This window comes from Hippocampus bargibanti, linkage group LG10 (assembly GCF_051943395.1).
Source record: "Hippocampus bargibanti isolate YZ-2025 linkage group LG10, ASM5194339v1, whole genome shotgun sequence".
In the NCBI taxonomy this organism is placed as follows: Eukaryota; Metazoa; Chordata; class Actinopteri; order Syngnathiformes; family Syngnathidae; genus Hippocampus; species Hippocampus bargibanti.
In genome coordinates, this window is record NC_142743.1 from 7,561,374 (window position 1) to 7,633,462 (window position 72,089).

Below are 72,089 nucleotides of genomic sequence, written 5' to 3' on the forward strand. Positions count from 1 at the left end.
TTATTCTCAACTCTTACAGTTTAACATTTTAATTTTTGGGGTTTTCAATTTGGCCAGTGAAGGAAACAAAAGTGGGGCAATTTTAAAAGTCTGGACAAAAAATTCTGACAGAAAAGTTAACTTTCACCGATGATTACAAAAACAATACTTTTTGACCAACATGATTAAATCAGGTTTATATTTTTTTTAATTGCAAAAAAAAGTAACTTGCAGGATTAACACATGGTACAACTCTTCAAAAATGAAGACCTATTGCATCCGCATTCACAAAGCACAGTTGTGAGACAATGTGACTTTACATGAAATATGTAAAATATTTTTAAGGGAATGAATTTTGTTTCCCACAAGTCAATAAAGACAAGGAGTCATGGTCTGAATTGATATTTAATTTCAATTATCCTCTTGTGCCATTTCTTTGATTCAAATGTCTGCAAGCGACTTTTAACATCCAGCATGAGGACAAAAAAGTAAAACAAACAAAAAAAGTACAGGATACCACATGAGTAGTTGTAATGACTCGGACAGTGGTTCTTAATCTTGTTGGAGGCACCGAACCCCACCAGTTTCATATGCTCATTCACCGAACCCTTCTTCCTGAGACCAACTCACCGAACCGCTAGGATTCAAACAAACCCAGGTTAAGAACCATTGAACTAGGATGTCACACAAAATTCTAGTTGTTTGGACTCTCTTTAGCCCATAAAAGGAGTTAGATAATGCACATGTCGAGAAGTAACGAAAGGCTGAGCTGTTTTATAAGGTCACTTGTCAAATGTAGGACAGGTTCTTTAACATTAAGCCCGACACATTCGGCTGGCTTGCAATGCAACGCAAGAACACACTGTTACTGCTTTACACGCGACCAGACAATCCAACTTTGACTGAGTTATGAAAGGTAAAAAAATTCCATGCAGTCACAATACAACATGCTTCTATCGCAGAATAGATTTAAAACAAATAAATAAACAGACTTCAGTTTTTTTTTTACTCAACTGCGATTCTGATTCAGAACCAAACATATACGCGGGATGGTTCGAATTAGAAAATAAACTCTCAAGTGAAAGCTTTCTGTTGATGTTTGTATTGTCGCCTGCATTTTGTGCCGTGTCATTCAAAAGAAACATGATGTGAGTTACCGTACGGTGACGAAGCTCATTGAGACCTCTGCGGGCGAGGATAAGGACCAAAACGGCTGACTTTGAAAGACATAAAGTGCTTCTGTCAAAATAAATACCAACAGTACAAAAATGGTTCCCGACAAGGAGGTATCAAAACAATGCACTTGAAATATGGAGGAGGACTGGCACTAGAGAGACATCGGAGAGAAGGTCCGAGGTACCGTTACAAGATGGATGAAGGGGTTGGGGGGGTCGTCTCGGTCCCACATTGAGATGTGAGAAGACAAAGCAGGGGGGGGGGGTAGTGGTCTCGCTTGACACCAATTTAACCCAGGATGAGGCTGGACTTTCCTCCGGGGGGATTCCTCCGTCCGGAGGGTGGTCCGGTTGCTGGATCCTCAGCTGGAGGGGCATCATCTTGACGCTCAGAAGCAGCTGCAGAGTCAGCGGGGTCATTGCCTGAACACACACCATTGCATTAGAAACACAATTATCACGTGATGTGTATGTGAAATTACGTTTATTTTTCAAAGCCTTCGTCAGTTTTATTGTTACCGGGCAGAAATATGTCAATGTGTATGCAACAAGGAAAGGCTATACAATATAATACAATACATCCTAATTTATATAGCGCTTTCACAACAGCTGCAGCTGTAACAAAGCGCTTCACATAATAGTCAACACAAATCAAAATAATAAACACAACAGGAACATAATTTTTATGATGAAGCAAAAAAAAAAAACTCACCTTGCTCACATACAGGTGCGTCTCCATCCTAGAAGGAAGAAAGAAATTCTGTCATCCAAGAGCAGAATGGAAAATCTTCCTTGACGTATAAATTTTCACAAGGTGAATACTATCGTCTGACTCATCAATTACTCCACGATTTGGTCATAGTCTCTTCTTTTGGCTAAAAAGCGAGCTTAGTCTTCAACATTGGGATGGAATCAGGATGCAGACGGAAACATTTTTTTGCATGTCTCTACAAAGAGAGGAGTCAGATGAGGTGGCTCGGGCATCTGATCAGGATGCCTTTTGGTGAGGTATTCCGGGCATGCCTCACTGGCAGAAGATTCCGGGGACGACCCAGGACACGCTGGAGAGACTGTCACCCAGCTAGCCCAGGAAGGCCTCAGGATCCGCCAGGAAGAGCTGGGAGAAGTGGCTGGGGAAAGGGAAGTCTGGGCTTCCCGACTGAATCTGCTGCCCCTGTGACCCGACCCCGGATAAGCGGCAGAAGATGGATATGATGGATGGATATGAATGAGCTGACTCAATCGCAAACGTTAACATCATTTTCTTGCTTGTACTCTTGGCAAGCGCACAAATGTAAACAAACGGAAGTGTAGTTAAGCAGAAGCTTGTCGATTTCACTTCCTGTTTAAATATCTTTCGTCCTTGAAAATTTACTGCAATGGGAGACCAAAGCATGCTAAAAGAGAAAATATACAGATGTGTACATTCCAGCAGTGATCTCTTCTTACCGCCATTTAAAGGACAACCGACGTCTCCGGACAAGTTGTGTCCATAATTTGTAAAATCGCTTCAAATGACTTCTAATGATAGTATTTTACAAAGATTCCAAGGCATATAGCTATATTTTACGCTTTAAGACTCGCGCTGAATACTCCGGAAGTCTTGTTTTTGAGTTGATGACAAGTCCACACACTACGTCACTGAAGGAACGCCCCTGACTGAGGAAAAAATACCTTGCATCACCTCAATGCATTTTGCGGGACTTTGTTTGGTCTGAAAACTTCGTGTTGATGGCGAAATTAGAAGGAAAACACATAAATAAATGTGTTGCATCAAGACTTCTACAGTGTATTTGACATTCGCTGACAAAACCTCCCAGGAGACAATTTCCACGGAGCTTTGTCGCCCTCTTCTGCCTTTTTTTGGGAACTGTGAGTACTAAAGAGTTTGTCACTACATTTCTCTCCAGATGCATCAAAATGACCGGAATACATTCTTTAATCGATTGCAAACATGTATGCTTTCCGCTTCAGAACTATTTGAATCATATTCATAACTGGATGCGTAACAAAAAAGCATCTTTTCCGAATCTGAAGCCATTGTTTTGATTCTCGAGCAAGGCAAGACGTCTTGGCATGACACCACGAACATGGGGGCGGGACCTTCTGAAACTGGCCATTTCCGGTTTCAAATTGAAGTACTTTTTAGACACTAAGTCATTTTTATTGGTGTTTTGCATTTCACTAAAAGTATCATGCTGCGTGTTTTGGGCATTTTAGATGCTATAAAACGTTTTTCTGATGTCAGTTAGGAAACAAAAAAGTGATGTCGGTTGTCCTTTAAATCATCACCGCAAGACTAAAAGCTAGCATTCGAAGATTATGTAAACAGGAAGTACTTGTGTACGTCTGCTTTTGCACTGGGTCACTCTGCATGTCACGCTAACTTTTACCAAGGAGGGGATGTCTGCCGAGTTCACAGCGTTGGTTGCGCCTCTCCGAAGGGGCGCTGACGACTCACCGCACAGGACGCCCGTCGGCTTCCCACCTGGAAACAAACAGGGGACACGAATCAGTGTGACACATTCAGCAAAACAAACTTGCGATGTGAGTCATGTGTAGGTCTGTGTAGGCTCTCAGTCGCACAGGAATGGTCCATTGATGAAAAGGTTTCTTCAGCTGTCATCTATACTTATTTGAAGGTGTTGGACGTTTCACTCCTCATACGATGAGCTTCATCAGTAAAGCAAACGAAAGTTATGCTGGTAACTTAGATCGTGCTTACAACAAACTTCTTAGGTCATTACTACATCGGCTTAGTTATGCTGTTCAGGTGATACCAAAGTTAATTCTTCAGCCGTCATCTGTACTTCGGTCTACGACTGGCCTGATTGCCCCATTTGCTCTGGTATCACCTCATCACCATAACTAACCCGATGTGGTCAAAGAAGTATGTTGTAATAACGATACAAATTAAACCTTACCCCACCATGGCGATTTAGTGAAGGGTTTTGCTGTTTTATGAAAATAGCTTCTTTTACTCCCCTTTCAAACCAACTACAGTAAAGTCTCGTTATATCGATATTCAAGGGAGTCCGAAAAAATATCGATATAACCGGGACTATCGATATATCCGACCCTGTTTGCATGTAATTTTCTCCGTACGTGCATAGAAATAGTATCGATATAACCGGGACTATCGATATATCCGATATCGATATAACGAGACTTTACTGTATTTTCTTTCGCAAAGATTTTAACCTCACTGTCGTCAAATGAGTGGTTGCTAGCTTTTAGGTGCATACAGTAAAGTCTCGTTATATCGATATCGGATATATCGATAGTCCCGGTTATATCGATACTATTTCTATGCACGCACGGAGAAAATTACATGCAAACAGGGTCGGATATATCGATAGTCCCGGTTATATCGATATTTTTTCGGACTCCCTTGAATATCGATATAACGAGACTTTACTGTATATACTGCAGATTGAGGCCCACTAGTATATCCCTGCGATGTTGATAATGTCTTTTTTTGAGAATTTGTCATGTGTAGCCCCTGCGTTTAGTGCAGGGGTGTAAAATTTTCATCTCAGGGGCCATTATGAATTTGGGGGAGCCATTACAATGTTTAATTCACTCTACATATCACATCTAGAGGGCACCACAAATTATTGAATAACTAGTTATTAAATTTTAAAGTAAAAAATTAGGAATGTTTTATTGTGGTTTACATATAAAAATTCAAAATGTTGCTTCAAACTTTAGCAAGCGTTATGGAATTTCACAAATTTGATTTGCTTTCGCGGGTCGAAGAAAATGATGTGGCGGGCGAGATTTGGACCCCGGGCTTTGACTTTGACATCTGTGACTGAGCGAGATGAAGCAAAGTTGAGCACCTGGCGGGTTATTCCTTCGATTAGCATAGGGGTCTTCCGGCTCGGCAAATACGCTGGAGGCCATCTTGTCTTTGCGGGCGGGAGGTTTGTCCTCGTCTGCGCCGAATGAGATGTTGGAGGCGCCGCCTGGAGGACGCAAAACCCTGGAAAGAAAGATGTTTTTGTATCACGTCTGTTGGAGGGCAGTGAATATTTTCCTGTCTTGAACTCACGCCGCTAGAGTTTGGCCATGGAGGTAGTGTATTTATACGACAATAGGCCGCACCACATTAAGACCCACTGCGTCAGTCACATGTGATATTCCTGTATTGTATATGCACGCTCATTGAATTTGACTTGGCATGATTCAGACTTCATCTTAGTTTTACTCCGTGATGCTTTCTACTATCTTTGTATCTTATAAAACAAAATTGCAGTCGAGGAGAAGAAGGAGATCATTGAGAAACACGAACAAGGTATGCGTTTGTGTGATTTAGCAGCCCAGTACAAGTATGCTAAGTTAACCATTGCTGCCATCCTTCGGAACAAAGAAGCTTTTAAAGGTGCTTGTGTTGCTAAAGGTATTTCCGTGTTGTCTAAGCAACGGTCTCGGGCAATAGAAGAGGTTGAAAAATGTCTGGTAATTTGGATTAATGAAAACCAGCTAGCCGGCGACAGCGTGAGTGAAGCAATTATATTCGAGAAAGCATGGCTAATTCACTCTGATTTGGATTTTCCTTTATCAGTCTCGCAATGGAGAAATTTACATTTCACAGCAGCAAAGCATGAAAGAAAAACAAAATACATGAGCTGCTGGAAAGGCAGCCACTCTTGGATTGGATTGGATATGCCTTTATTAGTCTCACAGTGGAGAAATTTACATTTCACAGCAGCAAAGTGATGCTCTTGCCTTTGCGGCGCCATCTTGAGTCAAAACAACAACAAAAAACAAATAAATAATATGACAGCACAAAGACACAGAGTCATTCATTCTTAAGCATTTTCTGTACCCTCTATTACATGAAGCAGTTTTAGATGAAAGAGGAGAGGATCAAAGCATCTTTCCACCAGTGGATTGGATTGGATTTGCCTTTATTAGTCTCACAGTGGAGAAATCAGGGACATCATGGTGGAATGTGCACGTCGACTACAAGCTAAATGTTGAAAGCAAACACGCAGCTGTAGCATCCATTGGCGAAAAGAGATTGACTCACATCTCCTGTCCCACATAAATCCGCTTCAATTCCAAGCCGTAACAGTTCCACATACGCATCGGTACTCTGAGCTGATACTCTTCTTGTCGCGGGCTCCTCAAGCCATGCATCCATCCAGCCGCAGACTGCCCAACAGCACCGACCTTTCCGCTGAACAAAGCGGGGCTGTGAAGATGCTGCCCATGACAGGAGCAAAAAAGCACAGTGGCCCCAGAGCTGTCCAGCGATGACAGTCGAATGACACCGACATTCCTCCCGTTCAAAAACAGTACTGGCATATTCATGCTGCCGAAAAGGCGCAACCGCTCAGCACAGTCTCCTCCTTGATGAATGTCGTGGTCAAAAATGCTGAAAAACAATCCGTATCCATTCCACACGACGCACAACAACACAAAGTGACAAAAGAAAACACAAAACAAGAAAAAAACAACAAAAAAGCAAGGTTCATAAGAGCACTTGCTGACGGCTGCCTACTCGGGCGCCATCTTGGACTCCTTTATATCGTCATGCGGCAACCTGGAAGTTCGCCGTTTACTGATACAAGGGATCATTCCTCGAAATGGTGAAAGAAGGCGGCTACGTTCCTCAGCAAGTATTTAATGCAGACGAGACCGGCCTTTTTTGGAAAAAGATGCCTCACTGGACTTTCATAACACAGGAAGAGAAGTCTGAACCCCATTCCATCAAGCCATCAACGAATAAATAAATAAAACGACTTTATTAGACAGTACAGTTTTTTAACAGTCCTTATGGAATATGACTCCTTTCAAACGGCAATTCTCTCCGAGCTGCCACCCCATTCCATCAAGCCATCAACGGCCATCACAAAGGTAGATAAAACGACTTTATTATACAGTGCAGTGTATTTCTTTCATTACAATACAATAGCACATTTATTATACATAGAATAAGGTACATTGTTTGTAGTTTTAAGGCTTATTTAGTGGAAAATTATATTTTATAGAGACCTGGGAACGGATTATGATCATTTTAATTGTTTCCTATGGGAAATACATTTTTGGGATACACACTTTTTGCCTTACACACTCTGTCTGGGAACCAATTAAGTGCGTAAGCCAAGGTCCCACACTTTAAGACAGGGGTGTCAAGGTCATTTTTTGCCGCGGGCTACATTGTAGTTATGGTTTCCTCGAGGGCCGTTATGAATTTGGGGAACCCATTAGAATGTTTAAATCCCTTCAAATATTACATATAGAGCACACAGCAAATTAATCAAATTAATTAACTCGTTCTCAAATCTGAAGGGAATAATGACTTTTATTGTGGTTGACATCCAAAAATATAAAATTTTGTCTCAGATTTTAGCAATCATCATGGAATTTAACAAGTTTGATTTGCTTTCGCGGGCCGAGAAAAAAATGATGTGGGGGGCCGGATTTGGCCCGTGGGCCTTGACTTTGACATCTGTGCTCTAAGAAGTTCATGCAGGCATTCCAAATTTGTATCAGGCAAACAGTACCACCTTGTGGAAACTAAACATTAGTACAACTAACTAGTCACACCATATGTCATTCGGGGTGTCTATTTGGGTGATGGTGGGGGGTTATGGTTTCCAAGTATAAGTTACACATTCGGAAATGTTTGCGTGTTTTTTTCGTCAAACCATTGACGGCAATGATTTTTTTTTGTTTTTGTGCCTGTAATGGGCAGCATCTTCACAGCCCCGCTTTGTTCAGCAGAAAGGTCAGTGCTGTTGGAAGGTCTGCGGTTGGATGGATGCATGGCTTGAGGAGCCCGCGATAAGAAGGAGCGTCAGCGCAGAGCGCCGATGCGTATGTGGAACTGTCGCGGCTTGGAATTGAAGCGGATTCACGTGGGACAGGAGATGTGAGACAATCTCTTTTCGGCTATGGATGCTACAGCTGCGTGTTTGCTTTCAACATTTAGCTTGTAGTCGACGTGCACATTCCACCATGATGTCCCTGCTCCACTGGTGAAGAGACGCTTTGATCCTCTCCTCTTTCATCTGGAACTGCTTCGTTTCACAAAGAGGGTACAGAAAGTGCTTAAGAATGAATGACTCTGTGTCTTTGTGTTGTCATGTAATTTGTTATTTCATTTTTTTTGTTCTCTTGACTTCAAGATGGCACCGCGAGAGTGCCTGCCTTTACAGCAGCTCCTATATTTTGTTTTTCTACTTTCATAACTTTTCTGCTGTGAATCACAGATTTCATCTGTGCTGTATGTCATGCATATTAGCATATTTGACAATAAAGCTCACTTTGACTTTGAATTGTAAATTTCTCCACTGTGTGACTACTAAAGGCAAATCCAATCCAATGAAAAAAAACCTTTAAGGAGCCACAACAGCGAGAAATAGAAATCCGTCAGTTTTAAGGATTCCTAACGTTAATATTCGTCACATAGCAATGACACTCACAACATTGACATCGTCATTAAAATCGTATGCGTATGACGTCGTATCATGAATTATTACGCTTTGATTTTTGGGGGGACAAGCGAACCTAACATGATGGCATGTTTTTTTTTTCATGTCGAATGTATAATATATATTCAAAAACGAAAAAGGAATGAAAGAACTGGTGGTTTAATTTGTCATATAGTTCGTTTCAGCTTCCAAATTGGACACTATGCTCTTTGTTACCTCTCGTGTGATGGGGAAGCCCACACGGGTGGCCCCACCCTACTGGAACAGATCGCACGCACTGAATCTATTGATTTCGCTATTTTTTTTTTGTTGGTGTTTCGGTTTTCATGAGACAACGGTAAATCGGTAGGGCGGATGAATAATGTAGTCGAAATACGCTGATCTACTTCATCAATGGCTAGCTGACTGCAAAGTGTACAAAGGGACACGTGCGTGCTATTTTTATAGAAAATCGGCTCGTATAACGGGCCTTTATATCAACAGCAGAACTAACTACGTTCATAATTTCCATATGATTACAAAATACTGGAAACGGGTTTAAAATAAGAGGCCGATCAACGGCATAATGGTGGCTAACCTAGGGATGGAAAGATGCCTTTTTTTTACCTGGAGCTGTTTTTAGCACCGGGCTCCATCCCTTGATATGTCGTCGTGGTCGTCATTTTCACAGTAGTCTGAATAAAAACAAGAAGGAAAGAATATACGCAAGTCCGAATTTGAAATGCGTTGTATTTCACCGCTTCATCTTCGTTTGTCCAAAGTGCTGTTTCTCCAACAACCTGCCTTCGATCTTCGTGTCTGTTGCGATGACAAGTTAGTGGACGATGTCACATCCGGTGTTTCCTCGAAAATAAATGCACACGCATTGATAGTGAAACGGACCACTTCCGGTTATTACTCTTCATCGCTCGTACAAAACCTTTTGTCAAATTATGGCAGGTCATTTTTGCGCCATATTTATTCGCTATGCATCGATGTAAGTGATATACTAGCTAAGTATTTAAATAACGTTTCGTCTCTAAGCTATTTATTTCAAGAATTATAATAAATATATAGTTTTTAAGTGGTTGATGATGTGCCACATATCAGCATGCCTGTTATGTTGTCTCTGCAATTACAATAAAGTCTCGTTATATCGATATTGAAGGGAGTCCGAAAAAATATTGATATAACCGGGACTATAGATATATCGATATAACGAGACTTTACTGTATCTGGCAACCAGTTTGCTCTCAGCTGGAAAAGGCAGACTCACCTATGGCCTTGAACAGTTGATTCAGCACATAAAATAGGATGGCTGAGTGCTTTGAATTTTGAATCATCGTATCCTCTATTTCAGTGTTTTTCAATCTTTTTTCGAGGCAATCAGTGACGTGTTGCCACACGGACAAATATTAAATTACCCTCCCAGTCTTTACAGCACGGACACCGGACAATTACATAATATTGGGAGGAATGATTCAGAAATGTTTGTAAACTTTTTAATTTTAAAAAGGGGCATTGGATAGTTTCTCACGGCACACTAGTGTGCCGCGGCACACTAGGCCGCGGCACAGTGGTTGAAAGTCACTGCTCTATTTAATATCTACTGGATCATTTTTATTTAAAAAAGTGACGTCGGTTGTCCTTTAAAATAAGAGTATGGCGCTTATTAGAGCTACAAACAAGAATGACCCATGCCAAGACGAGTCTTTTTTCCCCATTCTTAGCCCATTACTGTATTTTCACGACCATAAGGCGTATATAAACGTCTCAGATTTTTTTGAAAATGTGCGGTGCGCCCTGTAGTGCGGACATTAGAGGCCACCATGAGGCGGACGTGGTAGAGAGCATGAGGAGGGATGTGTGGGCGTGGTTTGTGTATACAAGAACAGGTATGTGCTTTATGCAGAACATTGCTGTTTTATCAACTCAGAAAATGGCAAAGAGACATGGTTATGAAGCTCAGTTTAAACTGAAGGCTTTCCAAGGAGGTTCGTCTTGGTACTGGCGTTTCATGAAACTGTGCCATTTTTCCATCCGGGCCAGAGATGTACTGGTTTGCCTCAGGCTTCCTCCCCTCTCACATTCAGAACGGGCTTTAAACAAAACACGTTTTAAACAAAAGGCTCCATTTATTCCAATACATTTTCATAAACAATTTAAAATGCAGGATTGCTTGATGAATAACAAAATCTTTCCACATGAAACCATCAATGACAGCAGTATGAAAACTAAGGAAATGTAAATCTGCCCGCTCTACAACTGCTGTGAGAACAAGCATTTTCAGAAAGTCCTGCCCCTAGTTTGTGACGTCACGCCAATACGTCTTGGATTGCTGCAGAATCTAAACAATGGCTTCAGATTCGGAGAATATGCTTTCTTGTTAGGGGAGATGTCTCAACGAAAAAGAGGCACAAAATGGGGACCTCCTGTGGCCACCTCCGTTTCCACAGGCTGATAAATTCCTTATATGGAGCTTGGACGCCCTGCTCTGGCGACTTTTGGATGCAACACGAGGTCCCCAGACCAAACAAGTACAGCAAAATACATTGACGTGATGGAAGGACCGCTACAATGCGTCTTTTTTTTCGGTCAGGGGCATTCCTTTAATGACGTCACGTACGGACCCGTCACCAACTCAAAAACAAGACTTCCTGAAAACGTAAAATATAGCTATATGCGGTGGACTCTTATTTAAATAGGCTCAGTAGAAATCATTTGAAGCCATTTTACAAATTATGGACACAACTTGTCCGGAGACGTCGGTTGTCCTTTAAGGGTTAATGCATTTTTCCACTGTGAGACATCAATATTACTCCAAAAAGTGTCCTTGAGAGTTTTGAAAGCCACTTATAAATGAAATGTATTATGGATTATAAAAATTAACTCATTCACGAATTTGTTTGGAAATTGAAAATATGACGTGGAGCGCCATTCCCAAATTTGTCTGTTTTTTTATGCTTGGGTGACAATACATGGCCTTTGGCAATGTTTTTTCCTTTTCCACAAGGGCGCAGCATTTATCTGTTTTCCATGTTAGCACGGTTCCAGCTAAATTCTCTCTCTCCCTCTCACATATGTAGTATTTGTTGGGTAATTCGTCATGCAAACATCTCTAAACATCGCGTTAGAATCTTTGTTTACATTTTGGACTTCCTGATACGTCATATCCTGCCTTCCCTTACATGATGTCGCATACACATTACGTCACATCCTATCGCGTCACACACTGTGCGCCGCATAAATACTCACGCAGTCCGTTCGCACTCTCTCGCTCTCGCCATGCTTCCTCCTTAACCGACACCGCGATGTCTCCGCTCTCTTCAAGATTAAACCAACTTTCTGTTCTACACCTTGTCATGATCTGGTTGGCGACCAACGGGTGGCGCTGTCGGCCCCGCCTGCACCTGCACAGGTGCTGGTCGTCCCGATCAGTGGCGGACTGCCACGTTCGGATTGGCAACCAACGGGTAGCGACGTCAGCCCTGCCTGCAGCCTCGCAGGTGCTGGTCGTTTTAATCAGTGACACTTAAAAGGACTCCCGGCACGACCATCCGGTGTCGGTTCATTATTTGTTGCATGCTTTGTCTGCAATCGCATACATTGTGTATGCTGTGCATGTGTTTGTTTAACCTTGGCGGACTTTTACTTTTGGTCTTCTTTTGATACTTTGTATTTTTTCTGTTCAGATGATTTTGATGTTTTACATTTTGTTACTGCTGACCTTTATTTTAATACAATTTGTCAAACAACCTCCTGCTCCCTCCTGCCTGCTTCTTGGGATCCGCACCCGCCATCACCACCTCGCAAACCGTGACACACCTGGCTTCCTGATGATTTAATCATCCTCTGCAATTAACACCCGTAGAAGCAATGAACCAGGGACGAACGATCAAAATAAACCCATCAGTATTCTATCCAGTTGTACATGTATTTATCTTTATAGATATTCATATATTTTATTGAATGTTTATTTTTCAGTACAAACGAATACAGGTTACTTATACAAGCCTTTAACATACAAACCTTAAACATACCTTATATATAAGACTTTAACATACATTCCATACAAATTATAGCACTGAAGCAACTTACGAACGAATTCACCTTACGAACGACTGTTCTGAACGTATCTCGTTCATAAATTGGGGATCGTCTGTATTGTCAGCATATGGCTAATAATATCAAGACAATGTTCATTCATGTGGAGACTATGGGCAAAGTGTAACGGGCACCAAGGCTGACAATCAACGCCCAGATATGCTGAAGTGTTGCCAACCAGTTCAGGCCCCCCAATCCGCAGAGCTTGCTTCAGATTGGCTGCGTAGAGTATGTGGGCGCGGAGGAAATCCTTCTTCCCAGTTGACGCTCCAGGAGAATGTGATGCATAACAAAAACTAATGGCTGCTGGCACGGTATTCAGTAATGACGTGCCAGCAGCTTTAGTCATGGCTTCCTGAAGACCCAACAATATATGTCGTCGTACGACAGTAGGTGTGAATTTATTTTACGACTGTTAGAGTGTCTGTGTTTTATACTTCGCTGCTCAGTGTTTGCCTTAAGCATACATTTCATACAAAATATAGCACTGAAGCAACTTCACAAATTCACCTTACGAACGACAACTCGCAACGCATCTCGTTCGTAAGGTGGGGAGTGTCTGTACTGTTATCCGTCGCTACAGTGACAGCTCTTGAACTGAAAGTCACTAGTTTTTTTCTCCTTCTTTGGGACTAAATAAATCATTATTTAGGTTGTTAGCAAAACATACTGCTCTGTGGTGTACAAAAAATAGTTCAATGACAGCTTGTAGATGCAAAACGCAGTTCGTTCAACCCCATCGGACCCGTGGGGAGTTCTTTTTCTCATTATAGAAAGCGTTGGGTGCATTTAAAAGGAAGAAGAAGTAACAAACATCTTTTTGTCTTTGTCACATACACACAAAAAAAGTTTGCATTGCAAATATTTTCTCCCTTTTGGCATAAGCTGAAAACTATTCTTAGAGTTATTCACATTCCAGACAAACAACTTAGTGAAGTGTTGTAAATATCCCAGATGGAAGCATGTCAAAAACAAAAAACAAACAAAAAAAACACAATTTGGGTCACATTTGGGTGTCTGAAAATATTGTAACTCTAAATATCCTTTTTCACATAGGAAAGCAAACACAGACAAGATAAACATAGACCATTAAAACAGTCAAAGAAGCGACTCGATTTCTTTGTGCCTTCAGACAAAAAAACAAAACATTATTGAGGAATAAGATGACCTTCTTCATGATGCAGCAAGTAGCGTTTCTTTTTGTGCATGGCAACCTTCGCTCACATTCTTTGTAAGTCGCAGTACAGTATATACACAAGTAAAAAAATGTTGCAACCCTTACAACCGCCACAAATAAGAATAAATAGTGTGTATATTAATAAATAATCAAATGCAACACATTTTTTTTGAAAAGTCAGGCTCCTGCGTACTTAGGCCGAATAGACTGATTAATCGCATACTGATAAAAACAACAAAAAAGTGTTCAGCTTCATAAATAAATAAGGAGCATTTTTTGTACCTTGACAAAATGTGCAAACATTTTGACTTGATGGAATGTCAAACACTAGATGAGAGCAATTAGATACAATGAAAGACAAATGATTTGTGATCACAATATGGGCTCTGTGCACAGTCATGAATGTTAAACTTGAGCCAAGGCAAACACTACATCAAGATATTGATTTCGGCACACTTTCAACGTCGATTTGTATGCATTAAATGAGACAATGATACACGATTTTTTTTTCTCCAGATGATGCCAAATCCTATGTAGTCTGCATTTAGTTCCCTATTCTGGTTTCATGCATATTAATGAAAATTTATTTACTTATGTAACCAAATCTGCATAGATTTCAATTGACACAAATGCAAATTTGCGTCAATTGAAATCAAATTCAGTACTCTTTCGGTGCGCATTTTGTTATGTCTGAACTTGGACCGGTTGTTGCTACGGTGTTAATTTTCAGCTACATGCAAGACTCTTAACTCATTCACTGCCAGACCATGTGCAAAAATGTGTCTCCGGTGGCAGGGTTTTTGTCATTGTCACTTGAATTCCAGCACCCACAGAATATTGAGTTTTAGGACTACATAAACATTCAATACAGCGTTAGAAACCTTAGACTCTCTTCTTTCATCAGAAAAAAGAGTTGATTCCTAAATTATATGGGTCTGGAGTTATATGAGCTTGAAATGAGGATGGCTGTCCAAAATGCAATGCAATACATACATATTGGTTTATATAACACTTTAACAACAGCTGTAACAAAGCGCTAACATAGAAAAAACGAAATGCTGCCCCCTTGTGGAATAGTAAGAACATTGCCACAGGTCATGGCCAGCGCTTTATTGGCACCCAAGCATGAAAAAACAAAACGCGAACAAATTCGGGAATGGCGCTCTACATCATATTTTCAATTCCCGAATAAATTTGTGAATGGCAGTGAATGAGTTAAAAGTACTTGTATGTTGTACAGAAACTAGGTCAGTTGTGATTCGTCATCACCAATCAACAGCAAGTGGCAAAATGGCCGCCCCTGAGCAGAAATGAGAAATGCAGTATTTGTGTATGCAATATCCCCGACAACCGTTTCTTTCTCATGGTCTTCACTGGTAAGTCCATTTATAAAAAGAAAAAAAAAATCCAAAAGGGTGTGTGATGTCGATTTACAGCCCCACTCCCAATCTGTCAGGAAGTGGAAATTCATTCACTTCCCCGACATCTGTGAAAGGCTGCTCACCCAGCGTGAATGTCACCTTGTACCTCATCCGAACCTTTTCCTGCCAATCATGTCCACACAGAAAAATGGGTGGGTACAAGCGCAAAATAGATATCTTATATTAATGAGCAACAACAAACGGATGACGTGGGGTGGCTGGGTGGGGGTGCGGAAGGGGGGATAACAGCCTTGGGATAAACACTACCTTATGAGGATTGGCAAGCAGCACAACTTGAGTGACGACAGCGGGAGGCATGATGGGGTTGAAAGGAGCGAGATGTGTTCCAGAAGGTGGCTGCAATTTCACTTTCATAGTCTAGATGGAAGCCCGCACACACACACACACACACACACACACACACACACACACACACACACACACACACACACACACACACACACACACACACACACACGCACACGCACACACACACACACACACGCCCGCACGCAAACGCTCGCGCACACACACAGAGTCAATAAGGCAGCTGCACTCATATTTAACCAAGTTGATCAATGCACGGTTCTGCTATTAGGCGATGTATTTTTCCGTTTACAGCATTCATTCATCTTTCCCAAACTGTAGCCACATGTTTGTGGGTTTTGCTCTGTCAATCGCTTCAACTTCAGAATAAAAACATTAATACCCAAAAAATAAAACTGTAGATTTGTCCTGCTACTATTTTATAAGTCACACTTCCCCACAGCATGCATTTTGACTCCCAGACAAAAAAAAAATTCAGTGCCACAAAGCCATAAAAATAGAATCCGTTTTTACTGGGGTACCAATGCTATTTTCTGATTGAGGTGCACAATATATATATATATATATATATATATATATATATATATATATATATATATATATATATATATATATATATATATATATATATATATATATACACACACACACAGGTAACATCCGAGTTACTACCGGGTTCCATTCCGCCTAAACCGTTGGAAGTAAAATGGCCGTAAATCGAAATTCATAATGACTGACGTGAGGATAACGTGATCATAATAAATGATGACATGCTGGCATCTCCTATACGACAGGATAGTATACGATGTCAATCTGTTGTTTTTAAGCAATGTTTTTGATTGAATACTATTATATACCAAAATGTTGACAGTTCAATTATAAACCTTATAACTTTTAGTGCAGTGATGTCAAACATACGGCCCGCGGGGCGGAACCGGCCCCCAAGGAGGTTCGATCAGGCCCGCAGGATAATTTGAAAGTGGAAAAATGCATAAAAGACATGGAATTAATATTTTTAATTCGCTGCAATTCATGGATTAGCCGCTAAGGGGCACACTCTTTCCATCCAGAGTAGAAGACACGCCGCATCACTGAGAAAGACTGAAAACAGCAGACGGTGTCAATGCGGCATCTGCTGCTTTTTACGACGTTGTTAATACCTTGGTCTATACCTCTCCGCTACACCCTCATTAACCAAAATGTTGTTATCCAAACGGAGAAAAGTAGATAAGGAGTGTAGAATTTTCAAAGAAAAATGGACCACGTCCTATTTATTTACAGAGATGCACGGAAAACCTTTGTGCTTGGTGTGTTTGCAACAAGTTTCGGTATTGAAGGAATATAATATTCGACACCACTACGAGACTCATCACAGCGAAAAAATATGAAGGGTTGCAAGGACAACTGAGAAGAGAAAAGATTAACGAATTGCTGGTGGGTCTGAGGAAACAGCAGTCAACTTTCATCCAGAGCCGAGAAGTCAGTGAAGCAGCGGTAAAAGCCAGCTACCTAATTGCTAGCGAAATAGCATGAGCATCGAAGCCGTATTTCGACGGTGACTTTGTTAAATGATGCATGATGAAGGCGGCTGAACTTGTATGTTCCGAGAAGCAACAAGCTTTTGCCAATATTAGCCTGACGAGGAATACTATAGCAGGGAGGATTTATTGCCTTTTCCGTGGCAATTGGCGAGAGCAATGACATCACAGACGTGGCCCAACTGGCCATATTTATTCAAGGAGTTCATGAGACATTGACTGTTACTGAAGAGTTTCTTGATTTGGTGCCAATCAGAATCAGAATCAGAATCAGAATCAGAATCAGAATCAGAATCATGCAGTCCACAGCAGCAATTGAAGAGGGATGGGGTTGGGGTGGGAGTGAAAGTCCAACCATTGGTGGGAGTCCAATGATGGACACCACAACAGCCGAGGACATTTTCGGCTCTGTCGTTGCTGTATTGAACAGAGTTGGAGTGGACTGGTGCGGGACCAGTCAGGCATTGTGTGGCAAGTCGCTGAAAATGGACCACGTCATGGAGGTGGTTGTTCAAACTGTAAATTTCATCCGGTCCAGAGGTCTGAACCATCGTCAGTTTGACAAACTTCTCAGCGACAGCAACATTACCCACAGCCTGCTATACCACACTTTAATGTTAGTCAGCAGCTTCAAAACAAAAGTTCTGTGATGGAATTCTACTGTTCATACAACTCCATAAATGTTCAGTATGTATTGTATGTGTATGTATGTTTCATGTATGAAGTTTACAGATTTACAGGACAGGTGAACACTTCCTTCATTACACATTTAAAATCACTCTCCTTAGTTTGTAAGGTGTATGCAGGGATTACATTTAGATTTTATATGCGTATGTGTAAGTGGTTTAAAAATTCCCTTTCTTTAAAAGTCTCATTAAATCTTAAAGTGCATTACTATATTTTTCAGTACCAATTAAAGTTTTGTGCCTTTGTACAATCAGTGGGATCAGTTGCAATGCATATTAGTGAATGATAAAAGTAAACGTTTGCACATTTGTGTTTCATGAAATGTTTTGTAAAAGGATAGTTCATTAAATGTCAATATTTTCCTAATGTTCTTGTGCTTCTTTACACCAAAACAAAGGAAATACATGATATTTTTGCTATTTTTAGCAGAGTATGGTATAATTTTAATGGTCCGGCCCACTTGACATCTCCCTTGGCCGTATGTGGCCCGCGATGCGAAATGAGTTTGATACCCCTGTTTTAGTGTCATTTTAATCATGTTTTATTTCGTATTATCGATCTTTATTACTGTCAGCACACACACTTTCTGCACGGTTTCCCATGCATGCGAGCTGTAAAAAAAAAAATAGCTGTCCAAAAATCGCTCCCCCTGTGAACAGAGAAGCCAGAAGAGGTCACCTGTCTCAAGGAGGCGGCGACACCGACCGTGAGCCCGACGCGGCGTTTGCATCGCAGCAATCCCTCCTGTTCTGCCTTGGCGTCGGTGAACACCCCTCCCTCCAAAGTGCCACTGACATTCAAATGTTTCATCAAGGGTATTGTTTCATTGAACATTAGAATCAGAACTTTTTCTCTCCACAAAGGCGAATCTTTCGGTCCATTCCAACCTGAAGTGTACGATACTCTGCATTTTTTTTACTCGTCAGGCTTATTTAAAAGGGGGCGTTTACCTGTTTTGACGTCAACGGCCATAGGTCAGTATCATCCAATCAAAATTGCACTTTCCACCTACCGCCGCCCAAATAGGAAATGAACAGCGAAAAAGCGAGAATATGCATTTAATTTTATCGGCGAGCCTGGTGCAATCATCAAAAGCGCCAGGTATGGCTTAGCCATAGTTTCCCGACACGTGCTCTAAATAAATCAATATGTATGCATTATATGGTATTTTGTACAGCTGCCCCAATTTCAAGCTCAGATAGCTCCAGAACCATATAACCTAGGAATTACCTCTATTTTCTCGTCTAAGGTTTCTAACGCTGCATTGAATGTTAATGTAGTCCTAAAACTCTAAACTGCGAGTCCTGGAATTTTTGTGAAAATGACAAAAACCCTTGCCCTGGAGTGGACCCATTTTTGCACGTCTGGCAGTGAATGAGTTAATATTGATGATTAGAGACAAAAATGAACACTTTTTTTCAGTAACGATATGAGCTCAGACAGTTTGAGCTATACTTTGACATTCTCAAAAAAAGCATAGAAATATAAGCGAGAGCTCTTGGGATGGTGACGTTTTAAAACACTTCACAGATTAAGAGTAGAGCACATATTGGCTTTCCAGAGAGAATAACAGAGAATTGGAACACAGTGTGCAGTTGTCCAATGTCAAATCAATGAAATAGGTTTTACCTTGGGAACAGCAGCTTGCAACATTATGTCCTTCACAGGAAGCGGGGATGTATTCAGCATAGAGGCCACAATCACTAACACGTCAGACCTGCCAGGTGGACAGTTGCTGGCGAAATGCAGAAGTAGACGAACGCCAACTCTGTCGTATGCTGTGATTGGACACATCTTACCTAAAAGAAACCACATTATGTTTATTTGAAAGTGAGTTAATTCATTTACTTTTATTAATTTTGGACATGGTATATTCCACATGCAGCAGATGACCACATGCAGCAGATGACATCTTAGTACAGTAATCCTCCGTTTATCGCGGTTAATGGGGACCAGAACACCCCGTGATAGGTGAAAATTCACAAAGTGGGGACACCCACAACTGGCAATTTTTTTCCTGAACGTTTTTTTTTCTTCTTCTTTTCCTTTCGGCTTTTCCCTTGAAGGGGTCGCCACAGCAAATAAGTGTCCTCCATCTTTAGAGGTTTGATCTGCATGTTTGTTTTGGCCAGTAAAAGTCTCCCAAACACAAAATGGTCATCGGCACAGCAACATTAAAAGAAGAAAAAAAAAGAAAAAATATCATCACCAACTCGAAAACAAGACCTCCCGAATACTCAGCGCGAGTCACAAAACGCAAAACATAGCTATATGCCGTCGAAGCCTTGTAAAACGCGCTCAGTAGAAGCCATTTTACAAATTATGGACAAGATCCGTCCGGAGGAGTCGGTTGTCCTTTAAAACCCTATATAAATCAATATGTATGTAATGCATTATATTTTGGACAGCCACCCTCATGTCAAGCTCATATAACTCCAGACCCATATAATTTAGGAAATAACTCTTTTTTTCGAATGAAAGAAGAGGGTCTAAGGCTTCTAACACTGGATGGAATGTTTATGTAGTCCAAAAACTCAATATTCTGTGGATCCTGGAATTCGAGTGATAATGACTAAAACCCTGGCACTGGAGTAGAGACATTTTTGCACGTCTGGCAGTGAATTAGTTAAATTAAGAAAAAAAGGATCCTATCACAACGTGAATGATCTAAGTGACTAGCAACGTTCTGTTTGGGCCTTATGGAGAAAAGTTAACAACTACGCTTGGCGAGACTGGCGGTCAGCGAGTCTCGCCAAGCTGTCACTTTTTTTTCAGGTTCCTAAAAAAGTTCCGCGTACCCAAGCGAACCGGGAAAATTGCTTTGTTTTGAAGAAACTTTAGCACATTATGAACTCCGAATACGCTGCTCGTGACTTTTTTTTAAATATCACGTGAGCAAACGGACAACGGCGAGAGAGGAGCCCACACTGTGCCAGCCCGGCAATTGCGAAGGTACGGCGGCATACTTGCAGGTGGGCACCTTTAGGTGTTTGGGTTGAATTTTTTAAATAAAAAAAAACATGAGGCACTGAACCCGCGATGACTGAATCGTGAAATAGCGGGGATCACTGTAATACAAGTCATTGACCAAAAGGAAGACCGTGACCTTTGATTTATAATAAGAGACTGGGCATGGCAAACATAATCACAAGATCGATGAGAAGGTTTCTTCAGCCGTCATCTGTACAAAAGTGAAGGTTTCGGACGTTTCGCCTCCTATCCAAGAGGCTTCGTCAGCGAACTAAAGTCTGACTGGTCGTATCGGCCCCATTTATATATCCCTAATGTCCAGACCACACAATAGCCTGCTCAGGCAAAACAGGTTAGGCAACTTTCGCAATGCTGATGAGGGTCGTTATGCTGATGAGGTGATACCGGGGGGAGTGGGTGTAATAGGCCAATCGTTGGGGCCACAGGGGGGGGGGGGTCCCGCGCCTCCCCCAACCTGAGAGTAGGGACCTATCATAGCTGTGTCAGGCGCCACCAGGTCTGGACATTAGGGATATATAAATGGGGCCGATACGACCAGTCAGACTTTAGTTCGCTGACGAAGCCTCTTGGATAGGAGGCGAAACGTCCGAAACCTTCACTTTTGTACAGATGACGGCTGAAGAAACCTTCTCATCGATGGACCACTCCTGTACGACTGAGAGCTTACACAGACATAATCACAAGATATACTACAGTATTTAAAAATAATAGACTAGAACAAAAGGGGAAATACTAAAAAAAAAACATTAAAATTAAATAATACAGACACTCCCCAACATACGAACAAGACACGTTCCGAACGGTCGTTCGTGTGGTGAATTTGTTCATAATTTGCCTCAGTGCTATATATTTTTTTAATGGAATGTATGTTTAAGGCTTATATAAGTATGTTTAAAGGACAACCGACGTCACTTTTTTGTTTCCTAACTGACATCAGAAAAACGTTTTATAGCATCTAAAATACCCAAAACACGCGGTATATTTTTTGTCATATGCACAACACCAATAAAAATGACTTAAACTGTCTAAAAAGTACTTCAATTTGAAACCGGAAGTGGCCTGTTTCAGAAGGTCCCGCCCCCATGTTCGTGGTGTCACGGCATCTTGCCTTGCTCGAGAATCAAAACAATGGCTTCAGATTCGGAGAATATGCTTTCTTGTTACTCATCCAGTTATGAATATGACTGGCTGATAAATTCCTTATATGGAGCTTGGTCGCCCTCTTCTCTTTTTGGTGCAACATGACGTTTTCAGACCAAACACGTGATGGAAGGACTGCTACAATGTGTCCTTTTTTTTTCAGTCAGGGGCATTCCTTCAGTGACGTCACGTACGGACTCGTCACCAACACAAAAACAAGACTTCCGGAATATTCAGTGCGAGTCTTAAAATGTAAAATATAGCTATAGTATATAGCTATAGTGGAATCTTTGTAAAATACGCTCAGTAGAAGTCATTTGAAGCCATTTTACAAATTATGGACACAACTTGTCCGGAGATTTCGGTTGTCCTTTAAACATATACTTATATAAACCTTAAGGAATATATAAATATATAAACCATATAAGGAATTTATCAGCCTGTGGAAACAGGCTGATTAATTCCTCACAGGGAGCTTGGTCGCCATTTTCTGCCTCTTTTCTGGGACGCTACATTGCAGTCCAGATGCCTCAAAATGACTCGGAAGGACTTCTTTAATCAATTGCAAATATGTATGATTTCTTCTTCAAAACTATTTGAATCATATTCATAACTGGATGTGTAACAAGAAAGCATAGTATCCGAATCTGAAGCCATTGTTTTGATTCCCCAGCAATGCAAGACGTCTTGGCGTGACGTCACGAACTGGGGGCGGGACTTTCTGAAAATGCCCAATTCGCAGCTCAATTTTTTTGAGATTTTGGACACTTTAAGTCATTTTTATTGGTGTTTTGCATTTGAATAAAATCATATCATACTACGTGTTTTGGGTATTTTAGAAGCTATTAAACGTTTTTCTGATGTCAGTTAAGTGACGTCGGTTGTCCTTTAAGGCTTGTATAAGTAACCAGTATTCGTTTGTCCTGAAAAATACACATTTAATACAATACATGCTCTATAAAGATATGTACATGTCCAACTGGATAGAATGATACATATGTTACTACAAAAATTGTTCGCATGTACCTTTTTTCGTAACTCGAATGTTCGTAAGTAGGGGAGCGTATGTAGTGCATACGTCACATTTGAAATCCTGCTCTACATGCTAACTGCAAAGCTAATAGCTGATTATCATAAAACAAATTTGTTAGCTCAAATTATTTTTGGAGAATAGAGTTTTCTCTACCCGCCACCGAGGAACGAATTCAAATGCGTTCTTTTCTTTTCTTTAGCCTTTTCTGAGCATTAAAAACAACGCACATGTGTTGTAGTGTGGAAATTTTATCCAATTCAAGACAGAGAATGATATTTATCTGGAAGTATGACAGCGCGACCGTCGTGAACCACAAAAAAACAAAGTTGGACCACAAAAAACGAACACAAACAAAAATACTCACTTGGTTTGACAGCATCCAGAGGAACAAAAAGATCAGCGAGAGACGTCTCATCGAGTGCTTTTAAAGAGGTCTGATTCCCAGACAGCTTTCCTGCCGAGTGGCAGGAAAGTGTGACTGGAATGCCTTCTTGGTCCAAGAAATTGACAGGAAAGCACAAACTGCCACACTTGGCTTCCGCATTGTCAAAGTGCACATGGGGATTGCTGTGGGCAGAATCGCATAGACCATCAAGATGAATACTTGATTCGAAGAAGCGATAAAAGTGTTGGCATAATTACTCATGTATGCTCCTCTTAACTCATCAAATGACGAGAACAACTCAGGACAGTTTTGAAAACATACCGGGATAAAAATGAGCTTTCTAATTTTTCTAATTTCCCCATTGTGGGACTATTAACTCGTTCACCGCCAGACGTGCAAAAATGTACCCACTCCAGTGCCAGGGTTTTTGTCATTGTCACTCAAATTTCAGGACTCACAGAATATTGAGTTTTAGGACTATGTAAACATTCAATCCAGCGTAAGAAACCTTAGACTCTCTGTTTTCATCAGAAAAAAAGAATTAATTCCTAAATTATATGGGTCTGGAGTTATGTGAGCTTAAAATGAGAGCGGCTGTCCAAAATACTATGCAATACATACCTATTGGTTTATATCGTGCTTTCACAACAGCTGAAGCTGAAACAAAGCGCTAACATGGAAAAAAGGGAAATGCTGCCACTTGTCGAAGGAAAAACCATTGACAGAGGCCATGGCCAGCACTTTATCGACACAAGCATGAAAATAAACAAAGCCCGAACAAATTCGGGAATGGCGCTTTACATCATATTTTCAATTCTCAAATAAATTTGTGACTGGCAGTGAATGAGTTAAAGTGTTTCTTGTTCTCATTCTTATTCTTATGCTTATTATTATTATTATTATTATTATATTATGATTATATTATATTGACCAGGTTGGATAGGATCAGGAATGAGTACATTAGAGGGACAACTCATATTAGAGGCTTTGGAGACAAAGTCAGAGAGGCCAGACTGAGATGGTTTGGACATGTCCAGAGGAGAGAGAGCGACAATATCGGGAGAAAGATGCTGAGTCTTGAACTGCCAGGCAGGAGACCGAGAGGAAGATCGAAGAGGAGTTTTATGGATGTGGTCAAAGAGGACATGAAGGTAGCTGGTGTGAGTGAAGAGGATGCTCAAAACCGGGATAGATGGAGGACATTGATTCGCTGTGGCGACCCCTGAGGGGAAAAGCCGAAAGGAAAAGAAGAAGATTATATTATATTATTCCTTCCCCCATGTTCCCCCCTAAAATTCACAATTGATGGTAAGAGCGAACCATTTAAAACCAACTATTTCCCAAATGTTTACAGGGGGGAAGAAGGACATAAATTTCATGGTGGCGCACGGTGGCACTCGACAACGACTTGCAGTGTGACAATCTGAGTCGTATACTCCAACAGGGAACATATATTTATAGAATTCACAGTCTATGTGTTATGATAGCAGACATTTATTGAGTATGACAAGGACGTTATTGGAAATTTGACTAGGCTGGCGTGCGTGTGCACACTGTTCCAAAATATGGGATGAGGTTGATGCAAATGAAGCCAACTGACATTTGAAAAAAAATAATATGAGTCAACTGGACTTGCACAACTATAGCGCGTAATACACACACAAAAAAAAAGATGCTCCTCACCTTTCATTGCCGCCTAAATCAAGCAGGGCTAATTTTTGTTGACTTTGATCCAGTGAAAACGGCGGCAATGAGGAAAGCTGCGCATCGGTTAAGGACTGTGGGTAGGTACTCGTGGCAGGTGACTGTAGCGAATCCATTGGGACCAGACCGGTTGGTGCCTGGAGAGTGTGCGAAGACGAAACTGCGGTGGCTAAAGCCATGGCGAGGTTGGACATGTGGACTGGCGATTTAACCAAAAGATCCACATCCTGATGAGAATTCTGAATCAAGAAAGGAAACAATGAGTAATACTGGCAAAATAATAGGATGAATTTTAGAACGTTTTCAATGAACCTGGAAAAGCTGTTTGGAATCGCTTATACTTGTGGGATGAACTGATTCAATGGCAACAGGTGCAGGAGATTCTGTGAAGAACAAATAATTTGTAAGCATCTTCTGCTGCCATGACAGTCACCCCTGAAAAAAAAAACTCAATCTGAAGCAGTGAGTGGTTTCTTGTTGGCGGGCAGGAGTTTGGGCAAAAATAACCCAAGGTCACCTCTATCAGGTAAATATTTCATCCCAACAAAGTCAGCATAACTTAAACGGATACGATTCTTGAGGTATTGCGAGACTTTATCAGACGGGAACAGAATTTAAAAATCATCTGATACACCATCGGGTATGCTTGCGCATTTTATCAACGCCCAACTTTGACCTGACAAAATGAGAGATTCGCTGACTGATTCAAAAATATGTGAATTACAGAATTCCCCCGTTTCTCGCGGTTAACTCAATGAGACAATGAAATACAACGATTCTTCAACTTAGTTTGCATGTATTTCCCTATTGTGGTTTCATGCATATTAGTGATATTTTATTTATTTATGTAACCAAATCTGCATAGATTTCAATTGATGCTAATGTGATACAGCTGATAGATAGGCTTAGTAAATCCACTTTAACTCATTCACTGCCAGACGTGCAAAAACGTGTCCACTCCAGTTCCAGGGTGTTTGTCACTCGAATTCGAGCAGTCACCGAATATTGGGTTTTAGGACTACATAAACATGAAATACAGTGTTAGAAACCTTAGACTCTCTACTTTCAGAAAAAATCAGAAAAAAATAGCTAATTCCTAAACTATATGTGTCTGGAGTTATATGAGCTTGAAATGAGGGCAGCTGTCCAAAATACAATGCAATGCATACATATTGGTTTATTGGCTTTAACAACAAAGCTCTAACATGGAAAAAGGGAAATTCTGCCCCTTGTGGAAAAGAAAAAACATTGCCAGAGGCCATTGCCATAAGCCTGAGCCATCGCTTTATCGACACCCAAGCATGTAAAAACAAAACCCGAAAAAATTCAGCAATGGCGCTCTGCGTCATATTTTATATAAATTCGTGAATGGCAGTGAATGCGTTAATGGAGACTAGAACCCCCCCACGAGAGGTGAAAATCTGCGAAGTAGGGACAACTCTGGGAGAAGATGCACAGCCAATCCACATGGCTGCAAATCATGGGATATCGTGCTGTCATTGGTCGACGTCATCGCTGGGAACAAATCAAGTTACAGCCATGTACAAAACCTCTGAGTCATTTGGCATTTTTTAGAACTTTTTTTTTAACTGAAAAAAAAATTCTGCAATGCACTGAATCCCTGGTAAGGGAACGGCAAAGTAGCGGGGGATTACTGTACAGTGAGACCTCAATTTACGAACTTAATTGGTTCCCAGACAGAGTGTGTAAGGCGCAAAGTGTGTATCTCAAAAAACAATTCTCATAGGAAACCATTAAAATGGGAATAATCCGTTCCCGGGTTTCCATAAAATATACTTTTCAACTAAATAAGCCTTAAAACTACACACAACCTACCTTATCCTATGTATAATAAATGTGTTATTGCATTGTAATGAAAGAAATACACTGCACTATATAATAAAGTCACTTTATTGACATTTGTGATGGTCATTGATGGCTCTTAAATTGACACCTGTTGCTTTCTGACTTGTAAGGTCTTACGAAACTGAGGCATCACATTATCATTCATCATGTTGATGATTCTCATAGCCTTTTCTGGATGGAATTGTTCAATAAAAGCCTGCACATTAACTGCTGAAGAGAATTTGATTTGCCTTCAAGAGGACAAGCAGAAGCAGGCCTTATAAATATAGCTAAATATAGCTATATGCGGTGGAATCTTTGTAAAATACACTCAGTAGAAGTCATTTGAAGCGATTTCACAAATTATGGACACAACTTGTCCGGAGGCGTCGGTTGTCCTTTAAACATACATTCCATTAAAAAAAATATAGCACTGAAGCAACTGACGAATAAATTCACCTTACAAACGACCGTTTGGAAACAAATCTTGTTCGTAAATTGGGGAGCATCTGTAATGAGATCTCCCGCTTCATTCTTCTCAGTGCACAATGTGTTGACTGGAATAATATATGTGTGTGTGTCCCCGGTGACAATCTTGAAATGTTTTGTTATTCATCCATTTTCCATTGCACTTACTCGTGTTAGGGTTCTGAGATCACATCTTCCGTGATTTTAGATGTGCACACGCACACACATGATGTAATACTGTGATGCCCTTTCGTTCATTCCATTTCATCCTGAAGAATTTTGATTGTCCCTCCATGTGTTTTCATCAATACAGTAAGGTCCCCGGAAGGACTTCATAAAAACAAACATGAATTGACAAAAGTTGATGAAATGTTTCGATCAAATACCAATGCGCATGATTCTCACGGAGGAACAACCACAATATTTCCGTGGTCACTCACTCGTTCTCGAGGTTTGAACCTTGACAAATTTTGAGCTGAATATTATTGTTACCTGAAGTCAGCAGCTCTTCATCCAGCAGAGAGATTGATGCAGGCACCTTGTCAGAGCTCGCTGGGGATGGTACAGCAACGGTATTTCCGCATAGAAGATCGACATGAGAAATCGCATTCCATGTCGGATCTTTCTCTCCTAGTTGGCAGAAAGCCTCAATGTCCGTATCTGTTGTCAAATCAATCAGAGACTCTGTTCGAGGTGCGCAGCTGGTGCCTAATGCGAGGAGAAAAAGTCTTGTCGGCTCATATTAAAAAAAGACAAAACAATCAAAAGTAATACCAACGTGCAGATTTGTATTTTCTTGATTTTATCACCAGTGGCATTTGCATCAGCCCCTGACAGCAATAATGTGAAGAGGGCAGCCCGTTGTTCGAGGTCCAGATTTGTTTCCGACCCTCAGGGAACCGATTATCTTTCCATGTTAAGAGCCGGAGCGAAGAGCAATGGACTACAGCAAAATTAAGAGGACCGTATTTTCCAGAGTATAAGTCGCACCGGAGTATAAGTGCCACACCAAATGAATGGTGTATTTTCAAACTTTTTCCATATATAAGGTGCACCTTCAATGAATGAAAAAAGGTTTCAAAATACAATATATAAATAAATAAAGTTTTCCATATATGTACAAGGGACACCACATTATAAGGCGCTACAGTGGAGGCTGGTGTTACGCACTACTTCTGCAGGGGGAAATTAAGTCAATGCCTGCTGACAGCAGTTGAGAGACCTGTTGTGCCTCAATATGAATTCACATGTAAGGCGTACCTGCATATAAGGCGCAGGGTCATCTTTTGAAGAAAATCCTGGCTTTTGGGTGCGCCTTATATACCAGAAAATATGGTTTATTGCACATCTTTTTTACAAATCTAAAATTTAAACATCGCTCTACCACTGAAATTGTAAATATGGTGAAGTGGTGTTGTAAATCACAAGATGTGTAGTGCATGACCTCTATTTGAGATGGATAGTTTTGTTCAGTTTTAATTTAAAACATCATTTATACATAAACTCGTTCACTACCATTCTCGAATTTATTCAGAAATTGAAAATATGACGTGGTGCACCATTCCCGAATTTGTTCGGGTTTTGTTTTTTCTTGTTTGGGTGCCGATAAATCACTGGCCATGGCCCCAGGCCTTTTTTTTTTCCTTCCCCAAGGGGGCAGAATTTCCCTTTTTCCCCCATGTTAGCACTTTGTTCCAGCTTCAGCTGTTGTTAAAGCACTATATAAATCAATATGTACTGTAGGTATTGTATTGTATTGTATTTTGGACAGTTGCCCCCATTTCAAGCTCAGATAACTCCAGACCCATATTGGATTGGATTGGATTTGCCTTTATTAGTGCCCTGCGATTGGCTGGCAACCAATTCAGGGTGTCGCCCACCTCATGCCTGAAGACAGGCTCCAGCACCCCCCGCGACCCTACTGAGGAATAAGCGGTACGGAAAATGGATGGATGGATAGTCTCGCAGTGGAGAAATTTAAATTTCACAGCAGCAAAGTTATGAAAGGAATGAAAGTAGAAAAACAAAATACAGGAGCTGCTGGAAAGGCAGCCACTCTCACAGCGCCGTCTTGAAGTCAAAAGAAAAAAAAAGCGAAATAACAAATAATATGACCACACAAAGACACATAGAGATATAATATAGGAATTAACTTTTTTTAATGAAAGAAGAGAATCAACGGTTTCCTATGCTGCATTGAATGTTTATGTAGTCCTAAAGCTCAATATCCTGCGGGTCCTGGAATTTCAGTGAAAATGACAAACACCTTGGCACTGGAGTGGACACATTTTTGCACATCTAGCAGTGATCTAGCAGGGGGCCGGTAGTAAATGGTTAGCACTTGACTCAAAGTGAACAATGGAGCAAAATAATATAGTGACAGTGGAAAGATATTTGGAAAATCGACTCGGGTTGGATCATATGTTGTTCATATCATGTCATCGATGAGAAGGTTTCTTCAGCCGTCATCTGTACTTTTTGAAGGTGTCGGACGTTTCGCCTCCTATCCAAGAGGCTTCGTCAGCATTCCTGACTAACGACTGGCCTATTTTCCCCACTTCCACCGGTATCACCTCATCAGCATTACGAATGTTGCCTAACCTGTGTTGCTTAAGCAGGCTATTGTATGAACGATCCAAATTGAACCTCACCCCACCAGACCGGTTTAATGAAGGATTTAGTTGTTTTATGAGAATCGCTTCTTTTACCCCTCTTTCAAACCATCTATGTTCTTTCGCTAAGATTTTAACCTCATTGACGTCAAATGAGTGGTTGCTAGCTTTTAGGTGCAAATGTACTGCCAATTGAGGCCCACTAGTATTATCCCTGCGATGTTGATAAAGTCTTTTTTTGAGAATTTGTTGAGTCTCCCCAATGTACTGCTCTTTACAATTTTCATTTTTACAATGTATTGAATAAACTACATTACTTTGTTTTTCATGCTTAAGCAACACAGGTTAGGCAACATTCGTAATGCTGATGATACCTGTGGGAGTGGGGCAAATAGGCCAGTCGTTAGTCAGGAATGTAGGGACAATCAGTGGAGCCACAGGGAGTGGTCCTCTGCTCCCCCAACCTGAGAGTAGGGACCTATCATAGCTGCGTCCGGCGCCGCCATGTCTGGACATTAGGATTATATAAATAGGGCCGATACTAGTCAGACTTTAGTTCGCTGACGAAGCCTCTTGGATAGGAGGCGAAACGTCTGACACCTTCAAAAAGTACAGATGACGGCTGAAGAAACCTTCTCATCGATGGACCACTCCTGTACGACTGAGAGCTTACACAGACATATCATGTCATGTAATATTGGATAAAAACGTGAAGTACCTGAACATGTGAACAATAATGCTCACTTTTGTTGAGAAAAAAAATCAATTAACTACTGCTATTTTCATTTCAAAACCTGCTTAGCAGGCTCATTGAACACTCCAAATTGCCCCAAGGTGTGAGTGTGAGAATGCATGTTTGTTTGTCTCTGTGTGCCCTGCCATTGGCTGGCAATCAATTCCGGGTGTCCCCGCCTAGTGCCCGAAGATGGCAACGATAGGCTGCAGCACCTCCCGCATCCCGAATGAGGATGAAGTGGTCTGGAAAATGACTGGACTTATACATTAGAACCAAACGGGCCTGTCCAAATTGGAAATGTTTTATGCTGTCCACAGATAGTGTGAGGGTAAATTCGGACACAGCTATAGACAAGCACCCCTTGAGATCCATGGACAAATTTGAGTCCTGAGCCGCAACTTGCCACCCATGCATTTTGGGATGTGGGAAAAAGTCGAAGTAAGCTGAGTAAATCCATCGGAAGGGCGTGAAAAAAATACAAATAGACACAGGAGTCGAGATTTAAATCGCAAACCTCAAAAGTGTGAGGCGACCGTGCAAACGAAAGGCATTCGCTACTTCTATTGAGTCTTGATGGAAAAGATTCAATAACATTGAGTAGCAAGTTGTAAGGGAACCCACTAATTTTACACATTAAGATTCTCACCTGTACCTCGTTTGACTGCTGACTGTGTTTGAGTCACGCCATTCCTGGATTGGCTTTCCGCAATTTCCTTGCAAGAATTAATTATCGCAGTGAGGTCATCGTTGGCCTGCAAGATGTTGCCTGGTTTATATGAAAGAAAAAAATGGCATTAACTGTATGTCACAGTTAAATCCTGACGCAGGCAAAAATTATTACAAAGACCAGAAATTGAACATTGGATTGGATTGGATTTGCCTTTATTCAGTCTCACCTCAATTTAATGGAAAAGAACCAGATACAACGATTGACTCTTAGGGCCCGTGGTAACATTCAGGCTAGATTTGTCATCAAACATCGGAAAATGTGTCTCAGGTGTGGCGCCCGTGAGACCCTTATAACACTGTGACGCTGTGAAAATGTTTTGTCTCACACTGTATGTTCTGCACATAATTATGGAAAACTGTCTTTTATTTTTGTTCTTTCTTTGGAAATGTCCCTCGGTCTTGGTATTTAACTCATTCACTGCCAGACAATGTGCAAAAATGTGTCCACCCAATGCCAGAGTTTTTGTCATTGTCACTCAAATTCCAGCACCCATAAAATATTGAGTTTTAGGACTACATTAACATTCAATGCAGCAAGAAACTATACTCTTTTCTGTCACTAAAAAAGAGTTACTTCCTAAATTATATGTGTCTGTAGTTATCTGAGCTTGAAATGGGGGTGACTGTCCAAAATACAATACAATACGAACAGTACATATTTATTTATATAGCGCTTTAACAACAGCTGAAGCTGGAACAAAGTGCTGATAAGGTGCTGGCCATGGCCTCTGGCAATGTTTTTTCCCTTCCACGAGGGGGCAGCATTTCCCTTTTTTCATGTTAGCTTTAACATGTTAGCTTTGTTCCAGCTTTAGCTGTTGTTAAAGCGCTATATAAACCAATATGTATACATTGCATTGTATTTTGGACAGTTGCCCTCATTTCAAGTTCATATAATGCCAGACACGTATAATTAAGGAATTAACTCTTTTTTTCTGATGAAAGAAGAGAGTCTAAGGTTTCTTATGCTGCATTGAATGTTTATGTAGTCCTAAAACTCAATATTATGTGGGTCCTGGAATTCGAGTGACAATGACAACAACACTGGCATTAGGGTGGACACATTTTTGCACATCGTCTGGCAGTGAATGAGTTAATATTGTGTCACACATTGACAATGCAAAACAAAGACCCTCTGGAATAAGGTCAGATTATTTGATATTTTGTGTTTTTCTTTGTTTTGACTTCAACATGGCACCGCGAGAGTGGACATCTTTACAGCAGCTCCTGTATTCTGTTTTCCTACGTATTCTTATTCATTTTCCTTTTCTCTTCATTTCATAACTTTGCTGCTGTGAATTCGGAATTTCTCCAATGTGAGTCAAATAAAAGTTATCTTGTTTGTCTCATCTCATGTAGTTGCTATGGCTTCCTCAAAAACCCCGGGCAAGCAAAAGCACAGCATTGCATTCATCTTAAAGGACAACCGACGTCTCCGGACAAGTTGTGTCCATAATTTGTAACTTCTACTGAGCGTATTTTACAAAGATTCCACCACATTCTACCGGAAACAAACAAACAAATTCCAACAAATTCCTTGTGTGTGTTCTACATACTTGGCAATAAAGATGATTCTGATTCTGATGCTGATATAGCTATATTTTATGTTTTAAGACTCACGCTGAACATTCCGGAAGTCTTATTTTTGAGTTGGTGACGAGTCCTCCCCTACATCACTGAAGGAATACCCCTCACTGAGAAAGGACATACCTTGCATAACCTCAATGCATTTTGCGGTACTTTGTTTGGTCTGAAAACTTCGTGTTGATCGCGAAATTAGAAGGAAAACACATAAATAACGCAATGGTGAATTGTTGTATGTTAGACCGAGACAACTCTTTGATATTCATTGACAAAAATTGCAAGGTGAACAATAAAACTATTTCCAACGGAGCTCTGCCGCCATCTTCTGCATTTTCTGTGACACTACACCTCAGTCATGATCACTCAAAATGACCCTGAAGACCTTCTTGAATCGATTGCAAACATTTATACTTTCCTCTTCAGAACTATTTGAATCATATTCATAACTGGATGTGTAAAAAGAAAGCATATTCTCCGAATCTGAAGCCATTGTTTTGATTCTCGAGCAAGGCAAGACATCTTGGGGTGACGTCACGAACTGGGGGCGGGACTTTCTGAAAAATTCGCAGCTCATTTTTTGCAGATTTTGGACATTTTAAGTGATTTTTATTGGTGTTTTGCATTTGACTAAAAATATCAGCCTGCGTGTTTTGGGTATTTTAGATGCTATAAAACGTTTTTCTGATGTCAGTTAGGAAACAAAAAAGTCGGTTGTCCTTTAAAAGTCTTCTCACCCAAGTTGGCGTCGTTATCGTCAGTCTCCGTGGCAAGCTGACACACTGTTTGTCTCAGCTTGGCGCAGTCGGAGTACAACTCCTGTAAAATGTTATGTTGCTAATCACCAGGTGGATGGCGGAATAATTGGTTCAATGTTTGCCAAAGATTTTCATGACAGGCTGTTAAAACCTGTGTGGATAACAAACCCTGATAAGATCTCTGTCGGCATCTGTGGAGTCTTCGGGGTTGAAATAAGCCAGCATCTCATTCAGGAGTTTGACATTGTTATTGGCCGCCTCCACTGTGCTTTTTTGCTTGGCCATTTTTTGTGTTCTCACTTCATCCTGCAAATGAGGAGTTACACAGGGGCTCATTGAACCTCCGTATGACTCCTCGATTGGCTCGATTTTGGGGATGACTGATTTTACCTCCTTGACCATATTTTTGATGAGCCGATTGGCTGCCTGCAGATCCGCCGGTTTTTTGCTCTTGAGCAGCTCTGCCAACTGCTGCAAAGGTGGAGACAAAAAAACAACAACATTCTGCGAACTGCACAATATTGCCCTTCTGTCAAACACGCTCCTCACTTCGATGAAAAGGTTTCTTCAGCCGTCATCTGTACTTCTTTGAAGGTGTTGGATGTTTCGCTCCTCATCCTCATCCTTCGTCAGCGCGAACCAAAGTTGTGCTGGTACCTCTATATATATATATATATATTCGAGTGGTTAGCACACCGGCTTCACAGTGCAGAGGTCGCCGGTTCGCGTCCTGGTCCGGCCTCCCTGTGTGGAGTTTGCATGTTCTCCCCGGACCCGCGTGGGATCTAAGACAGGGGTGTCCAAAGTCGGTCCTCGAGGGCCGCTGTCCGGCCTGTTTTCCAGCTCACCCAGGAGCAACACACCTGATTCAAATGATCAGCTCATCAGCCAGCTCTGAAGCAGCATCAAAATGGTCCCGATGATTTGAATCAGGTGCATTGCTCCTGGGTGAGCTGGAAAACAGGCAGGACAGCGGCCCTCGAGGACAGACTTTGGACTCCCCTGATCTAAGAAGTCTGTTGTAGGCACGATCAAAATTAAACTTGAAGTCCCTAATGGACCCCCACCTCGGTCAGTTAGGGATATACAGGCTATATCCGAGTTACGACCGGCTACATTTCCCCCCCTATTGCCTCAAAATGGCACGGAATAAATTCTTTAATCAATTGCAAACATGTATGCTTTCCTCTTCAGAACTATTTGAATCATATTCATAACTGGATGAGTAACAAGAAAGCATATTCTCCGAATCTGAAGCCATTGTTTTGATTCCCCAGCAAGGCAACACGTCTGGATGACACCACAAACAAGGGGGCGGGACCTTCCGATACTGGCCACTTGCCGGTTCATTTTTTTGCAGATTTTGGACACTTTAAGTCATTTTTATTGGTGTTTTGCATTTGACTAAAAATATCATACTGCGTGTTTTGGGTATTTTAGATGCTATAAAATGTTTTTCTGATGTCAGTTAGGAAACAAAGAAGTGATGTTGGCTGTCCTTTAAGCAATGTTTTCTATTGAATACTATTATATCCCAAGATGTTGACAGTTCATTTATAAATCTTATAACTTTTAGTGTCATTTTAATCAGTTTATATTTCGTATTGTCGATCTTTATTACTGTGTCGGCGCACACGCTTTCTGCTGACCCAAATACGCACAGCTTCCCACACATGCGAGCTGTCCAAAAATCGCTCTCCCTGCTAACAGAGAAGCCAGAAGAGGTCACCTGTCTGAAAGAGGCAGCGGCGCCGACCGTGAGCCCGACGCGGCGTTTGCGTCGCGGCGATCCCACCCGCTCCGCCTCGGCGTCAGTGAACACCCCTCCGTCCCCCAGATTGCTGTGCGAATGAGATGCTGTCATGCTGGAGAAAATTGTCATACGAGTTTGTTAAGAAACAGTTATTTTGTATCGTCATTTTGTGCAATGCTGCTCCGGCAAATAAACCACTTGTCACATTCGGATTGACAGCTGGGGGCGGGGCCACACCTCCCCGCTTCCAGCACTTCCTTCTTCAGGACAGCGGGTACAAATTTGTATTTGTTCTTTGTATTACCCTGGACTTTCTATATCTTCGTCCGAGCCCCTTCCCCCACCCACATCCCGTAATCCTTTCGGGATGGTTCCGTTTCTGCACCACCGTGTGCGAGTTGCTTCTCGCCATTGTCGCCCCCCCACCCCCCCCCCACTCGCCATTTTTGGTACTCTTTATTTTTAATTATTCCCCTGGTCCTCTTTTTGGGACCAGCGCTTTATGTTGTAGCTTAAGAAATCATCCTGCACGGACCTCTGCCTCTGTCCCGTTGCTGGCTGTAGCGGTGGCAGCCGTAGAATTTAAAAAAAAAACAAAGTCTGGCGGTCGTGGTCCTAAGTATGGGTGGTCGGAACTTGCGCCGGTCGTAAAACGGATGTTACCTGTATATATAGGGCCAGAGCTACCAGCACAACTTTAGTTCGCTGATGGAGCTTTTCGGAGGAGTAGTGAAACATCCAACACCTTCAAAGAAGTACAAATGACGGCTGAAAAGAACCTTTGCATCGATGGACCACTCCAGTACGACTGAGACCTTAAACAGACTCCTCCCTTAACATATACACACAAAACAAAAGGCATCAGCCCAGATTTTATCCCATAAATCAAATGGGGGAAAAACGTTTTTATGTGCCATCAATTGTCATCTATCGTCAAGTAAGATGCGAATAAGATGCAGAATACAAAAATACAAAGAGACGGTCAGTATCTGTGAAAATCAGCTCGCACAATTTGACTGATACACACAATCAATCAACAGCCACACACTAACATGACCCGCCCAAGAAATGCGATTAGAAGATAATTTAAAGGACAACCGACACCACTTTTGTTTCCGAACTGACATCAGAAAAACGTTTTATGGCATCTAAAATATCCAAAATACGCAGGATATTTTAGTCAAATGCAAAACACCAATAAAAATGATTAAAATGTCCAAAAACTACTTCAAATTGAACCCAGAAGTGGCCAGTTTCAGAAGGTCACCCCCCCCCCCCCCCGCCTTGTTCGTGATGTCACACCAAGACGTCTTGCTTTGCTCGAGAATCAAAACAATGGATTCAGATTTGGAGAAGATGCTTTCTTGTTACTCATTCAGTTATGAATATGATTCAAATAGTTCTGACGAGGAAACCATAAATGTTTGCAATCGACTAAAGAAGTATTTCCGGGTCATTTTGAGGCGTCAGGACTGATGTGTAGCACCCAGAACATGCAGAAGATGGCACCCAAGCTCCGTTGGAAATGGGCTGATTTGTCTGCTGGGACACTCACTCACTCACTCACTCACTCACTCACTCACTCACTCACTCACTCACTCACTCATCCCATGGCCTAGAAGGCCGTAGGGGTGCCATGATGGACGTTTGGGCAGTCAGAGATCTCCAGCGCTCTCGGTCTTCAGCAGTTCGTAGCAGGGTGTGGAAGCTGCAGCCTGTCCATTCCTTAATGTTGTCCATCCAGCACTTCCTCTGTCTTCCTCTTCTCCGCTTCCCTTCCACTGTCCCCTCCAGGATGGTTTTGGATAGTGAGGTATGCCTTATAACGTGGCCAAACCAGGCCATTTTACGACGTTTCGCCATTGAGAGTACAGGCTCTTGTTCTCCAGAAAGGGTGGTGACTAGCTGTCTGACATAGTCATTTGTCTGGTGTTCCCTGTAAGATATATTGAGCATCCTTCTGTAGCTCTTATGCTCAAACGCCTTGATCCTGCGCTCTGCGTCTGCTGTAAGTGTCCAGCTCTCACAGCCGTATAACAAGGTGGAGAGTACTAGAGACTTGTACAGCCTGACCTTCACTACAAAGCCGATGGTATTGCTCCTCCAAATTCTGGCCAGTCTTGTCATGGCTGATGTTGCTATTGCAATTCGTGATTTAATCACCTTTGTGGAGCTGCCCTCCTCACTCACAAAGGACCCAAGGTATTTGAAATCCTTCACCACTTCTAAGGTTTGCCCGTTCATTGTGATTTTTGTTGGTGTTGTTTTATTGTAGCTATTGACCAGTATCTTGCTTTTCTCTGTGCTTATTTGCATACCGTAACCCCTCGCTACTGGCCACTTCCCGGTTCATTTTTTTGCAGATTTCGGACACTTTAAGTCATTTTTATTGGTGTTTTGCATTTGACTAAAAATATCATACTGCGTGTTTTGGGTATTTTAGATGCTATAAAATGTTTTTCTGATGTCAGTTAGGAAACAAAGAAGTGATGTTGGCTGTCCTTTAAGCAACGTTTTCTATTGAATACTATTATATCCCAAGATGTTGACAGTTCATTTATAAATCTTATAACTTTTAGCGTCATTTTAATCAGTTTATATTTCGTATTGTCGATCTTTATTACTGTGTCGGCGCACACGCTTTCGGCTGACCCAAATACGCACGGCTTCCCACACATGCGAGCTGTCCAAAAATTGCTCTCCCTGCTAACAGAGAAGCCAGAAGAGGTCACCTGTCTGAAAGAGGCAGCGGTGCCGACCGTGAGCCCGACGCGGCGTTTGCGTCGCGGCGATCCCACCCGCTCCGCCTCGGCGTCAGTGAACACCCCTCCGTCCCCCAGATTGCTGTGCGAATGAGATGCTGTCATGCTGGAGAAAATTGTCATACGAGTTTGTTAAGAAACAGTTATTTTGTATCGTCATTTTGTGCAATGCTGCTCCGGCAAATAAACCACTTGTCACATTCGGATTGACAGCTGGGGGCGGGGCCACACCTCCCCGCTTCCAACACTTCCTTCTTCAGGACAGCGGGTACGAATTTGTATTTGTTCTTTGTATTACCCTGGACTTTCTATATCTTCGTCCGAGCCCCTTCCCCCACCCACATCCCGTAATCCTTTCGGGATGGTTCCGTTTCTGCACCACTCGTCATTTTTGGTACTCTTTATTTTTGATTATTCCCCTGGTCCTCTTTTTGGGACCAGCGCTTTATGTTGTAGCTTAAGAAATCATCCTGCACGGACCTCTGCCTCTGTCCCGTTGCTGGCTGTAGCGGTGGCAGACGTAGAATTTTAAAAAAAACAAAGTCTGGCGGTCGTGGTCGTAAGTATGGGTGGTCGGAACTTGCGCCGGTCGTAAAACGTTACCTGTATATATAGGGCCAGAGCTACCAGCACAACTTTAGTTCGCTGATGGAGCTTTTCGGAGGAGTAGTGAAACATCCAACACCTTCAAAGAAGTACAAATGACGGCTGAAAAGAACCTTTGCATCGATGGACCACTCCAGTACGACTGAGACCTTAAACAGACTCCTCCCTTAACATATACACACAAAACAAAAGGCATCAGCCCAGATTTTATCCCATAAATCAAATGGGGGAAAAACGTTTTTACGTGCCATCAATTGTCATCTATCGTCAAGTAAGATGCGAATAAGATGAAGAATACAAAAATACAAAGAGACGGTCAGTATCTGTGAAAATCAGCTCGCACAATTTGACTGATACACACAATCAATCAACAGCCACACACTAACATGACCCGCCCAAGAAATGCGATTAGAAGATAATTTAAAGGACAACCGACACCACTTTTGTTTCCGAACTGACATCAGAAAAACGTTTTATGGCATCTAAAATATCCAAAATACGCAGGATATTTTAGTCAAATGCAAAACACCAATAAAAATGATTAAAATGTCCAAAAACTACTTCAAATTGAACCCAGAAGTGGCCAGTTTCAGAAGGTCACCCCCCGATGACGTTTTGATGTTTTGAAAAGTTCCCCCATGGTGTTGTTCATGAGAACTGCACTGCTTGAGTTGATGTAGAGTGACTGAATGACCTGGATGAGATTCTTGTTGAAGTTGTAGTTTCGGAGCACCTGCCACATCCCCTCATGGCACACCCTGTCAAAGGCTTTCTTAAAGTCGATGAAGTTGTGGAACAGGTCATGTTGATGCTGGAGGTGTTTCTCGATAAATAATCTGATGTTAAAAATCTGCTCTGTGGTACTCCTTTTTTTTTGGTCGGAATCCTGCTTGCTCATCTGCGATAATTTCCTCTGCCCTACTCTTTAGTCTGTTCAGGATGATCCTTAGCAGCACTTTGCTTGCGTGGCAGATCAGGCTGATTGTCCTGTAGTTCTGACACTGCCTTGAGTTCCCCTTCTTAGGGATAGGGATAACCAGAGATTGTGTCCATTTTTGGGGCCATTGCTTGGTTCTCCAAATATTCTGACAGATGTGTGTGAGTGCTTTAATTGTCTCGTGTCCTCCATGTTTCCACAGTTCAGCCTGGATGTTGTCGATGCCAGGTGACTTGCCGATCTTCAGGTTTCTTACTGCCTCCTCCACTTGTGCCTGGAGTATCGGCATGTCGTCATCTTCGCTGATGACCTTTGCGGCGTCAGTGGTTATGTTCTGGTTGGGTTTTATTTTGAGGTTGTAGAGTTCCTGGCAGTACTCTGTCCATCTTCTGATTACTGCTGTCTTTTCGGTTAGCAGAGCACCGTCCCCATCTTCTATTATTGTTGCCGTATGTTGCTGCGTCTTTGTCAAAGCCTTCAATGTGGCGTATGCTGCTTTACTGTTGCCCTGTCGTATACTTGTGTCTATTTTTTCACAGTGCTCTGTGATCCACTTCTCCTTTGTTTCCCTCATCCTCTTCCTAATATATTTGTTCACCATAGTGTGCTGTTTCGCAGGCTCTGAATTTGTGTCAGCGAATATCAAATACAGTAAAGTCTCGTTATATCGATAGTACTGCATATTACGATACTATTTCTATGAACGCAAGGAGAAAATTTACATGCCGCAGGATAGGATATATCGATAGTCCGGTTATATCGATATTTTTTCCGACTCCCGAGAATATCGATATAACGAGACTTTACTGTAGTTGTCTTGGTGCAACACACAACGATTCACCATCGCATTATTTGTGTTTTCCTTCTAATTTCGCCATCAACACGGATGAACACGAAATTTTCAGACCAAACAAAGTACCGCAAAATGCTGTGTGTGTCCTTTCTCGGTCAGGGGCGCTCCTTCCGTGACGTGACGTCAGGAATCGTCACCAATTCAAAAACAAGACCTCCAGAATATTCAGCGCGAGTCTTAAAACGTAAAATAGCGCTACATGCGGTGGAATCTTTGTAAAATACGCTCAGTACAAGTCATTTGAAGCGATTTTTCAAATTATGGACACAACTTGTCTAGAGGTGTCGGTTGTCCTTTAAGGGCAAAAGGAGACGGAACAGAATGGTGAACTCGATACTGATATACGAGGTGTGAAATTATTCAAAATGGTTGCTCTTACTCTGCTTTTGTGCTCATCATCAAACACGGGACTCTTTGGTTGCGGAGATGGAGATGTTGGAACTAATTTTGTATCCAGAGAGATCTCTGGGTCAGCTAACACAATGCCTGAAAATGTGAATGCACATTATTGTATAACTTCAATTATAATTATATAATAATTATAATCTTTATTAATTGTTTGTACTTTTACTGACCTTGAGTCTTCAACATCTGATAAGCCTCACAGATTTTGGTTTCCTCGGGTAAATAAATGGTCCAGCCGTAAATCATCTCAATCACTTTTGACTTCAACTTGACAGAAACGTTGTCTCCCAGATACTGAAAGTGTTAAAAGCTCTGGATAATGCTGAATGCAATGTAAAAATTTATCATCGATTTTTGGTGTAACTCACTTTGGGTGAAGTCACTTTAATCAGCCCATTTAGAAAACGGAATTTCCCCACTTCGTTCTGAAACCTCTGGCCGCAATTCTTCATGCAAGCTTCCAGAACCTATGATGCGAACATAAAAAAAAAAAAATATAATAATAATAATAATAATAATAATAATAATAATAATAATAATAATAATAATAATGGGGTTGAAAGCTGTCTTTCAGATGTGGAGGTCACCTGCAGCGGAGAGGTTTTCAGTCATGAAATGGCACTGCACATAAAGATGACATACCATCAAGGCTTGTAGTGCCTCCCATTCCTGTGGTGAATGGATTTTGTGTACCAAGAGTCTTGCGGCTATTTGGGGTCTGGAAATATGCGGCACAACAAAAACATTTATTATAATGTTCACGTCAGAGAGCTGACAAATGGCTTTATCAAGTACAATGAGCAAAAAAGTCACCGCATTGTATGGATGTGCTTGGTCATTGTGGGGACTGTTTGCAATGATTGCATCAACGTGATCTTACCCCTCGAGCTCTTTATTGATTTGGTCACAGAATCCTGTAATACACTCCCAGTCTTCTTGCCTGTTGGAAGGATCGGTGGCCTTATCTGTGTGGGAGGAATAAGGTCAACATGTGAAGTGGTGTAATCACACAGGGAACGACAATATAATGTAATAAATGCAGTGTTGAGAAGTGTGTTGGGCAATAGCAGCGTTAAAAGTAGCGGGGTTGCTAGGTTTGCTGCATTTTAAAGGATGGAAGTCACAGCATTGCTGTTTTCATCCGTAAATGGGTAATTTTTGGGAATGGAACTACTGTACTTCCGTGATCACTGCCGTTTACTGAAGGTGGCATACGTTTCTTCGTGTACCAAATATTATATAGTATTTCGTTTAAAAATAAAATTGTTCAAACAATTATAAGCCTGTTGCTGTTCTTTTGCCACAAATAAAGCTGGCAGGTGACTGGGAAATGAAATGTATTATTATTATTAACATATAGTGAAAACGGCATAATTAATAAATGGAGTTGGTCAGGAAAAGTACTTTCGAAACTCAACCACAACAAAAAGTTACTTCACTTCTGTGCGAATGACAAACGGGTGACGAGTCAACAGCTGTGTCAGAGCGACTTTTTCTGTCAACACGAAACTATTCTAACAAAAGCTTAAAATACATTTCACTTACAGCTACCGAAGCAGCTTTGACACAGACAAATCTATTTTCTCTATCAGGTAATTTATATAACTTCAATTGACTTTTAAAGAGAACTTACTAAGCCAGGACTCGAGAGAGTCAACGCTCCCCGCCATGTTGGCGCTACTATTCAAGCAAAACAACGCCTCGTTGATGATGCGTTCATTGACTGTCGGCAAATAAAAGCGAGTGACACTGTTACAGTACTGTCATGACCCCCAATTCAACCACAACTATCCAAAGTCTGAATATTTTTTATTACCGTATTTTCCAGGGTGTAAGGCGCACCCAAAAGCCTTAATTTTTTTCAAAGGATATCCATATGTGACGGGTGTCAGAACAGTGACTGTCTTCATCTCCACGATGCTGCCGTCTTAATAAGACCAGACGCGTGGATGTGTCTTTTTATTTCTTTTATTTCTGCAACACAGTATGGCAGAAGGGATGGGTGAAGTCGCATGGGTTTCGTCTGGTGATTAACATAAGTCTCGTCCAGATTGTTCTCAATATGCAAAACATTGTAGATAACAATGTGTGATCGTATCGTGGTTATTTACAGAAAAGAGAATACAACACAAGTTTTCTGTTATTTACATAATGTACCTGAACGCATCATATGCGGAGACTCGGCAGAACACGCGGTGCGCTTGTAATGGCGCACAGTTCAACCCGCCACGAACACTCACGGGCAAATGAAACACGACACAAGAAACTAAATATTGTACAATAAAAACGAAATGAAACAATTATTACGTGCCGCAAGAGTGGCTGCCTTTCCAGCAGCTCATGTATTTCTTTTTTCTACTTTCATTCCTTTCATCACTTTGCTGCTGTGAAATGTAAATTTCTCCACCGTGAGACTAATAAAGGCCGAAACGAAATGAAGCAATTATTACCTGCAACACAGTATGGCAGAAGGGATGGGTGAAGTCGCATGGGTTTCGTCTGGTGATTAACTGCGCAACAGAAAAGCACTATGAAGCCAATGTGCTTCAAAGATCCACACGACAAAACGTGAATTAAATAATCAGAATCAGAATCAGAATCATCTTTATTGCCAAGTATGTAGAACACACAAGGAATTTGTTTACGGTAGAACACGCTGCACTAGTAAGGAATTTGTTTCCGGTAGAACACGCTGCACTAGTATGACACAAAAAGTAATCTGGACTCGAAATGAATAAGGGAACTAATTAGATAACACTAGACAGTACAAAAGGGGAAACAAAATAAGATATTGTCATGAAAATGCGCGTTAATCCAGATCATCAGAGAAATGCGACTCACCATAAATCTCGTCCAGATATTCTGGAAACTATGGGCGGGACTCGGTGCCACACTGTGTGCCGTTGCGTCACTTCCGTCATCATTTAATAATCTAATGCACAACTCCGTTACACATATACACAGCTGTGCCTTATATGTGAAATAATATTGAGCCACAACAGGTCTCTCAACTACGGTCAGCAGCAAATGACTCCAACTCCCCCCCTGTACAAGAAGTAGTGAATAACCCCAGCCTCAACTCTAGCACCTTATAATGTGGTGTGCCTTATGCAGGTATTTGAAAAACTTTTATTCATGTATTATATTTGGAAAACTTTTTTTAATTCGTGGGAATATGCGCCTTATAGTCCGGTGCGCCTTATATGTGGAAAAGCAGTGTTTGAAATAATGTCTGCCCGGAGACGTGCCTTATATGTGGAAAACATTTTCAAATACAGTAAAGTCTCGTTATATCGATATCGGATATATCGATAGTCCCGGTTATATCGATACTATTTCTATGCACGCACGGAGAAAATTACATGCAAACAGGGTCGGATATATCGATAGTCCCGGTTATATCGATATTTTTTCGGACTCCCTTGAATATCGATATAACGAGACTTTACTGTATGTCATTCATTGAAGGTGCACATTATAATCGGGTGCACCTTATCCAGTGAGACCTTGGCTTACGAACTTAATTAGTTCACAGACAGAGTGTGGAAGCCGAAAAGTGTGTATCCCAAAAAATAATTTCCCATAGGAAACCATTAAAATGAGAATAATCCGTTCCCAGGTCTCCATAAAATATAATTTGCAACTAAATAAGCCTTAAAACTACACACAGCATACCTTATTCTATGTATAATAAATGTGCTATTGTATTGTAATTAAATAAATACACTGCACTGTATAATAAAGTCACTTTATTTACATGTGTGATGGTCATTGATGGCTTGATGGAATGGCGTTGGAGATCGTAGGTCAGAGGGAATTGCTGTTTGGAAAGAGAGTCACATTCCATAAGGACTGTAATTAAAGAAATAAACTGAACAGTAAAATAAAGTTTATTTACCTTTGTGATAGTCGTTGATGGTTTATGGAAGGAGAGTTACCTTCCATCCGTAACAAACTCTGGTGTGGCTTCTCTTCTTTGCTTCTTTGGAGACTCCTTATCATTTTAGCTGACTAAAACCCTCTTAATTGACACCTTTTGTTTTCTGACTTGTAAGGTCTTACGAAGCTGAGGCATCACATTATCGTTCATCATGTTGATGATTGTCATAGCCACAGTCTTTTCTGGATGGAACTGTTCGATAAAAGCCTGCACATCATTCCACTTTGCCAACATTGCCTTGATGCGCCCACTTGATGCTGCAGCCATCTCCTCCTCCTCGCCCTCAGATGTTGTCGAACCATCCGTAGCTGGCTTTGAAATCCTCAATAAGCGCCGAACTTCCAGGTTGCCGCATGGCAATATCGGAGTGAATTAGCCGTGCTTTCTCGCATATAATTGCTTTACTCACCCTGTCGCTGGATAGCTGCTGTTCATTAATCCAAATTAACAGATGTTTTTCAACTTCTTTGATTGCCCGAGACCGTTGATTTGACAGCACAGAAACACCTTTTGCAACAGACACACCTTTGATGGCTTCTCTGTTGCGGAGGATGGTAGCAATGGTTGACTTATCATAACCGTACTGGGCCGCTAAATCACACAAACGCACACCTCGTTCGTGTTTTTCAGTTATCTCCTTCTTCTCCTCGACTGTAATCTTGTTTTGTGTCTTCTTCGGCTGAACACGAGCCTGTGGTGTTGTCTTTTTCGGTCCCATAACAGCAAAATTATCTGTAAAAAACTCCTTGGAGGGGATCGACGTTTGCATTCAGAGAAAGGAGAGAAAGGGGGCGTGGAAAGGTGGATCGGCCGGCTGTTCTTCTGCCGAAGATTACTCCGCCATCCGTGGTGTAGCCGTGTTGTGTATCACGAAAAGTAGTGCTTATGCCATGGTTTAATTTTCATACATTTAACGTTCGGAAACCGAAAACTTCATAAGGTAAGGTCTTCATAAGCCGAGGCTCCACTGTATATGGAAAAAGTTTTAAAATACACCATTCATTGAAGGTGCACTTTATAATCCGGTGCGCCTTGTAGTGTGGAAAATATGGTAATACTTTCCAAGAGATTATGCATTGACAGAAACATACTTCTCTTCTGGTCCATGAATATATAACAATCTGATGACAAATACTAAGAACAGCAGTAAGTGAGCAACACCACTTCTACATGATGACAACCTAATTCCTGACGCTGCTTGTAACCTTAAAAAGATGTGGGTTGAGGACAGTCTGTAAACAACAAAGTCATAATTATGCAGACTAATGCCTGCAATCATACAAGAACGAGTCCCGCTGGTTCTGTGTATAACAGATGCACGCTGAAATCAACGTCATGTTAATGACTAAAAAAAGCACGACATGCTGTTGCATCAATACTGCATTGTGAGAAACAGAAATCAATGTTGCTTATATCACAAGATGACTTTTAGTTCACAGCAAGCATCAACTCTGTATGCTTTTTGTGCTGAATGGAGTAAGGTTCCCTTACATTTACATTTCCTTTTCACATTTATGACATTCATTTGTCCGTTTTGTTTTCCATCACAAAATCTAGCTCTATCCAAAATAAAAATAATTTGATCGGCGTAAAGGACAACAGTGCCTGAACATGAACAGGAAGATATTGAACCAGAGCGGTCAAAGTACAGAACCTTGCGGTACACCTTGACAAACCGAAACTGGAGTGAATGTGGTGGCCACACAGTGTCTACACCCACATTTAGTAAATGTTTTTGTGATTTTTCTGGTATTTTCAAATGGATGCAATGTTCTTCCACCCCTTGACAGTCTAGTACAATTATTTTTGACAAATTGCATATTTAACTCATTCCATGCTGTAATGATATGAGCAAATCGTATTTGCATGTTCTACTAGTGATGCCTGGATTTAGATCAAAGGAGCATGCGCGCTGCTGCAAGTCAGTCTGATGAGAGCCTACGAGAGCCACACATGTCAATTGCCTTCTCCCTCCAACCAACACAGCTGTCCTAATAAAGAACCTCAACTCAATCCAGAAGTTGTATCATTTACCGAACCCGCTTACACAAAGCAACACATGGTGTCATAATTGGTCTGGAAGACATTGAGCACGGCCAATTACATAAGCTGTCTTTCATCATAGTTTCAAGGGATGTGCAGGGTCTACTAGGATTGTCGGCATGTGAGAGACAACACCTAGTGAAGAGAGTTTTTGTCGTGGATAGACAAAAAGAGACAGTATATGATCAACTGATGGAGCAGTACAAAGACTTGTTTCAAGGGTTAGGCTGCCGACCAGGAGAACACACAATCAGAGTGGACAAGAGCGTGCAACCAGTGATACATTCATGCAGGAAAGTCCCATTTGCTCTTCAAAAGCAGCTAAAATCAGAATTGAACAACATGGAGATCAGGCTTGTGATAATTGAAAGGCATGTGAAAATTGATGAGCCGACTGACTGGGTGAGTTTCATTGAGGATTTTCGGATAGCATGTCCTGGATTCAAAGTTGTTACAACAGTCTCTGTTACAGTCTCTGTTCGTTGACTTGCTATGGTTGGTTCTTTGAGAAGATCTCGGCGGTTTCTTCTTAAAACAGCACCTTCCTGTGTCTGAATGTTGTATGACCTTGGCTGGACCTGACGCAGAACAGTTCCTTTCTGTGACCATGTGTCTGTTTTGTCTTTGTACCGTACTTGGTCACCGTTGTGTAGTTCAGGTAGGTTCCGTGTTCCTCTGTCATGGTAGAACTTTTGTTTTTGTTTCTGTTGTTCTTTGATCTTCCTCACTTTCTCCCCTTCCTTTGTCTTTAGCAGGTTTTCCGGGATGGGTAAGTTGGATCTCAGCACGCGTCCCATGAGTAGCTGGGCCGGGGACATACCACACTCGAGCGGCGTTGTGCGATACACCAGCAAGCTCAGGTAGAAATCCGTTCCACTGTCTGTTGCCTTGTACATCAGCCTTTTCACAGTCTTGACAGAACTTTCCACCAAGCCATTGGATTGTGGAAAATGTGGACTTGAGGTTATGTGTTTAAAGTCCCACTCCTTCGCAAATTTTCTGAACTTCTCATTGGCGAATTGTGGACCGTTATCAGAAAACACTTGGTTTGCAATCCCGTTTCTAGCAAATATGGCCTTCATGCATGTTATCACTGCTTCTGCTGTAGTAGCTTGCAGTCTGCAAACCTCTGGATACAAGGAGTAGTAGTCTGTGACCAAAAGATAATCTTTACCTTGACAGGAAAACAGGTCAGCACCCACCTTCTGGTATGGTCTTTCTGGTGCTTGGTGTTGGTGTAGTGGTTCTGCCGGTTGATTTGCTTGATATTTGAGGCAAATTGTACATCTCGACACTTGATCTGTGATGTCTTGATTCATTCTAGGCCAGAACATCAGTTGTCGTGCTCTTTTCTTGCACTTTTCAATTCCAAGATGTCCTTCATGGATCTTTTTGCGCATTTCACTTCTCAAAGTCTTTGGAATGACAATCTTACTGCCTTTGTATATGATGTCGTCCACTACAGATAACTCCATCCTGTAGTTCCAATATTTTGCTGCGTCTGGCGAACAATTTTGTTTCACTTCGGGCCATCCATTTTTGATGATTTCTTTCAATTGTTTCAGTGTCTCATCTTTGTTTGTTTCCATCCGTATAATCTCCATCTTTGCATCTGCAACTGGCAATGCACTTGTGATCATGTGTACGTAAGCTTCGACTTCTTCATCCAGTTTAGCCTCCGAGTGCTCTTTCGGGTCAACAGCTCTGGATAGCGTGTCAGCTGTATACATCAGTTTTCCAGGGGTGTATGCAACCTTCAGTGAGTAACGTTGTAGCCTGATCATCATTCGCTGTATACGAAGTGGACAGTCATTTAGTGGCTTTTGAAACAATGCTATTAAGGGCTTGTGATCACGCTGATTTCTTGTCCTGACACAAATTGATGACATCTCTCACAGGCATACGTAATGCTGAGCAGTTCTTTTTCAATCTGTGCATAACGTGTTTCCGGATCCGTCATCGAACATGATGCATATGCTACGGGTTGCCAGTCTTAATGTTTTTGTAGAAGTACTGCACCAAGCCCACTCTGTGATGCATCAGATGATATTTTGATTAGTTTTTCTGGATCATAGAATTTTAGTACTGGTTCCTCTGTGAGCAGCTTCCTCAGTTCATTGCATGCCTTTTCATGCTCACGATTCCATTGCCATTCTATCTTCTTCTCAGTTAGTTGTCTCAGTGGGGCCATCTTTTCTGACAGGTTGGGTATGAATTTTCCCATGAAAGTGATCATCCCATTAAACCGTTGCACATCTTTTTTTGCATTGTGGCCTTGGCATGTTTTCGATAGCAGACACTTTTCGTGGGTCTGGTCTGATACCTTCACTGCTTAAGATATCTCCCACAAATGTCAATTCTGTTGCACCTAGCTGACATCTCTCTTTATTCAGCTTCAGGTTTGCTTTTCTTGTTGGTTCTAGCACAGCTTTCAGTCTCTCGTCATGTTGAGCTCTGGTGCCACCCCAAATGATGATGTCATCCATTGAGGTATCAACTCCTTCCAAGTGCTCATATCACCTGAGAGACTGATTGAAACCATTTAACATTTTTTTGTGATCATGGTGAGAAAAAAAATATGTGAATGTTTCATGTAAATGTTTCATTTATTGTTGCAAAATTTAGAAAGACTTTATTCAAGTTTTAGTTTGCTAATCACTGACATAATTAAATTCATTACATTTGTTAAAAGTAAAGAATTCGTATCACCCAAAGGAGAGGAAAAGTTACGACCTGACCATGGCTGAAGGAAGGAGGTGAAGGGTTACAACATAAACCAACGCTATCTTGCCAAAGGCAACTTGAGACATCCCCACGACATCCCGGCAGAAGGATGACGACATCAGAGGAGAGGGATCCAATCAACTGCTGATTTCTTTGTCTGAGCCAAATTTGAATATGCATGTGGTACACCTTTAAATCTGGGCTGCTCAGTCGAAGTCTTTGTCTTTTGTCTCTCTTACTGATTTGGGGCACACGAATATTTTCTGTGTCAGGGAGCTGAGACCCACAATTCTGCCTTAGATCAAATTGTTAGAAATAAATCATCTGTGAGTAACCTGCCGGCTTCTTTGCTGATCTCTCTCACAACAAACATGCCAATTGTTAGGTGACAACGTTGTGCAATAAGGAAAATATTTAATTCAGTTCATAATATTTACGATTTGAAGCATGGCCTGCCACAGGAGGTGCTGCAACATTTCTACACGGCTGTCATCTAATCCATCCTGTGTTCTTCCATCACCGTTTGGTTCGGGGCCGCCACAAAAATGGACAAAATCCAACTTCAACGGACAGTTAGGACGGCGGAAAAAATCATTGCCACCGCCCTACCTACTCTCGAGGACTTGCACATTGCAAGAATCCAAACTAGGGCTCGGAAATTCCTACTGGACCCTCCGCACCCTGCCCACCACCTTTTCCAGCTACTCCCCTCAGGCAAGCGCTACCGATCCATGCGCACCAAATCCAGCAGACATTTAAACAGCTTTTTCCCCAAGCCACTAACTCTTTGAACTCTTTCAACAGTAGCCCAAATGGAACTGTATAGTGCCACTTAGCATTTTTTTAAATCATGATACTAGTGCAGCGTGTTCTGCCAGAAACAAATTCCTTGTGTGCTCGACATACTTGGCAATAAAGATGATTCTGATTCTGATTAGCCTGTAATATTTTAACCTAACACTATCTATCTATTAACTACCTAGCTAGCCAACTATTCCATCTAGCTGGCTATCTAGCTATCTACCTATCCATTAGCTATCTATTAACTAGCTAGCTAGCTAGCTTTCTATCTATTTGAGTTATTCTGGGTTGAGTGAATGCTGGGGCATGTGGCTGCTGCTGCTCACCCACAGAAAAACTTATCCTCTCACTGTAAAGTGACCTTGAGAGTTTTGAAAGGCGCTTAGAAATGAAATGTATTATGATGATGATTATTATTATGTATTGCATTGTATTTTGGACAGCCGCCCTCATTTCAAGCTGATATAACTCCAGACCCATATAATTTAGGAATTAACTATTTTTTCTGATGAAAGAAGGGAGTCTAAGGTTTCTTACGCTGCATTGAATGTTTATGTAGTTCTAAAACTCAATATTCTGTGGGTCCTGAGGGTGATCACGGGAATCATAAATCACAAAACTCTAGATAAGAGCTCTGCATTTTGGAATTAAGTTAAGATCATGACAGAGCGTGATAAATTGTCCTCCATTGTGGGACAAGGAAAACAAAAAGATCTGACAATGACAAAGACAAAACCTGGACTATTCACCACACGTTAAAATGTTTTCATTCAAATTTCAGATCCAAGCAAGGAAATTGGTGGCAAGAAAGAAAGCACTGGGGTGTGCAACTGAGCCACTTCTTTTGGTGTGTGGGTTGAAGGCTCATTTGGAATAAAAGTGATGAAAACTCCAGTAACAACTTTGTGAAGTCAAATATCTTTCTTTTAATTCGGCCCAGGTTCAATTTAAAGTTTGAGACTGCTTGGGGGGCCCACTTGGATTCAACACCATAACCTCTGTTCTCTTCATTGAAATTTTACAAATTCTGAGCCATCTTCGACTTTCCTTTCATGTCAACAGGACACATTGATTTGACTGTTAACTCATTCACTGCCAGACATGTGCAAAAATGTGTCCACTCCAGTGCCAGGGTTTTTGTCATTGTCACTCAAATCGCAGGACCCACAGAATGTTGAGTTTTAGGACAACATTGTCACGATTTGGTTGGCGACCAACGGGTGGCGCTGTCGGCCCCGCCGGCACCTGCACAGGTGTTGGTCGTTCCAATACGTGGCAGACTGTCACGTTCTGGTTGGCGACCAACGGATAGCGCTGACGGCCCCACCCTCAGTTGCACAGGTGTTGGTCGTCCTCATCAGTGGCAGTTAAAAGGACTCCCGGCACGTCCATTCCGTGTCGGGTCATTGAATGTGTTTGCTTCACCCAGGTTTGTTTCATCTTGGCAGATTTTTACTCATGGCTTTCTTTGATACTTTGTACTTTTCTGTTCGGATGACTGTGATGTTTTAGATGTTGTTCCTGCTGACTTTATTTTAATACAATTTGTCAAATACAACCTGCTGCTCCCTCCTGCCTGCTTATTGGGATCCACAACCATCACCACCTCGCAAACCGTGACAGACATAAACATTCAATGCAGCATAAGAAACCGCGATGTCTCTTTCTCTATCATCAGAAATCATGATTTTCACAATCTTCACGTTTTTGAGCTGTTTCTTTTATTGACTGATTTGCTGCCAGACGTGCAAACATGTTTTCACTCCAGTCCATCTCAGGGTTTTTGTCATTGTCACTTGAATTGCAGAACCCGCATAATATTGAGTTTTAAGAGTACATAAACATTCAATGCAGCATAAGAAACCTCTATTTCTCTTTCTCTATCATCAGAAATCATCATTTTCACAATCTTCACGTGTTTTTGAGCTGTTTCTTTTATTGACTGATTTGCTGCCAGACGTGCAAACACGTGTCCACTCCAGTGCCAGGATTTTTGTCATTGTCACTTGAATTGCAGGATATAGGCAGGCATAATATTGAGTTTTAAGAGTACATAAACATTCAATAAAAATGTTAGAAACCTTAGACTCTCTTCTTTCATCAGAAAAAAAGTTAATTCCTCAGTTATATGGGTCTGGAGTTATATGAGCTTGAAATGAGGGAAGCTGTCCAAAATACAATGCAATAAGGGAAGCTGTCCAAAATACAAAAAACCTCCACCAATGGTATGGCAAAGATCCAACCTCACACAAGGCCGCTACTCCTGGAGGCACAACCAGGTCCTGAAGAGCTTGGCAGTTGTCCTTGAGAGCAAGAGGAATACCATCAACTCCTTGCCAATGAGAACCACCACGTCCAGCACAGCACCATTGATTTTAATCCGAGAGGGACAGAAAAAGCCCAACGATCCTCCTGCCAAACGAGAAGTTGGACAGCTATCCAGGGCAGCCAGCAATTGGTTTTCCCAGCGGAGATTGCAGCCACCACCCTCAGACCAGACTTGTTGCTCTGGTCCCCTTCACTCACAGAACTCACAGTCCCGTGGGAAAACTCTGTTGAAGAGGCCTGTGAGCGCAAGAAGCTGCGCTACACAGAACTCGCAGTGGATGCGCAACAGCGGGGATGGAAAGCCAATGTATATCCAATTGAAGTTGGATGCAGAGGGTTTGTGGCTTCCTCCACCATCAGGCTGCTAAAAGACTTGGGTATCCACGGACAGGCTCTGCGGCACACAGTTAGATCAGTCTCTGAAGCCGCAGAAAGAAGCAGCCAGTGGATCTAGATGAAGAGGAAGGACCCTTGTTGGGGTCATAGAACAGCAACCTAAGACACCCCCACCAGCTTCTCAACATCTGATTGGGCATGGGACACAAGCGCGGGCGCGATCAACCTATCGCTGGCCACCATCGATGAGGGTGTCTAGTGATTAAAAGGCCGAAACACCCAAAGATTCTTTGGCACACTGACGATGTGTCCCAAATTCACAACCTCCCATCCCTGAGGCACAGCTCCCACACCACTCTCAACATCAAGGCTAATCTCATGTGAGGACCATCCATTGGCACAAATGGACAGAATAACATCACGTCCACTGTTTCATGATTCTGATTCTTCTTCATTCAATACATACATATTGGTTTATGTAGCGCTTTAACAACAGCTGAAGCTGAAGCAAAGAGCTAACATGGAAAAAACGGAAATGCTGCCCTCTTGTGGAAGGGAAAAAACATTGCCAGAAGTCTGACCATCACTTTAGTATCACCGAGTCATGAAAAAACAAAACCCGAACAAATTCAGGAATGGCGCTCAACGTTAAATTTTCAATTCCCGAATAAATTCGTGGATGACAATGAATGAGTTCATGAACTTTTTTTCCTGGTGGAAACAGGATTCCCGCTCGAATAGATAATGTCATTTTTTTTCAACTGGGAAAAAAAACGGTATTCCATAGATTCTTACTTTACTGATCAAAACCGTGACATGGTCTCTCATCAGACGGATGGCGGCGACGCAACAGCACCTCGCAGTGGTTGAAACACACACACAGGGTCCTTGGACACTGTAGAATCATTGTCACTAATTCATGCTCAATTCTATTCACATGTAATGCAATCTGGAAAGAGCAGTTTTTTTTACACTTTAGTGACAGGTAGAGAATAATGATGGCGAATGGGAGCATGAGAGAGAGAAACAGAGAGAGAGAGAGGGAGAGACAGACGACTCCTGCATCCGTGAACAGTCGTCTCACCCTTATAATGCTCACAGCTATTCTACCTGAGATTTCTTGTGGATAAAGAGCTTTTTTTAATGTTATTTTGACATTCTGTTTTGACTTGAGATAACTTACCCATACTTGGGATAGCGTTGATGGATTTCCTCACAGAGTCCAATTTCTCCCTAGGATACATCAATGCATCATTAGGTGGGTTAACAGCTGTTATGTGTATATACAGTGTTTTGTTTTGGTTATTGTTTCCATTTAAAAACAAACAAACATGCTTTTATTTCCGACAACTGCATTGCAACTTCTCCCTTATAAGATGGCAAAAATTCATATCAATATATTCATATTCATATCCCATCTTTTGCAACACCGCTCAAAGCTGTGTTTTTGTTTTTAATTTGGTAAGTTTTTCTTCAGTTGGGGGACTCATGCGCATCTTGTGCACACCGCATGATCTGAAATAGCACACCGTCTGTTAGTCTGTGTTCAACTGTCTGATTCCTCTGTAATTTCAGTCATTCTTCAATGCGATCATGTCAGCTTGATCCACAACCCACACCTTTTCTTTCCTTTCTTCTCTGGCTTTTTTTTATGCGCCATTGTTCATCTACTCCATGTCGCTGGAACTGTTTCGGGAGAAACTGCAAGCCTGCCACATCATTTTTGAATGGGGGGGGGGGGTGTGAATGCAGAGGATTAAAAAAAATATAACTTTTGCCCTTTCTCCACTGATGTGACTTGTGTTGTATGTCAGATTTATATCAAACACAATTGTTCTTTTTAAAATGTTTACTTGTGTCACGTTTTGCAAGGTGGTGATGGCGGGTGTGGATCCCAAAAAGCAGGCAGGAGGGAGCAGGAGGTTGTTTGACAAATTGTATTAAAATAAAGGTCAGCAGGAACAAAATGTAAAACATCAAAATCAACTGAACAGAAAAAATACAAAGTATCAAAAGAAAACCAAGTGTAAAAATCTGCCAAGGTTAAACAAACACATGCACAGCATACAATGCATGCGATTGCAGACAAAGCATGCAACAAACAAGCAGCAAACAATGAACCGACCCCGGATGGTCGTGCCGGGTGTCCTTTTAAGTGTCAGTGATTAAAACGACCAGCACCTGCGAGGCTGCAGGCAGGGCTGACGTCGCTACCCGTTGGTCGCCAATCTCATCGGGACGACCAGCACCTGTGCAGGTGCAGGCGGGGCCGACAGCGCCCCCCGTTGGTCGCCAACCAGATCATGACAACTTCCATCAACCCCATTTTAGAACAACCCAATTTTGCCCCAAGCTGAGTTTAATCTCCGTCTGTTCACATTTCAAGTTGTTTCGCCTTTATTTTGTACAGTGAGACCTCAGCTTACGAACACCTTAATTTACGAACTTTTCATCTTACGAACGTCAAATTTATGAAAATTAAACCTTGAAATACACACTATTTACACACTTCATGATACACACCCACCACGGCTGGTGGAGTAATCTTTGGCGGAAGAACACCAAAGCACACGACCTTCGGATCTGGCGGAGTTATCTTCGACGGAAGCACACGACCGAACAGCGCTCCAGCCGGCGCTACTTTCCACACCCCCTCTCATTGAATGCACACGTCGATCGCCTCCTTGGCGCTTTTTGCTGATAATTTTACTATTATGGGACAGAAAAAAAACCCACCGCAGGCTCGTGTTCAGCCCAAGAAGACACAAAATAAAGTCACCGTCGCTGAGAAGAAGGAGATAATTGAAAAACACGAATGAGGTGTGCGTTTGTGTGATTTAGTGGCTGAGCACGGCTATGCTAAGTCAACCATTGCTACCATTCTCCGGAACAGAGAAGCCAGTAAAGGTGTGTATGTTGGAAAAGGTGTTTCCGTGCTCTCAAAGCGACAGTGTCGGGCAATTGAAGAAGTTGAAAAACTTCTGTTAATTTGGATTAACGAAAAGCAGCTATCCGGCGACCGCGTGAGTAAAGCTATTTTATGCGAGAAAGCGCGGCTAATCCATGCCGATATCGCCATGCGCCAACCTGGAATTATTAAAAAAAGAAAACACCTTGTAGAACTGAGTCTCCCCAATGTACTGCTCTTTACAATTTTCATTCTTACAATGTATGGAATAAACTACATTACTATGTTTTTCATTTGGTAGCCTATCTTTTGGATGCACTAATTTTTGCCTTAACGTGTTTATCGGTTTGAAATAAGTAGGAATTTTATGTTGCCAAAGGACCGTTTGTAATTTTTCAGAAACTCCTGCAATGTACGGTACTGCTACTCCTCTCCTTTTTGAATCTTGAGATTTATTGGTTTCGTTCGCTATTCTTTCTTTCTGACATTTGTTGAATGACCACTGAGGGTACCCACAGTTAGTGAGTGCTCTCCTGATATGTTTTGACTCCTTTTCTCTACCTTCAGTGCTAGTTGGTATTAGTTTAGCCCTATGCTGGAGGGTTCTGATAACTCCTAGTTTATGTTGTAAAGGGTGGTTAGAGTCAAAAAGTAAGTATTGGTCAGTGTGCGTAGCCTTCCTAAAGACTTCTGTTTTTAGCGCTCTGTCCTCTTTTATAATTACTTTACAATCCAAGAAGGCTAGTTGGTTCTCTTGAATGTCCTAACGAGTAAATTTAATGTTGAAGTCTACAGAGTTGAGGTGATCTGTGAAGGATTGAATTTCTTGTTTCTTAATTATGACAAAAGTATCGTCCACATATCTAAACCAGTGTCTAGGTTTTGTCCCCGGGAAGGATGCGAGGGCCTGTTTCTCCATCTCTTCCATGTAAAGATTAGCCACTATGGGTGAAACTGGTGAGCCCATAGCACAACCATGAATTTGTTTATAAAATTTTTCCCGAAATTGAAAATACGTAGTTTCGGAACCCTCCAGCATAGGGCTAAACTAATACCAACTAGCACTGAAGGTAGAGAAAAGGAGTCAAAACATATCAGGAGAGCACTCACTAACTGTTGGTACCCTCAGTGGTCATTCAACAAATGTCAGAAAGAAAGAATAGCGAACGAAACCAATAAATCTCAAGATTCAAAAAGGAGAGGAGTAGCAGTACCGTACATTGCAGGAGTTTCTGAAAAATTACAAAGAGTCCTTTGGCAACATAAAATTCCTACTTATTTCAAACCGATAAACACGTTAAGGCAAAAATTAGTGCATCCAAAAGATAGGCTACCAAATGAAAAACATAGTAATGTAGTTTATTCCATACATTGTAAGAATGAAAATTGTAAAGAGCAGTACATTGGGGAGACTCAACAAATTCTCAAAAAAAGACTTTATCAACATCGCAGGGATAATACTAGTGGGCCTCAATCGGCAGTACATTTGCACCTAAAAGCTAGCAACCACTCATTTGACGACAATGAGGTTAAAATCTTAGCGAAAGAACATAGATGGTTTGAAAGGGGGGTAAAAGAGGCAATTCTTATAAAACAACAAAATCCTTCATTAAACCGGTCTGGTGGGGTGAGGTTCAATTTGGATCGTTCATACAATAGCCTGCTTAGGCAAAACAGGTTAGGCAACTTTCGCAATGCTGATGAGGGTCGTTATGAAAGGTGTTGGTTAGTTATTATTTTTGGTTTGTAAATAACTTCAAAGTTAGGGGTTCATTTGCTTTGTTTTGTCGTACATACATCGTCACAGAATCGTTCATTTTTTTAAATGGCAGCGTCCATCTGGAGCTAGTTTGTCACGGGAGAACTTGTTTTTTTTAAAGAATGCTTTAAAGGACAACCGACGCCGCTGGTCAAGTTGTGTCCATAATTTGTAAAATGGCTTCAAATGACTTCTACTGAGCGTATTTTAAAAAGATTCCACCGCATATAGCTATATTTTACGTTTTAAGACTCGCGCTGAATATTCAGAAAGTCTTGTTTTTGAGTTGGTGACGAGTCCGTACGTGACGTCACTAAAGGAACGCTGCCTGACCGAAAAAAAGACACATTGTAGCAGTCCTTCCATCACGTCAATGTATTTTTCCAAACCATGTGTTGCACCCAAAAGCCGCCAGAAGAGGGTGTCCAAGCTCCATATAGGGAATTTATCAGCCTGTGGAAACAGAGGTGACCACAGGAGGTCGCCATTTTGTGCCTCTTTTCTGGTGATCGTTTCTCCCCAATGTCGCCTCAAAATGGCATGGAATAAATTCTTTAATCGATTGCAAACATTTATGCTTTCCTCTTCCGAACTATTTGAATCATATTCATAACTGGAGGTGTAACAAGAAAGCATATTCTCCGAATCTGAAACCATTGTTTGGATTCTCAAGCAATGCGTGGCGTCATAAACTGGGGGCGGGACTTTCTGAAAATGCCCAATATGCAGCTCAATTTTTGGACACTTTAAGTCATTTTTATTGGTGTTTTGCATTTGACTAAAAATATCATACTATGTGTTTTGGCTATTTTGGATGCTATAAAACGTTTTTCTGATGTCAATTAAGAAACAAAAAAGTGACGTCGGTTGTCCTTTAAATGTTTGAAAACAACCACAATTGTGCGAAACAGATTAATAAATTACATCTTGATGACCACCATAAAGCTTATGTTATGGGTCTTTAAAAAAGGTTACAAGTACAGTTCCATACCTGTCAGAGGCAAGACATAAAAAACCATATGCGTGTGTAATATTTCATGCGGAATTTTATTAACAAAATTTCACATGTAAACATGAATACTTTGAACAAGTTACAACATATTTCTAGTAATAATCAAGTGTGTTCTTTGTTGTCGAGCATTGTGGCTTTTTTTGCTGTGGACAAATTTTATTTGAATATAAAAAATATTTAAATTTGTGTTCTTACGATGTATAATGTTTATAAAAAATAGGAATGACATTACGGAAAAAAAAAAACACGATAAAATGGTTAATTTAACTGATTTCAAAATAAAATTCCACTTAACCGGAAATTGTCTTCTCTGAACTTTTGTTTCTTCTCGAGACTTTTCGCACGGACTTGTTTTCTCGGTGGTCGACTTTGCTTTTTACGAGTAGTGTTCTGTTCCTGCTAGCGTTATTATTAGTGTTCCTGCTAATATTTAATGACGAATACAGAATTGAAAATATCTCCAAATTACATTTAACAATTTTTGCGTTTCCTGTACAACCTATATTGTCTGTCGCACACATCTAAAAATGTGCAAAAATTGTACAGAATACGGTGAAATACGGCCGATTTACAGGTACATACAGTACTTTGCTATACAACAGATTTAAAGTCATTTATGAGTCTCTTTTAATCTCTGGGAAATGGTCCACTAGAATCGAGTACCTGAACCAATTCTACAGTTTTTTTTTTTTTTTTTTTTTTTTTTTTGGGGTGGGGGGCTCCGGCTTCAGGAAGGAGGTTAAAAGCTTGTTCCTGCTGTTGTGCATGTGTTGGCCTTGGGGCAATGTACGCATGTAATGTGTATGCATGCATGGAATACATGCCTATAATAACAAAAGAGTAGAAGAAAAAGAAAAGTTGCAATTGACCTTTTTTAAATTCGTTTTTCATAGACTATGAACAATATAGACTTTTCAATATTATTGATGAAAAGGTTTCTTCAGCCGTCATCTGTACTTCTTTGAAGGTGTCGGACGTTTCGCTTCTTATTCAAGAAACTCCGTCAGCAAACTAAAGTCTTACTGGTAGTTTAGGCCCTATATATATCCCTACTGTCCAGACCGAGCGGTGCCGGACTCTGCTATGATAGGTCCCTGCTCTCAGGTTGGGGGGAGCAGAAGACTACTACCTGCAGCTGCTCCACTGATAGTTCCTGTCGTTCTGACTAGTACTTTGTATAGGTATATGTGTAGGGCCGAAACTACCAGTAAGACTTTAGTTTGGTGACGAAGCTTCTTGGATAAGAAGCGAAAGTCCGACACCTTCAAAGAAGTACAGATGACAGCTGAAGAAACCTTTTCATCGATGGACCCCTCCTGTACGACTGAGAGCTTACACAGACGTTTGATTATGACCGTTTTCATATTCTGAGAAGCTTATACAGTATTTAAATCATGATCAATTTCCGTTTAATGCCCATCCCTATCTTCTGATCGATGTCCTCACCCAAGAATGCATGTGTCCTTTTTTTGCTATTTTGTTGTATTTCCAGCCGCGGCCAGTCCTCCTCACTGCAACACCATCTTGCTGGTCATCTTCGGGGTCATCTTCCTGTTTGGGATCCTGGGCAACAGCATCATCATCTACACTATCATGAAGAAAAAAAAGTGTCGCGCCAAGCAAACCGTGCCAGATGTCTTCATTCTCAATTTGTCAATCGTCGACGTCCTCTTCCTGCTCGGAATGCCCTTCCTGATCCACCAGTTGCTAGGCAACGGCACATGGCGGTTTGGTGCCACCATGTGCACGGTCATCACGGTAGTGGACTCCAACAGTCAGATCGTAAGCACGTACATCCTCACGGCCATGACTCTCGACCGCTATGTGGCCACGGTGCATCCTATCCGCTTCAACCACATCCGAACGCCGTGCGTGGCCTCCTTGGTCATCGCTGTCGTCTGGGCGCTGTCCCTCATCACCATCATCCCCGTGTGGATGTATGCTGACCTCATGCCCCTTCCCGGCGGACTGGTCGCTTGTGCATTGCTCCTGCCCGACCCGCTCACCAACACGTACTGGTTCACGCTGTACCAGTTCTTCTTGGCCTTCGCCATCCCTCTTGCGGTCATCTGCCGAGTGTTCTTTAAGATCCTGCAGCACATGTCCACCAGTGTGGCCCCGCTACCCCAACGGAGCCTGAGAGTGCGAGTCAGGAACGTAACGCGAATGGCAGTGGCCATCTGCTTGGCATTTTTCATTTGCTGGGCCCCCTACTACATCCTGCAGCTGGTTCACCTGGCCGTGCAGAACCCTAGCGTGGCCTTTTCTTACGCCTACAACATCGCCATTAGTATGGGCTACGCCAACAGCTGCATCAACCCCTTCCTCTATATCTTACTTAGCGAGACCTTCAAAAAGCAGTTCATCAGGGCCGTTCGGCCGGCCAACAGGAAGTTCAACGTCCATTCCAGCACCACAGAGGGCGGCAGTGTGAGCATGAGGATCGTGCCAGACGGTGCTCACCTGGAACCAGCGCCAAGGGAGATACCTTCAAGTGTAGAACCTCAGTGAAGCAAAATGGTTTTCATTTGCTTTTTGATCAAAAATACAATCAAGATTAGACATTTAGATGGGGGTTTGTCTGCTTTCGGTTCTTCATTCCATAAAAGCCATTGCTCTTCATGATCTGTCTGTCGACTTTCGACGATCCCATTCAAGATGGGAGAAAGGCAAAAAAGTCACTGGACTGGTAACCCATGAATCGCAGGGCACACCGAGAAAAAAAGCAACATTATTATACATCGTTATTTACATAGTGCTTGCACAACAGCTGCAGCTCTAACAAAGTACTTTACAGAACAGTTAACATAAAATATGACAGAATACATAATATTAAACATGGACAGTCTTACAATCGTAACAACTGTTCCTACATATGGCTTGTTTGAAGCAGTTCTAAATGAAAGAAGAGGGAATCCAAGTATCCTTTTATGAGTGGCTCAGAGGCAACATGCTCCAAACGTGCATGACAATTTGAAAATAAACAAGAAGCTGGAGCGCTCAGGAATTGGTTGACTTCAACTGGCTTCAATTTCAAGCCGTGACTCTCCGTTCTACAAACGCATTGGCGCTCCACGCCGACGCTCCTCTCTCTGCTTACAGTATATTCAGCTCCAACAGCCCTCCATCAAGTCGCACTCACACAGACTGTCCAACAGGGTCGACATCTCCACTGAACAAAACGGGACTGCAGCGTCAGTTAAAGGACAACCGACGCCTCTGGACAAGTTATGTCCATAAATTGTAAAATCACTTCAAATGACTTCTACTGAGCGTATTTTACAAAGATTCCACCGCATATAGCTATATTTTACGTTTTAAGACTCGCGCTGAATATTCAGAAAGTCTTGTTTTTGAGTTGGTGACGAGTCCGTACGTGACGTCACTAAAGGACTGCCCTTGACCGTAAAAAAGACGCATTGTAGCAGTCCTTCCATCACGTCAATGTATTTTGCTGTAGTTTTTTGGTCTGGGGACCTCGTGTTGCACCCAAAAGCCGCCAGAAGGCCAGAAGAGGGTGTCCAAGCGCCATATAAGGAATTTATCAGCCTGTGTAAACGGAGGTGGCCACAGGATGTCGCCATTTTGTGCCTCTTTTTTTGGGGGCGAGATTTTCCCCCAATGTTGCCTCAAAATGGCACAAATAAATTATTTAATCGATTGCAAACATGTATGCTTTCCTCTTCAGAACGATTTTAATCATATTCATAACTGGATGTGTAACAAGAAAGCATATTCTCCGAATCTGAAGCCATTGTTTTGATTCACTAGCAATGCAAGACGTCTTGGCGTCACGTCACAAAATGGGGGCGGGACTTTCTGAAAATGCCCAATTCGCAGCTCAATTTTTTTGCAGATTTTGAACACTTTAAGTCATTTTTATTGGTGTTTTGCATTTGACTAAACACTTCTGGTGTCAGTTAAAAAACAAAAAAGTGACGTGGGTTGTCCTTGAAAGTATTTCTTTTCTCTATTTTAGAAACCCACTTTTATTTCCTTACAATAAAGCAGGGGTTGGGAACCTATGGCTCTTTTGATGATTGCATCTGGCTCGCCGACAAAACTAAATACATACATATTCTCGCCTTTTCTCTGTTCATTTCCTTTTGGGCGGCAGTTGGCGGAAAGCACAATTTTGATTGGATGATACTGACATAGGTGGCCATTGATGTCGAAACAGTTAAACGCCCACGTGTATGTGTGTGTATGTGTGTGTGTGTGTGTGTATGTGTGGCTCTCACGGAAAAACATTTCCAAATATTTTACTTCTATGGCTCGCTTAGTCAAAAAGGTTCCCGACTCCTGCCTTAAAGTGTTTTTAAAGTATTCCATGAATGTATGTAATTGTTATCAGCATACATTCTTGCAATATTTCTCAGCTATTTTGTACTCCCTCAAGTTTTCTTTTGAATTGTAACTGTTGTGTTTGTAAATGATGGTATGTGTTGTCCTTGTATTTGAAATGTGCAAAACAAATAAGACTGCATTGCCTTGATGTATTTACTGTACTAGTTCCTCCTCAAATTTGCGATGATAGTCTATCAATCTGTCATGCTACACATCATTTTGTATACTGTGCAAAATGCATTACTTTGTTACTTTGCAAGTAACATGTAATCTTTTCCCCGTTTTTTTTTTTCCAGAGAAAAAATACTGTGATAATTGCAAAGCCTTTCAGAAGTTTCAGAGTAGAAAAGCGTTCACTCCTCTGATGACTTCGCCGCCTCCACAGCTTTTTGAACACTTTCAATAAATAAATAAAAAATATTAACTTTGTGGGAGGGAAAAAAAGGATCCAATTAAGTCTGGCATTCATGCCAGGAGGCTGATTAAGCATTGAGCTTAACTAGACCACCTTGATATTACTGCTGCCTGAAGTTAAATTACATGGATGAAGAAAAAAAAATCGGATTAAAATAGTTTGCGACCTTTGGACAACTGATCCTCTGATCGTTGTACTAAATTCATCCTGTCTACTTGATAACTAATGTTAAGCAGATTCCTTACTTACAGACAGTGTATTGTAGGAAGGCGGAAGTAGTCGCCGAAACATGTCAGGTATTTGAACACCTACAATACACTGTCTGTAAGTAAGGAATCTGCTTAACATTGATCCTCTGATGTTTGAGTTGTTTTTTTTCAGCAGTGCATCAGATGGAATGCTTGAGGTCGGTGATTCCAAACACGTGGTAGTTCTAGAAAGTATGGAAAAGAAGTGGCAGAAGGTTGACAGACAGACAGAAAGACACACACACACACGCACACACACACGCACACGCACACACACACACACACACACACACACACACACACACACACACACACACACACACACACACTTCTGCATTCCCTTAAGTGCAATCACCGTATTTTCCGGTGTATATGGTGCACCGGGGTATAAGGCGCACCCACAATAAATGCTGTATTTTCAAACTGTTTCCATATATAAGGCGCACATCAATGAATGCCAAATGTTTTCCAAATAGAATATATAAATATATAAAAGGTTTCCATATATAAGGCCCACCACATATAATGAGCACCTGCATATAAGGCGTAGGTAGGGTCATCTTTTGAAGAAAATGAAGTCTTTTGGGTGCACTGGAAAATATGTTATATCACTTCATGTTGAGGACGAACGCTGTCCTAGTGAGCCAGTCCATGTCATTTTTCAACAACGACCTTTATCCTATCATACCTTTATCCTTTGGACATACCAACTATCATCTTGTCTGGAAGAGCTACTGTAAAAAAAAAAAAAACAAAATCTTTCAAAACCATCAGTCATGCTCTTGCCGGCGCCGGTGGTGCGTGTATATCAAACAAATACACCAGGGTGCGTTGACAAACTTCTGCTCATGAAACAGGCTATTCTAAATTCAGACTGGGCAGAATGGATGTCAACTGGATGGAGAAGGAGCGTAATTAACTCATTCATTGCCATTTATGAATTTATTCGGGAATTGAAAATATGACATAGAGCGCCATTCCCAATTTTTTTTTCTTGTTTGGGTGTCGATAAAGTTATGGCCAGATCTCTGGCATTGTTTTCACTTCCACAAGGCGGCTGCATTTCCCTTTTTTCAATGTTAGCGCTTTGTTCCAGCTTCAGCTGTATAAATCAATATGTATTGTATTGTATTGTATTTTGTACAGCCGCCCCCATTTCAAGCTCAGATAACTCAGGGCAATAAAATTTAGAAATTAATTATTTTTTCGAATGAAAGAAGAGAAGCTAAGGTTTCTTAATCTGCATTGAATGTTCATGTAGTCCTCAAACTCAATATTCTGTGGGTCCTGGAATTTGAGTGACAATGACAAAAACCCTGGCACTGGAGTGGACATATATTTGCACATGGGCTGGCAATGAATGAGTTAAGAACAAAAAAAAGCAGAATACATTTTTGTTAAATCACACGTTAGAAAAAATATATATAGTTTTTATTCATGTATTGGAAAAATAAAGGTATCCAACTCAATGTGATTGTCACACATTCAAAGACACATCTGAGTGTTTCTAAAAGATGTTAACAGCAGGCTTGACATCATTGCATTCCACTCCTCCTGCACACAACCCATATATGGGCATGACTCCATCATAGAAATCTTGCATATTATAAAATATGGTGATTCCTCGGCTTATGAACGCATTAGCTCACAAACTTTTCGCCTCCCGAACATATTCTTGGCTAACGAACTAGTTTTCGGTGGACAAACCAAACCACACAGCGCCATGGTGGCTGGCGGATACCTAAAAAATACCCCACCACAGGCTAGTGTTAAGCTGAAGAGGACACAAAAGAAAATTACTGTAAGCACAATAAGTAGATCAATGAAAAACAAAATGGAGGTGTGACTGAACATCCCAGTGCCAGTATGCTAAGTCGACCATTGCTACGTGTGGCTAAGGGTGTTTCTGTGTTGTCTAAGCAGGCAACGGAAGAGATTGAAAAACTAAAAGCACGGCAATTTCACACGGATATCATCAAGAGGCAACTACATCAACGACCATCACAAAGGTAAATAAAACAACTTTATTATACAGTAGTTTATTTCTTTAATTACAATACAATAGCACATTTATTATACATAAAATTGTTTATTTTGTGTAGTTTTAAGGCTTATTTAGTATAAATTTATGTTTCATTGGGACCTGGGAACTGATTATTCTCATTTAATGCTTTCTTATGGGAAATGTTCGGCAGATGAACTTTTCGCCTTAGACACTTTCTGGGAACCAATTAAGTTTGTGAGCTGAGGTATCACTGTACTTGTTATAATACATGCGCTCAATTTCAAAGAATGTAAAGTGGACAAACTTTATCTTGGGGATGGATAGGAGAAAAAAAAAGTTTCTTTCTAAAGTTGAATTGATCCATCTTTGGAGGTGTTTCAAAGTAAATTGCATTGGAATTGGGGTTTCTCATTTTGGCGCACACAGAGATTCTACACTACTTGGACCAGGCGTTGGGTTAATTTTGAATACGTAATGGCTCGTGTTGCCGATCGCACCTGTGTGAAAAACGATGCAAGTGAATTCCCGCGTGGAATATTTAAAGGTATGCGTACTGCAAATGAATCCCTTGCGTTTGCATAAACACTCCCAAGTGTCATTATGAACTGCACTGTCAACTGCACATACATTGTGTTGCTTGTAGAACACTATTAGTTATTCAATATTGAACATTTTAGAAAATGTTACTTCAACACCAGAAAGCATGGATACAAATTGAAATTCTCCTGATTAGTTTTCACTGTCCTACAAATCCCAACAAAAACGTTGGTAATGTGTTTTTACAAAATGGCCAACTAACATACATTGGTTGTGTATAATGTAAATGTATATAAAAAACAACGCAGAATATGATGGAATGTAAATAACAATAGGCAGGTGAAATTTTCAATCAAAGCTGGCTTTATATGTCCCTGTTTTTGCTTGTTTTTTATTTTTAGTGTTGATTTTGAAACAGTCTTTACTTCATCTGGCAGCTAGTATTTTTTGAAGATAGGAATGTTTTGATTCCTGCATTTTCTGGTGTATGAGGCGCACTGGAGTATAATATGCGCCCCAAAGTTTTCACCAATATAATAGATAAATATCTAAAAGTTTTACAAATATAAAGCGCACCACATTATAAGGCGCAACAGTAGAAGCTGGGGTGAAGCAAGACTTATTCTACAGGTACGAGTCAGTTGCTGACAGTCGTTGTGAGACCTGTTATGGATCAATTTTACTTCACATACAAGGCGCACCTACGTATGAGGCGCAGGGTCATCTTTTAAAGAAAATCGAGGCTTTTGGGTGCGCCTTATACACCGGAAAATACGGTACAGTAATTGAGCCCCCAATTAAAAAAAGGCCATCTTTTTTATTACAAATTTCTAAAATGGTGACCATTCACCAAACCATTCACTTAGAAAAGTTAACTTCCATCTATGATTTAAAAAAAAAGGTAAAAAACATTGACCGGTGTAATAAAAAGCATTTGTTTGTTTGATTTACTGAACATTGTGGTGCTGCTTCGGGTGTGTCGTTGCTCTTGAAGGTAAGCTAAAATAGGGCATTAGCATGTCAAGCTAATGCCCTATTTTTACCTGTGAGGCGGATATCGCATGACACGGCTGTGTAACTAGCCGTTGAAAGGATACAAGCAAAAACAAATATTTGTCATTCAGTCTATGCGGCCGGCCATTAGTTCCTTCTGGATGCTTTTCATTCAGTGTGACAATGAATGTTTCGCTCATAATGAAAACAAAGTTGCCATTTTGAGAGATTAATGGTGACGAAATGACTACATCAAGTCGTAAATGGCGTGCAGCAGCAGCGGTAGCAAGAAAAATGAATCATTGAGTCACTTCAAATGCATGTGGGGGACGAAGAGTGGGAGGGGGATTATTTGTTGTTCACAGTTAACGTTAGCTGCATGCGCTAGCTGTCATTGGATTGCTGCTACATGTGACAGGTTTTGGTCAATTGTTTTCACAGTTTACATGTGTGGTTACTTGGTTGGATGTCCAGCTTTTGAACAAACAAATATGGACTCTATTTTGGGCACCTGACTCAGATTGAAATGGACTTATTTGCTGCCATTTTATTCGGGAATTGAAAATATGACGATGTAGCGCCATTTCTGAATTTGTTCGGGTTTTGGTTTTTCTTGCGGGGGATGCCGATAAAACGCTGGTCAGACCTCTGGCAAAGTTTTTTCACTTCCACGAGGGGGCACCATTTGCCGTTTGTCCATGTTAGCGCTTTGTTATAGCTTCAGCTGTTGTTAAAGCGCTATATAAATCAACATCTATTGTATTGTATTTTGTATATCTGCCTCCATTTCGATCTCAGATAACTCCAGACCCATATACCTTAGGAATTAACTCTTTTTTCTGATGAAAGAAGAGTGTCTCAGGTTTATAAGGTATAAGGTTTATGTTTTGAATGTTTATATAGTCCTAAAACTGAATATTTTGTGTGGAATTCAAGTGACAATGACAAAAACCCTGGCACTTGAGTCGATACATTTGTGCACATCGTCTGGCAGTGAATGAGTTAAGCAAAACATTTTTGAGTTACACTATTTGCCTCTTTCTGAAAATGCGTCACCGTTTGAACATGCATCCACAGTTTTGTGGATGAAATAATTTGATTGTCTTCATGGGTGCTTGTTCCATCCTCCCAATAAAATCAAGAAATAAAACAATGTGGAGCTTCTTTTTAAAAAATAATTAAATATTGCACGTCTCCTTTAAAACATTTCCTGGACTGCCATTGCTTTTACAATCACATTGACGGACACTTTTACCTCTGGAACAATTTCTAAGGTCATCATATCAGACAGTAGAAGTGGCTCTGAAATCAGGGCAAGTTGCCCCGGAAAGGATTCATGGTTGATTTTGGACATTCCATTGTATGAAGTGAAGTGCAATTGGACAAAGCAGGACTTCTATTGTTTCGAAGTATACAAAAGAGATGAAGGGAAGGAGAAATACTTTTACAGAAAGGAGAGCGCACATGCTCGTCAAACCTAATTTGAGAATGAAAGCATTTGATAAACGGACAAGTGAAATAGTTGAGGGTGAATTAGCAGCCTTCAAGCCGTTGTCCATTCTCTTTCGTTGAACACAAGCAGTGCGTCGTGGTTGTTAGCTAACTACACTTGTAAAGATGAAGCGGGCTAAAATGCCAAACATTTTTAACAAAAATAATTAACTCAATCACTGCCATTCAAAAATTTATTTAGGAATTGAAAATATGATGTCGAGCGTCATTCCCGAATTTGTTTGGATATTTTTTCTAGTTCAGGTGCCGATAAAGTATTGGCCATGGCCTCAGGCACTGTTTTTTTCCTTTCCACAAGGGGGCAGCATTTCCCTTTGTCGCTGTTCATGCTTTGTTCCAGCTTCAGCTGTTGTTCAAGCGGTATATAAACCAATATGGATGTATTGCATTGGATTATGGACATCCGCCCTCATTTCAAGCTCAGATATTTCCACACCCATATCATTTAGGAAGTAACTCATTTTTTTTTGATGAAAGAAGAAACTCTAAGGTTTCTTACGCTTCATTGAATGTTTATGTAGTCCCAAAACTCAATATTCTGAGCTTCATGGAATTCGAGTGACAATGACAAAAACACTGGCACTGGAGTGGACACATTTTTGCACATTGTCTGGCAGTGAATGGGTTAAAATAATAAATGTGCTTGGTAGGTGTGTTATCGGTGTGATGTGCTTCCAAAGGTCAAAAGGTTCATGACCAACACATTGTCCAAACTGCATAGACATTGCTCAGGCACTTATTTGAAGTCTCGGTAGGCCAGAGAGTTCACAAAATGTCATTCCAAGCGTTTGAAGCTTCATTTGAGTGGATTGGAATTTTCAAAATTGTTCTATATTGCTTTGACTAACGACGTTCTCGTCAGAAGCTGGACTCCGGAACGTTCTTTTTGCGTCCCAGTGACATGGCGCTGTAGCGCGTCCTGGGCAGGCTTCCGTAAAACGTCTTTTCTGCGGTGGGCCTGTGGCTCTCCGCCGAAGTCGTGGACGTCTCGTTACGATGCAGCGAAGCCGTCCTACGAGCGCTCTGATCCGGTCTGGCGGGGAGGCTGGACGAGCTCTGTGAGCGTTTGATGTCGAACGAGCTTCGCCCAGCTCTCCCGTTTGAGAGTTCTTTGCCGTGAGACATCCTCTGCTCACCTCCGGCCGTTCCATTTGACAACCTGGACCGAGTCCTTCTGCCGTCATCCCCGTCCGGACTCTTCTGTAATTTCCGAGAATCTCTGTCCCTTCTCAGGAAGTTGCCTTTAAGGATAGACATCAGTCCCTCGTGGTTCTTGGGTTTGAGACCTCCCTCGTTTGCTCCACGGCGTTCCCCGTCCGTCCGCTGGTCTTTTTGTCTTTTAAGCGTACCGGCGAGAACGCTCGAGCTATTTTGAACATTGGAACTGGATGCTAGCTTCATGTCCTGCTGACTTTTGGAGGAGCTTTGCCTCTTGGAGTCTTTTCTCCTGCTTAGAGTGTTACTATTGTTGTCCTCACTGGGCGGGCTCTCTTTCGGGCGTCTTAAGGTGGATGTTTGATCTGAAGGCCTCCTCTGGCCTTCCGGCACTTGTTTGGATTCATCCCCCGCTTTAGCCACGCAACTGATCCTCCCCGCACTAGAGGATCTTAGAGAGCGGCCGCCATTCGTTTCCTTGACGCTTCCAGGTTCGTTCATTAACGACTCGATGGGATCTTTGGTGCAGCGAGGCCGTCGGCCCGACTCTAAATATTGGACCAGCTCAACCGGGGCGGGATCTTGAACGTCCGGAGGTGCCGGGTCTGGTTTTCGTCTGTCTCTCGAACCGAGCGACCAACGCAAGGGTAGCACCTTATTTAGGGTGTCCCTAGTCTTGTTGGGTGTCCTCATACTGACACTCCGTCCTTGTAGTCCCCTCACAAAAGGTCTACTTTCAGAGATGCCTTCAAAGTGACACAAGAGAGGACAATATTTAAGTATGAGCTCATGAATAATGAACGTGTGCGTAGATTTGAGAGCCATTGAAATGCCCTCAAATGTTTTCCATGGCAAAAAAAAAAAATCTTCCAAAAAAACTCAGAAACACTCAAGATGAAAATTGGTCGTATGGCAGGTGTAACCCTTAATTGCAAAACCATAATGCAGGCTACACAGCAGCTGCGGTTCAGTGCCAGAATACTGTTTGGAATTCTTTTTCACACAATTTATTTGGATTTATTCTTCTAATGCAGAGACTGCGACATCTCAATTATCTCTGAGTCGACACTTCATTCAACGCTTTTTGTTTGATTGGAAAGTTTTGTTTCGGATGATGAGCGAAATATCCGACACCTTCAAAGAAGTAAAGATGACAGCTGAAGAAACATTTTCATTGACATCACCCAAAAAAATACTTCATCATCAATCCCAAAAGAAGCCTCGCTGTAGATACAAATCCCCGCTCGGTAAACAATGATCGCCTAACTGACCCCCCAGGGAACCTCACCTCCTATCTCTTTATCTTCCAAGAATACGGGAGAGTCGGGGGAGTCGGGCACGGAAGACGGGCAGGTGGTCGAGGTGCGTGATACCAGGCTGTCCCTTTGGCTCTCTCCTGTCAGGCGGATCAACCAGTGGTCTGATACCGAAGAACTTGTCGAGCCTGTGGGGGATAAACGGGGAAGTGTGACTCCATCCGCTATGCAAAAACACTTGTTGGGAACGCCTAGCGCTTGGAATGCGACTTTGGATAAGTTATTAGGAACTTCAAGAGTAGACACATCAGGTTCATGTGAGGGCTTAAGGTGTTATTTGAAAGACCAAAAGGGATTGGATTGGATGTACCTTTATTCGTCTCACATTGGAGAATTTACATTTCACACCAGCAAAGCTATGACAGGAAGAGGAAAGCAAAGAAAGAAGTAGAAAAACAAAATACAGGAGCTGCTGGAAAGGCAGCCACTCTCGCGGCGCCATCTTGAAGTAAAAAAATGCTTTGGCATACAGAACATTGCTGTTCTTTTTGTTGGGGAAAATGTCCAACAGTAATCAGTACACCAGAATACATCAGAATTAGCTTCACCAAAATTGATGTTTGGGCATTTTAATTGTTTT

General features: G+C 41.5%; 4 protein-coding genes across 7 annotated transcripts in view; 1 reads left to right on the top strand and 3 right to left on the bottom strand.

Moving 5' to 3' along the window:
* Positions 1-365: 365 nt before the first annotated feature.
* On the bottom strand, positions 366-9,574 carry jpt1a (Jupiter microtubule associated homolog 1a). Its single transcript, XM_089005579.1, has 5 exons — positions 9,206-9,574; positions 4,997-5,139; positions 3,548-3,642; positions 1,867-1,894; positions 366-1,577 (listed from the first exon to the last, which is right to left on the bottom strand). Exons 1-5 carry the CDS (start codon positions 9,259-9,261, stop codon positions 1,444-1,446), a joined length of 456 nt encoding a protein of 151 aa, XP_088861705.1. The 5' UTR covers positions 9,262-9,574; the 3' UTR covers positions 366-1,443.
* A 548-nt stretch (positions 9,575-10,122) lies between these two features.
* On the bottom strand, positions 10,123-42,821 carry gga3a (golgi associated, gamma adaptin ear containing, ARF binding protein 3a). Of its 4 annotated transcripts, none has more exons than XM_089005578.1 (17): positions 42,764-42,821; positions 42,011-42,095; positions 41,773-41,848; positions 41,499-41,597; positions 41,301-41,424; positions 41,105-41,211; positions 34,205-34,285; positions 33,983-34,120; positions 33,794-33,875; positions 31,399-31,512; positions 27,891-28,106; positions 25,398-25,468; positions 25,065-25,324; positions 23,361-23,563; positions 19,462-19,631; positions 15,548-15,658; positions 10,123-15,403 (listed from the first exon to the last, which is right to left on the bottom strand). In XM_089005578.1, exons 1-17 carry the CDS (start codon positions 42,798-42,800, stop codon positions 15,290-15,292), a joined length of 2,088 nt encoding a protein of 695 aa, XP_088861704.1. In that variant the 5' UTR covers positions 42,801-42,821; the 3' UTR covers positions 10,123-15,289. The 4 variants fall into 4 exon arrangements, with proteins under 4 accessions (XP_088861704.1, XP_088861702.1, XP_088861701.1 ...); XM_089005576.1 differs by having other exon boundaries at positions 31,393-31,512; positions 34,205-34,282; positions 42,764-42,817; XM_089005575.1 differs by having other exon boundaries at positions 31,393-31,512; positions 42,764-42,817.
* An 11,669-nt stretch (positions 42,822-54,490) lies between these two features.
* On the top strand, positions 54,491-61,925 carry mchr1a (melanin-concentrating hormone receptor 1a). The gene is made up of 2 exons (XM_089006413.1): positions 54,491-54,560; positions 60,474-61,925. The coding sequence occupies exons 1-2, from the start codon at positions 54,506-54,508 to the stop codon at positions 61,490-61,492; spliced, it is 1,074 nt and encodes a 357-aa protein (XP_088862539.1). The 5' UTR covers positions 54,491-54,505; the 3' UTR covers positions 61,493-61,925.
* A 4,071-nt stretch (positions 61,926-65,996) lies between these two features.
* usp43a (ubiquitin specific peptidase 43a) overlaps positions 65,997-72,089 on the bottom strand; it is a 106,421-nt gene continuing 100,328 nt past the window's right edge. The window contains exons 15-16 of the mRNA XM_089005920.1: positions 71,482-71,637; positions 65,997-70,939 (exon numbers count right to left, since the gene is read on the bottom strand). Of these exons, the coding sequence (XP_088862046.1) occupies positions 69,897-70,939; positions 71,482-71,637 (1,199 nt within the window). The 3' untranslated portion in view covers positions 65,997-69,896. The remainder of the gene's footprint in view (positions 70,940-71,481; positions 71,638-72,089) is intronic.

Coding starts and splice junctions, on each gene's coding strand:
- mchr1a (XM_089006413.1), top strand. CDS start 54,506: ATGGATTTCCTCACAGAGTCCAATTTCTCCCTAGGATACATCAATGCA. Junction 54,561..60,473: donor ATACATCAATGCATCATTAG/GTGGGTTAACAG, acceptor TTGTATTTCCAG/CCGCGGCCAGTCCTCCTCAC.
- gga3a (XM_089005575.1), bottom strand. CDS start 42,800: ATGGCGGGGAGCGTTGACTCTCTCGAGTCCTGGCTTA. Junction 15,659..19,461: donor TGCAAGCTGCTGTTCCCAAG/GTAAAACCTATT, acceptor GCTTCCATCTAG/ACTATGAAAGTGAAATTGCA. Junction 15,404..15,547: donor TGCTTGCCAATCCTCATAAG/GTAGTGTTTATC, acceptor CATGATTGGCAG/GAAAAGGTTCGGATGAGGTA.
- jpt1a (XM_089005579.1), bottom strand. CDS start 9,261: ATGACGACCACGACGACATATCAAGGGATGGAGCCCGGTGCTAAAAAC. Junction 3,643..4,996: donor TCGAAGGAATAACCCGCCAG/GTGCTCAACTTT, acceptor GTTTGTTTCCAG/GTGGGAAGCCGACGGGCGTC. Junction 1,578..1,866: donor CGCACCTGTATGTGAGCAAG/GTGAGTTTTTTT, acceptor GTGTGTGTTCAG/GCAATGACCCCGCTGACTCT.